This window comes from Delphinapterus leucas, chromosome 20 (assembly GCF_059928025.1).
Source record: "Delphinapterus leucas isolate spDelLeu-1000000601 "Yukka" chromosome 20, BTC_Dleu_Yukka2, whole genome shotgun sequence".
Taxonomy (NCBI): domain Eukaryota; kingdom Metazoa; phylum Chordata; class Mammalia; order Artiodactyla; family Monodontidae; genus Delphinapterus; species Delphinapterus leucas.
In genome coordinates, this window is record NC_143148.1 from 138,696 (window position 1) to 210,784 (window position 72,089).

Genomic DNA, 72,089 nt, shown 5'->3' on the forward strand with positions numbered 1-72,089 from the left:
AACACTAACCCGTACCCTAAAACGTACGCTCACCCTAAACCGTTGTCGTACCCTAACCTGTACCCTAAACCGTCCCCGTCCCCTAACCCTAACCCTAACCCTAACCCTTACCCAAAGCCTTACCCTCACCCGTCCCCTAATCCTAACCCGTACGCTAACACTAACCCGTACCCTAACACGTACGCTCACCCTAAACCGTTGTCGTACCCTAAACTGTACCCTAAACCGTCCCCGTCCCCGTCCCCTAACCCTAACCCTAACCCTTACCAGAAGCCTTACACTCACCCGTCCCCTAATCCTAACCCGTACGCTAACACTAACCTGTACCCTAACACGTATGCTCACCCTAAACCGTTGTCATACCCTAACCTGTACCCTAAACCGTCCCCGTCCCCGTCCCCTAACCCTAACCCTAACCCTAATCCTAACCCTTACGCGAAGCCTTACCCTCACACGTCCCCTAATCCTAACCCGTACGCTAACACTAACCTGTACCCTAACACGTACGCTCACCCTAAACCGTTGTTGTACCATAACCTGTACCCTAAACCGTCCCCGTCCCCTAACCCTAACCCTAAACCTAACCCTAACCCTTACCAGAAGCCTTACCCTCACCCGTCCCCTAATCCTAAACCGTACGCTAACACTAACCCGTACCCTAACACGTACGCTCACCCTAAACCGTTGTCGTACACTAACCTGTACCCTAAAGCGTCCCCGTCACCGTCCCCTAACCCTAACCCTAACCCTAACCCTAACCCTTACCCGAAGCCTTACCCTCACCCGTCCCCTAATCCTAACCCGTACGCTAACACTAACACGTACCCTAACACGTACGCTCACCCTAAACGGTTGTCGTACCTTAACCTGTACCCTAAACCGTCCCCGTCCCCTAACCCTAACCCTAACCCTAACCCTAACCCTTACCCGAAGCCTTACACTCACCAGTCCCCTAATCCTAAACCGTACGCTAACACTAACACGTACCCTAACACGTACGCTCACCCTAAACCGTTGTCGTACCCTAACCTGTACCCTAAACCGTCCCTGTCCCCGTCCCCTAACCCTAACCCTAACCCTTACCCGAAGCCTTACCCTCACCCGTCCCCTAATCCTAACCCGTACGCTAACACTAACCCGTAACCTAACACGTACGCTCACCCTAAACCGTTGTCGTACCCTATCCTGTACCCTAAACCGTCCCCGTCCCCGTCCCCTAACCCTAACCCTAACCCTAACCCTAACCCTTACCCGAAGCCTTACCTTCACCCGTCCCCTAATCCTAACCCGTACGCTAACACTAACCCGTACCCTAACACGTACGCTCACCCTAAACCGTTGTCGTACCCTAACCTGTACCCTAAACCATCCCCGTCCCCTAACCCTAACCCTAACCCTAACCCTAACCCTAACCCTAACCCTAACCCTTACCCGAAGCCTTACCTTCACCCGTCCCCTAATCCTAACCCGTACGCTAACACTAACCCGTACCCTAACACGTACGCTCACCATAAACCGTTGTTGTACCCTAACCTGTACCCTAAACCGTCCCCGTCCCCTAACCCTAACCCTAAACCTAACCCTAACCCTAACCCGAAGCCTTACCCTCACCCGTCCCCTAATCCGAACCCGTACGCTAACACTAACCCGTACCCTAACACGTACGCTCAGCCTAAACCGTTGTCGTACCCTAACCTGTACCCTAAACCGTCCCCGTCCCCGTCCCCTAACCCTAACCCTAACCCTAACCCTTACCCGAAGCCTTACCCTCACCCGTCCCCTAATCCTAACCCGTACGCTAACACTAACCCGTACCCTAAAACGTACGCTCACCCTAAACCGTTGTCGTACCCTAACCTGTACCCTAAACCGTCCCCGTCCCCTAACCCTAACCCTAACCCTAACCCTTACCCGAAGCCTTACCCTCACCCGTCCCCTAATCCTAACCCGTACGCTAACACTAACCCGTACCCTAACACGTACGCTCACCCTAAACCGTTGTCGTACCCTAACCTGTAACCTAAACCGTCCCCGTCCCCTAACCCTAACCCTAACCCTAACCCTAACCCTTACCCGAAGCCTTACCCTCACCCGTCCCCTAATCCTAACCCGTACGCTAACACTAACCCGTACCCTAAAACGTACGCTCACCCTAAACCGTTGTCGTACCCTAACCTGTACCCTAAACCGTCCCCGTCCCCTAACCCTAACCCTAACTCTAACCCTTACCCGAAGCCTTACCGTCACCCGTCCCCTAATCCTAACCCGTACGCTAACACTAACCCGTACCCTAACACGTACGCTCACCCTAAACCGTTGTCGTACCCTAACCTGTACCCTAAACCGTCCCCGTCCCCGTCCCCTAACCCTAACCCTAACCCTAACACTAACCCTTACCCGAAGCCTTACACTCACCCGTCCCCTAATCCTAACCCGTACGCTAACACTAACCCATACCCTAACACGTACGCTCACCCTAAACCGTTGTCGTACCCTAACCTGTACCCTAAACCGTCCCCGTCCCCGTCCCCTAACCCTAACCCTAACCCTAACCCTAACCCTAACGCGAAGCCTTACCCTCACACGTCCCCTAATCCTAACCCGTACGCTAACACTAACCCGTACCCTAACACGTACGCTCACCCTAAACCGTTGTCGTACCATAACCTTTACCCTAAACCGTCCCCGTCCCCTAACCCTAACCCTAAACCTAACCCTAACCCTTACCGGAAGCCTTACCCTCACCCGTCCCCTAATCCTAAACCGTACGCTAACACTAACCCGTACCCTAACACGTACGCTCACCCTAAACCGTTGTCGTACCCTAACCTGTACCCTAAAGCGTCCCCGTCCCCGTCCCCTAACCCTAACCCTAACCCTAACCCTAACCCTTACCCGAAGCCTTACCCTCACCCGTCCCCTAATCCTAACCCGTACGCTAACACTAACACCTACCCTAACACGTACGCTCACCCTAAAAGGTTGTCGTACCCTAACCTGTACCCTAAACCGTTGCCGTCCCCTAAACCTAACCCTAACCCTAACCCTAACCCTTACCCGAAGCCTTACACTCACCAGTCCCCTAATCCTAAACCGTAAGCTAACACTAACCCGTACCCTAACACGTACGCTCACCCTAAACCGTTGTCGTACCCTAACCTGTACCCTAAACCGTCCCCGTCCCCTAAACCTAACCCTAACCCTAACCCTAACCCTTACCCGAAGCCTTACCCTCACCCGTACCCTAATCCTAAACCGTACGCTAACACTAACCCGTACCCTAAAACGTACGCTCACCCTAAACCGTTGTCGTACCCTAACCTGTACCCTAAACCGTCCCCGTCCCCTAACCCTAACCCTAACCCTAACCCTTACCCAAAGCCTTACCCTCACCCGTCCCCTAATCCTAACCCGTACGCTAACACTAACCCGTACCCTAACACGTACGCTCACCCTAAACCGTTGTCGTACCCTAAACTGTACCCTAAACCGTCCCCGTCCCCGTCCCCTAACCCTAACCCTAACCCTAACCCTAACCCTTACCAGAAGCCTTACACTCACCCGTCCCCTAATCCTAACCCGTACGCTAACACTAACCCGTACCCTAACACGTACGCTCAACCTAAACCGTTGTCATACCCTAACCTGTACCCTAAACCGTCCCCGTCCCCGTCCCCTAACCCTAACCCTAACCCTAATCCTAACCCTTACGCGAAGCCTTACCCTCACACGTCCCCTAATCCTAACCCGTACGCTAACACTAACCCGTACCCTAACACGTACGCTCACCCTAAACCGTTGTTGTACCATAACCTGTACCCTAAACCGTCCCCGTCCCCTAACCCTAACCCTAAACCTAACCCTAACCCTTACCGGAAGCCTTACCCTCACCCGTCCCCTAATCCTAAACCGTACGCTAACACTAACCCGTACCCTAACACGTACGCTCACCCTAAACCGTTGTCGTACACTAACCTGTACCCTAAAGCGTCCCCGTCACCGTCCCCTAACCCTAACCCTAACCCTAACCCTAACACTTACCCGAAGCCTTACCCTCACCCGTCCCCTAATCCTAACCCGTACGCTAACACTAACACGTACCCTAACACGTACGCTCACCCTAAACGGTTGTCGTACCTTAACCTGTACCCTAAACCGTCCCCGTCCCCTAACCCTAACCCTAACCCTAACCCTAACCCTTACCCGAAGCCTTACACTCACCAGTCCCCTAATCCTAAACCGTACGCTAACACTAACCCGTACCCTAACACGTATGCTCACCCTAAACCGTTGTCGTACCCTAACCTGTACCCTAAACCGTCCCTGTCCCCGTCCCCTAACCCTAACCCTAACCCTTACCCGAAGCCTTACCCTCACCCGTCCCCTAATCCTAACCCGTACGCTAACACTAACCCGTACCCTAACACGTACGCTCACCCTAAACCGTTGTCGTACCCTATCCTGTACCCTAAACCGTCCCCGTCCCCGTCCCCTAACCCTAACCCTAACCCTAACCCTAACCCTTACCCGAAGCCTTACCTTCACCCGTCCCCTAATCCTAACCCGTACGCTAACACTAACCCGTACCCTAACACGTACGCTCACCCTAAACCGTTGTCGTACCCTAACCTGTACCCTAAACCATCCCCGTCCCCTAACCCTAACCCTAACCCTAACCCTAACCCTAACCCTAACCCTAACCCTTACCGGAAGCCTTACCTTCACCCGTCCCCTAATCCTAACCCGTACGCTAACACTAACCCGTACCCTAACACGTACGCTCACCCTAAACCGTTGTTGTACCCTAACCTGTACCCTAAACCGTCCCCGTCCCCTAACCCTAACCCTAACCCTAACCCTAACCCTAACCCGAAGCCTTACCCTCACCCGTCCCCTAATCCTAACCCGTACGCTAACACTAACCCGTACCCTAACACGTACGCTCACCCTAAACCGTTGTCGTACCCTAACCTGTACCCTATACCGTCCCCGCCCCCGTCCCCTAACCCTAACCCTAACCCTTACCCGAAGCCTTACACTCACCCGTCCCCTAATCCTAACCCGTACGCTAACACTAACCCGTACCCTAACACGTACGCTCACCCTAAACCGTTGTCGTACCCTAACCTGTACCCTAAACCGTCCCCGTCCCCGTCCCCTAACCCTAACCCTAACCCTAACCCTAACCCTTACGCGAAGCCTTACCCTCACACGTCCCCTAATCCTAACCCGTACGCTAACACTAACCCGTACCCTAACACGTACGCTCACCCTAAACAGTTGTCGTACCATAACCTTTACCCTAAACCGTCCCCGTCCCCTAACCCTAACCCTAAACCTAACCCTAACCCTTACCGGAAGCCTTACCCTCACCCGTCCCCTAATCCTAAACCGTACGCTAACACTAACCCGTACTCTAACACGTACGCTCACCCTAAACCATTGTCGTACCCTAAACTGTACTCTAAAGCGTCCCCGTCCCCGTCCCCTAACCCTAACCCTAACCCTAACCCTTACCCAAAGCCTTACCCTCACCCGTCCCCTAATCCTAACCCGTACGCTAACACTAACCCGTACCCTAACACGTACGCTCACCCTAAACCGTTGTCGTACCCTAAACTGTACCCTAAACCGTCCCCGTCCCCGTCCCCTAACCCTAACCCTAACCCTAACCCTAACCCTTACCAGAAGCCTTACACTCACCCGTCCCCTAATCCTAACCCGTACGCTAACACTAACCTGTACCCTAACACGTACGCTCATCCTAAACCGTTGTCATACCCTAACCTGTACCCTAAACCGTCCCCGTCCCCGTCCCCTAACCCTAACCCTAACCCTAATCCTAACCCTTACGCGAAGCCTTACCCTCACACGTCCCCTAATCCTAACCCGTACGCTAACACTAACCTGTACCCTAACACGTACGCTCACCCTAAACCGTTGTTGTACCATAACCTGTACCCTAAACCGTCCCCGTCCCCTAACCCTAACCCTAAACCTAACCCTAACCCTTACCAGAAGCCTTACCCTCACCCGTCCCCTAATCCTAAACCGTACGCTAACACTAACCCGTACCCTAACACGTACGCTCACCCTAAACCGTTGTCGTACACTAACCTGTACCCTAAAGCGTCCCCGTCACCGTCCCCTAACCCTAACCCTAACCCTAACCCTAACCCTTACCCGAAGCCTTACCCTCACCCGTCCCCTAATCCTAACCCGTACGCTAACACTAACACGTACCCTAACACGTACGCTCACCCTAAACGGTTGTCGTACCTTAACCTGTACCCTAAACCGTCCCCGTCCCCTAACCCTAACCCTAACCCTAACCCTAACCCTTACCCGAAGCCTTACACTCACCAGTCCCCTAATCCTAAACCGTACGCTAACACTAACACGTACCCTAACACGTACGCTCACCCTAAACCGTTGTCGTACCCTAACCTGTACCCTAAACCGTCCCTGTCCCCGTCCCCTAACCCTAACCCTAACCCTTACCCGAAGCCTTACCCTCACCCGTCCCCTAATCCTAACCCGTACGCTAACACTAACCCGTAACCTAACACGTACGCTCACCCTAAACCGTTGTCGTACCCTATCCTGTACCCTAAACCGTCCCCGTCCCCGTCCCCTAACCCTAACCCTAACCCTAACCCTAACCCTTACCCGAAGCCTTACCTTCACCCGTCCCCTAATCCTAACCCGTACGCTAACACTAACCCGTACCCTAACACGTACGCTCACCATAAACCGTTGTTGTACCCTAACCTGTACCCTAAACCGTCCCCGTCCCCTAACCCTAACCCTAACCCTAACCCTAACCCTAACCCGAAGCCTTACCCTCACCCGTCCCCTAATCCGAACCCGTACGCTAACACTAACCCGTACCCTAACACGTACGCTCAGCCTAAACCGTTGTCGTACCCTAACCTGTACCCTAAACCGTCCCCGTCCCCGTCCCCTAACCCTAACCCTAACCCTAACCCTTACCCGAAGCCTTACCCTCACCCGTCCCCTAATCCTAACCCGTACGCTAACACTAACCCGTACCCTAAAACGTACGCTCACCCTAAACCGTTGTCGTACCCTAACCTGTACCCTAAACCGTCCCCGTCCCCTAACCCTAACCCTAACCCTAACCCTTACCCGAAGCCTTACCCTCACCCGTCCCCTAATCCTAACCCGTACGCTAACACTAACCCGTACCCTAACACGTACGCTCACCCTAAACCGTTGTCGTACCCTAACCTGTAACCTAAACCGTCCCCGTCCCCTAACCCTAACCCTAACCCTAACCCTAACCCTTACCCGAAGCCTTACCCTCACCCGTCCCCTAATCCTAACCCGTACGCTAACACTAACCCGTACCCTAAAATGTACGCTCACCCTAAACCGTTGTCGTACCCTAACCTGTACCCTAAACCGTCCCCGTCCACTAACCCTAACCCTAACTCTAACCCTTACCCGAAGCCTTACCGTCACCCGTCCCCTAATCCTAACCCGTACGCTAACACTAACCCGTACCCTAACACGTACGCTCACCCTAAACCGTTGTCGTACCCTAACCTGTACCCTAAACCGTCCCCGTCCCCGTCCCCTAACCCTAACCCTAACCCTAACACTAACCCTTACCCGAAGCCTTACACTCACCCGTCCCCTAATCCTAACCCGTACGCTAACACTAACCCATACCCTAACACGTACGCTCACCCTAAACCGTTGTCGTACCCTAACCTGTACCCTAAACCGTCCCCGTCCCCGTCCCCTAACCCTAACCCTAACCCTAACCCTAACCCTAACGCGAAGCCTTACCCTCACACGTCCCCTAATCCTAACCCGTACGCTAACACTAACCCGTACCCTAACACGTACGCTCACCCTAAACCGTTGTCGTACCATAACCTTTACCCTAAACCGTCCCCGTCCCCTAACCCTAACCCTAAACCTAACCCTAACCCTTACCGGAAGCCTTACCCTCACCCGTCCCCTAATCCTAAACCGTACGCTAACACTAACCCGTACCCTAACACGTACGCTCACCCTAAACCGTTGTCGTACCCTAACCTGTACCCTAAAGCGTCCCCGTCCCCGTCCCCTAACCCTAACCCTAACCCTAACCCTAACCCTTACCCGAAGCCTTACCCTCACCCGTCCCCTAATCCTAACCCGTACGCTAACACTAACACCTACCCTAACACGTACGCTCACCCTAAAAGGTTGTCGTACCCTAACCTGTACCCTAAACCGTTGCCGTCCCCTAAACCTAACCCTAACCCTAACCCTAACCCTTACCCGAAGCCTTACACTCACCAGTCCCCTAATCCTAAACCGTAAGCTAACACTAACCCGTACCCTAACACGTACGCTCACCCTAAACCGTTGTCGTACCCTAACCTGTACCCTAAACCGTCCCCGTCCCCTAAACCTAACCCTAACCCTAACCCTAACCCTTACCCGAAGCCTTACCCTCACCCGTACCCTAATCCTAAACCGTACGCTAACACTAACCCGTACCCTAAAACGTACGCTCACCCTAAACCGTTGTCGTACCCTAACCTGTACCCTAAACCGTCCCCGTCCCCTAACCCTAACCCTAACCCTAACCCTTACCCAAAGCCTTACCCTCACCCGTCCCCTAATCCTAACCCGTACGCTAACACTAACCCGTACCCTAACACGTACGCTCACCCTAAACCGTTGTCGTACCCTAAACTGTACCCTAAACCGTCCCCGTCCCCGTCCCCTAACCCTAACCCTAACCCTAACCCTAACCCTTACCAGAAGCCTTACACTCACCCGTCCCCTAATCCTAACCCGTACGCTAACACTAACCCGTACCCTAACACGTACGCTCAACCTAAACCGTTGTCATACCCTAACCTGTACCCTAAACCGTCCCCGTCCCCGTCCCCTAACCCTAACCCTAACCCTAATCCTAACCCTTACGCGAAGCCTTACCCTCACACGTCCCCTAATCCTAACCCGTACGCTAACACTAACCCGTACCCTAACACGTACGCTCACCCTAAACCGTTGTTGTACCATAACCTGTACCCTAAACCGTCCCCGTCCCCTAACCCTAACCCTAAACCTAACCCTAACCCTTACCGGAAGCCTTACCCTCACCCGTCCCCTAATCCTAAACCGTACGCTAACACTAACCCGTACCCTAACACGTACGCTCACCCTAAACCGTTGTCGTACACTAACCTGTACCCTAAAGCGTCCCCGTCACCGTCCCCTAACCCTAACCCTAACCCTAACCCTAACACTTACCCGAAGCCTTACCCTCACCCGTCCCCTAATCCTAACCCGTACGCTAACACTAACACGTACCCTAACACGTACGCTCACCCTAAACGGTTGTCGTACCTTAACCTGTACCCTAAACCGTCCCCGTCCCCTAACCCTAACCCTAACCCTAACCCTAACCCTTACCCGAAGCCTTACACTCACCAGTCCCCTAATCCTAAACCGTACGCTAACACTAACCCGTACCCTAACACGTATGCTCACCCTAAACCGTTGTCGTACCCTAACCTGTACCCTAAACCGTCCCTGTCCCCGTCCCCTAACCCTAACCCTAACCCTTACCCGAAGCCTTACCCTCACCCGTCCCCTAATCCTAACCCGTACGCTAACACTAACCCGTACCCTAACACGTACGCTCACCCTAAACCGTTGTCGTACCCTAACCTGTACCCTAAACCATCCCCGTCCCCTAACCCTAACCCTAACCCTAACCCTAACCCTAACCCTAACCCTAACCCTTACCGGAAGCCTTACCTTCACCCGTCCCCTAATCCTAACCCGTACGCTAACACTAACCCGTACCCTAACACGTACGCTCACCCTAAACCGTTGTTGTACCCTAACCTGTACCCTAAACCGTCCCCGTCCCCTAACCCTAACCCTAACCCTAACCCTAACCCTAACCCGAAGCCTTACCCTCACCCGTCCCCTAATCCTAACCCGTACGCTAACACTAACCCGTACCCTAACACGTACGCTCACCCTAAACCGTTGTCGTACCCTAACCTGTACCCTATACCGTCCCCGCCCCCGTCCCCTAACCCTAACCCTAACCCTTACCCGAAGCCTTACACTCACCCGTCCCCTAATCCTAACCCGTACGCTAACACTAACCCGTACCCTAACACGTACGCTCACCCTAAACCGTTGTCGTACCCTAACCTGTACCCTAAACCGTCCCCGTCCCCGTCCCCTAACCCTAACCCTAACCCTAACCCTAACCCTTACGCGAAGCCTTACCCTCACACGTCCCCTAATCCTAACCCGTACGCTAACACTAACCCGTACCCTAACACGTACGCTCACCCTAAACAGTTGTCGTACCATAACCTTTACCCTAAACCGTCCCCGTCCCCTAACCCTAACCCTAAACCTAACCCTAACCCTTACCGGAAGCCTTACCCTCACCCGTCCCCTAATCCTAAACCGTACGCTAACACTAACCCGTACTCTAACACGTACGCTCACCCTAAACCATTGTCGTACCCTAAACTGTACTCTAAAGCGTCCCCGTCCCCGTCCCCTAACCCTAACCCTAACCCTAACCCTAACCCTTACCCGAAGCCTTACCCTCACCCGTCCCCTAATCCTAACCCGTACGCTAACACTAACACCTACCCTAACACGTACGCTCACCCTAAAAGGTTGTCGTACCCTAACCTGTACCCTAAACCGTCGCCGTCCCCTAAACCTAACCCTAACCCTAACCCTTACCCGAAGCCTTACACTCACCAGTCCCCTAATCCTAAACCGTAAGCTAACACTAACCCGTACCCTAACACGTACGCTCACCCTAAACCGTTGTCGTACCCTAACCTGCACCCTAAACCGTCCCTGTCCCCGTCCCCTAACCCTAACCCTAACCCTTACCCGAAGCCTTACCCTCACCCGTCCCCTAATCCTAACCCGTACGCTAACACTAACCCGTACCCTAACACGTACGCTCACCCTAAACCGTTGTCGTACCGTATCCTGTACCCTAAACCGTCCCCGTCCCCGTCCCCTAACCCTAACCCTAACCCTAACCCTAACCCTTACCCGAAGCCTTACCCTCACCCGTCGCCTAATCCTAACCCGTACGCTAACACTAACCCGTACCCTAACACGTACGCTCACCCTAAACCGTTGTCGTACACTAACCTGTACCCTAAACCGTCCCCGTCCCCGTCCCCTAATCCTAACCCTAACCCTAACCCTAATCCTTACCCGAAGCCTTACCCTCACGCGTCCCCTAATCCTAACCCGTACGCTAACCCTAACCCGTACCCTTACACGTACGCTCACCCTAAACCGTTGTCGTACCATAACCTGTACCCTAAACCGTCCCCGTCCCCTAACCCTAACCCTAACCCTAACCCTTACCCGAAGCCTTACCCTCACCCGTCCCCTAATCCTAACCCGTACGCTAACACTAACATGTACCCTAACACGTACGCTCACCCTAAACGGTTGTCGTACCCTAACCTGTACCCTAAACCGTCCCCGTCCCCTAACCCTAACCCTAACCCTAACCCTAACCCTTACCCGAAGCCTTACACTCACCAGTCCCCTAATCCTAACCCGTACGCTAACACTAACCCGTACCCTAACACGTACGCTCACCCTAAACCGTTGTCATACCCTAACCTGTACCCTAAACCGTCCCTGTCCCCATCCCCTAACCCTAACCCTAACCCTTACCCGAAGCCTTACCCTCACCCGTCCCCTAATCCTAACCCGTACGCTAACACTAACCCGTACCCTAACACGTACGCTCACCCTAAACCGTTGTCGTACCCTATCCTGTACCCTAAACCGTCCCCGTCCCCGTCCCCTAACCCTAACCCTAGCCCTAACCCTAACCCTTACCCGAAGCCTTGCCCTCACCCGTCCCCTAATCCTAACCCATACGCTAACACTAACCCGTACCCTAACACGTACGCTCACCCTAAACCGTTGTCGTACCCTAACATGTACCCTAACCGTCCCCGTCCCCATCCCCTAACCCTAACCCTAAACCTAACCCTAACCCTTACCCGAAGCCTTACCCTCACGCGTCCCCTAATCCTAACCCGTACGCTAACCCTAACCCGTACCCTAACACGTACGCTCACCCTAAACCGTTGTCGTACCATAACCTGTACCCTAAACCGTCCCCGTCCCCTAACCCTAACCCTAACCCTAACCCTAACCCTAACCCTTACCCGAAGCCTTACCTTCACCCGTCCCCTAATCCTAAGCCGTACGCTAACACTAACCCGTACCCTAACACGTAAGCTCACCCTAAACCGTTGTTGTACCCTAACCTGTACCCTAAACCGTCCCCGTCCCCTAACCCTAACCCTAACCCTAACCCTAACCCTAACCCGAAGCCTTACCCTCACCCGTCGCCTAATCCTAACCCGTACGCTAACACTAACCCGTACCCTAACACGTACGCTCACCCTAAACCGTTGTCGTACCCTAACCTGTACCCTAAACCGTCCCCTAACCCTAACCCTAACCCTAACCCTAACCCTAACCCTTACCCGAAGCCTTACCCTCACCCGTCCCCTAATCCTAACCCGTACGCTAACACTGACCCGTACCCTAACACGTACGCTCACCCTAAACCGTTGTCGTACCGTAACCTGTAACCTAAACCGTCCCCGTCCCCTAACCCTAACCCTAACCCTAACCCTAACCCCTACCCGAAGCCTTACCCTCACCCGTCCCCTAATCCTAACCCGTACGCTAACACTAACCCGTACCCTAAAACGTACGCTCACTCTAAACCGTTGTCGTACCCTAACCTGTACCCTAAACCGTCCCCGTCCCCTAACCCTAACCCTAAACCTAACCCTTACCCGAAGCCTTACCCTCACCCGTCCCCTAATCCTAACCCGTACGCTAACACTAACACCTACCCTAACACGTACGCTCACCCTAAACCGTTGTCGTACCCTAACCTGTACCCAAAACCGGCCCCGTCCCCTAACCCTAACCCTAACCCTAACCCTAACCCTTACCCGAAGCCTTACACTCACCAGTCCCCTAATCCTAAAGGGTACGCTAACACAAACCCGTACCCTAACATGTACGCTCACCCTAAACCGTTGTCGTACCCTAACCTGTACCCTAAACCGTCCCTGTCCCCGTCCCCTAACCCTAACCCTAACCCTTACCCGAAGCCTTACCCTCACCCGTCCCCTAATCCTAACCCGTACGCTAACACTAAACCGTACCCTAACACGTACGCTCACCCTAAACAGTTGTCGTAACCTATCCTGTACCCTAAACCGTCCCCGTCCCCGTCCCCTAACCCTAACCCTAACCCTAACCCTAACCCTTACCCGAAGCCTTACCCTCACCCGTCCCCTAATCCTAACCCGTACGCTAACACTAACCCGTACCCTAACACGTACGCTCACCCTAAACCGTTGTCGTACCCTAACCTGTACCCTAAACCGTCCCCGTCCCCGTCCCCTAACCCTAACCCTAACCCTAACCCTAACCCTTACCCGAAGCCTTACCCTCACGCGTCCCCTAATCCTAACCCGTACGCTAACCCTAACCCGTACCCTAACACGTACGCTCACCCTAAACCGTTGTCGTACCATAACCTGTACCCTAAACCGTCCCCGTCCCCTAACCCTAACCCTAACCCTAACCCTAACCCTAACCCTTACCCGAAGCCTTACCTTCACCCGTCCCCTAATCCTAACCCGTACGCTAACACTAACCCGTACCCTAACACGTACGCTCACCCTAAACCGTTGTCGTACCCTAACCTGTACCCTAAACCGTCCCCGTCCCCTAACCCTAACCCTAACCCTAACCCTAACCCTAACCCGAAGCCTTACCCTCACCCGTCCCCTAATCCTAACCCGTACGCTAACACTAACCCGTACCCTAAAACGTACGCTCACCCTAAACCGTTGTCGTACCCTAACCTGTACCCTAAACCGTCCCCGTCCCCTAACCCTAACCCTAACCCTAACCCTAACCCTTACCCGAAGCCTTACCCTCACCCGTCCCCTAATCCTAACCCGTACGCTAACACTAACCCATACCCTAACACGTACGCTCACCCTAAACCGTTGTCGTACCCTAACCTGTACCCTAAACCGTCCCCGTCCCCGTCCCCTAACCCTAACCCTAACCCTAAACCGAACCCTTACCCGAAGCCTTACCCTCACCCGTCCCCTAATCCTAAACCGTACGCTAACACTAACCCATACCCTAACATGTAAGCTCACCCTAAACCGTTGTTGTACCCTAACCTGTACCCTAAACCGTCCCCGTCCCCGTCCCCTAACCCTAACCCTAACCCTAACCCTAACCCTTACCCGAAGCCTTACCCTCACACGTCCCCTAATCCTAACCCGTACGCTAACACTAACCCGTACCCTAACACGTACGCTCACCCTAAACCGTTGTCGTACCATAACCTGTACCCTAAACCGTCCCCGTCCCCTAACCCTAACCCTAAACCTAACCCTAACCCTAACCCGAAGCCTTACCCTCACCCGTCCCCTAATCCTAACCCGTACGCTAACACTAACCCGTACCCTAACACGTACGCTCACCCTAAACCGTTGTCATACCATAACCTGTACCCTAAACCATCCCCGTCCCCGTCCACTAACCCTAACCCTAACCCTAACCCTTACCCGAAGCCTTACCCTCACCCGTCCCCTAATCCTAACCCGTACGCTAACACTAACCCATACCCTAACACGTTCGCTCACCCTAAACCGTTGTCGTACCCTAACCTGTACCCTAAACCGTCCCCGTCCCCTAACCCTAACCCTAACCCTAACCCTAACCCTTACCCGAAGCCTTACACTCACCAGTCCCCTAATCCTAAACCGTACGCTAACACTAACCCGTACCCTAACACGTACGCTCACCATAAACCGTTGTCGTACCCTAACCTGTACCCTAAACCGTCCCTGTCCCCGTCCCCTAACCCTAACCCTAACCCTTACCCGAAGCCTTACCCTCACCCGTCCCCTAATCCTAACCCGTACGCTAACACTAACCCGTACCCTAACACGTACGCTCACCCTAAACCGTTGTCGTACCCTATCCTGTACCCTAAACCGTCCCCGTCCCCGTCCCCGTCCCCTAACCCTAACCCTAACCCTAACCCTTACCCGAAGCCTTACCCTCACCCGTCGCCTAATCCTAACCCGTACGCTAACACTAACCCGTACCCTAACACGTAGGCTCACCCTAAACCGTTGTCGTACCCTAACCTGTACCCTAAACCGTCCCCGTCCCCGTCCCCTAACCCTAACCCTAACCCTAACCCTAACCCTTACCCGAAGCCTTACCCTCACGCGTCACCTAATCCTAACCCGTACGCTAACCCTAACCCGTACCCTAACACGTACGCTAACCCTAAACCGTTGTTGTACCATAACCTGTACCCTAAACCGTCCCCGTCCCCTAACCCTAACCCTAACCCTAACCCTAACCCTAACCCTTACCCGAAGCCTTACCCTCACCCGTCCCCTAATCCTAACCCGTACGCTAACCCTAACACGTACCCTAACACGTACACTCACCCTAAACGGTTGTCGTACCCTAACCTGTACCCTAAACCGTCCCCGTCCCCTAACCCTAACCCTAACCCTAACACTAACCCTTACCCGAAGCCTTACACTCAGCAGTCCCCTAATCCTAACCCGTATGCTAACACTAACCCGTACCCTAACATGTACGCTCACCCTAAACCGTTGTCGTACCCTAACCTGTACCCTAAACCGTCCCTGTCCCCGTCCCCTAACCCTAACCCTAACCCTTACCCGAAGCCTTACCCTCACCGTCCCCTAATCCTAACCCGTACGCTAACACTAACCCGTACCCTAACACGTACGCTCACCCTAAACCGTTGTCGTACCCTATCCTGTACCCTAAACCATCCCCGTCCCCGTCCCCTAACCCTAACCCTAGCCCTAACCCTAACCCTTACCCGAAGCCTTACCCTCACCCGTCCCCTAATCCTCACCCGTACGCTAACACTAACCCGTACCCTAACACGTACGCTCACCCTAAACCGTTGTCGTACCCTAACCTGTACCCTAAACCGTCCCCGTCCCCATCCCCTAACCCTAACCCTAACCCTTACCCGAAGCCTTACCCTCAAGCGTCCCCTAATCCTAAACCGTACGCTAACCCTAACACGTACCCTAACACGTACGCTCACCCTAAACCGTTGTCGTACCATAACCTGTACCCTAAATCGTCCCCGTCCCCTAACCCTAACCCTAACCCTAACCCTAACCCTTACCCGAAGCCTTACCTTCACCCGCCCCCTAATCCTAACCCGTACGCTAACACTAACCCGTACCCTAACACGTAAGCTCACCCTAAACCGTTGTTGTACCCTAACCTGTACCCTAAACCGTCCCCGTCGCCTAAACCTAACCCTAACCCTAACCCTAACCCTAACCCGAAGCCTTACCCTCACCCGTCCCCTAATCCTCACCCGTACGCTAACACTAACCCGTACCCTAACACGTACGCTCACCCTAAACCGTTGTCGTACCCTAACCTGTACCCTAAACCGTCCCCGTCCCCTAACCCTAACCCTAACCCTAACACTAACCTTTACCCGAAGCCTTACCCTCACCCGTCCCCTAATCCTAACCCGTACGCTAACACTAACCCATACCCTAAAACGTACGCTCACCCTATACCGTTGTCGTACCCTAACCTGTACCCTAAACCGTCCCCGTCCCCTAACCCTAACCCTAACCCTAACCCTTACCCGAAGCCTTACCCTCACCCGTCCCCTAATCCTAACCCGTACGCTAACACTAACCCGTATCCTAAAACGTACGCTCACCCTAAACCGTTGTCGTACACTAACCTGTAACCTAAACCGTCCCCTAACCCTAACCCTAACCCTAACCCTTACCCGAAGCCTTACCCTCACCCGTCCCCTAATCCTAACCCGTACGCTAACACTAACCCGTACCCTAACACGTACGCTCACCCTAAACCGTTGTCGTACCCTATCCTGTACCCTAAACCGTCCCCGTCCCCGTCCCCTAACCCTAACCCTAACCCTAACCCTAACCCTTACCCGAAGCCTTACCCTCACCAGTCCCCTAATCCTAACCCGTACACTAACACTAACCCGTACCCTAACACGTACGCTCACCCTAAACCGTTGTCGTACCCTAACCTGTACCCTAAACCGTCCCCGTCCCCTAACCCTAACCCTAACCCTTACCCGAAGCCTTACCCTCACCCGTCCCCTAATCCTAACCCGTACGCTAACACTAACCCGTACCCTAACACGTACGCTCACCCTAAACCGTTGTCGTACCCTATCCTGTACCCTAAACCGTCCCCGTCCCCGTCCCCTAACCCTAACCCTAACCCTAACCCTAACCCTTACCCGAAGCCTTACCCTCACCCGTCCCCTAATCCTAACCCGTACACTAACACTAACCCGTACCCTAACACGTACGCTCACCCTAAACCGTTGTCGTACCCTAACCTGTACCCTAAACCGTCCCCGTCCCCGTCCCCTAACCCTAATCCTAACCCTAACCCTAACCCTTACCCGAAGCCTTACCCTCACGCGTCACCTAATCCTAACCCGTACGCTAACCCTAACCCGTACCCTAACACGTACGCTCACCCTAAACCGTTGTCGTACCATAACCTGTACCCTAAACCGTCCCCGTCCCCTAACCCTAACCCTAACCCTAACCCTAACCCTAACCCTTACCCGAAGCCTTACCCTCACGCGTCACCTAATCCTAACCCGTACGCTAACCCTAACCCGTACCCTAACACGTACGCTCACCCTAAACCGTTGTCGTACCCTAACCTGTACCCTAAACCGTCCCCGTCCCCTAACCCTAACCCTAACCCTAACCCTTACCCGAAGCCTTACCCTCACCCGTCCCCTAATCCTAACCCGTACGCTAACACTAACCCATACCCTAACACGTACGCTCACCCTAAACCGTGGTCGTACCCTAACCTGTACCCTAAACCGTCCCCGTCCCCGTCCCCTAACCCTAACGCTAACCCTAACCCGAACCCTTACCCGAAGCCTTACCCTCACCCGTCCCCTTAATCGTAAACCGTACGCTAACACTAAACCGTACCCTAACACGTACGCTCACCCTAAACCGTTGTTGTACCCTAACCTGTACCCTAAACCGTCCCCGTCCCCGTCCCCGTCCCCTAACCCTAACCCTAACCCTAACCCTTACCCGAAGCCTTACCCTCACACGTCCCCTAATCCTAACCCGTACGCTAACACTAACCCGTACCCTAACACGTACGCTCACCCTAAACCGTTGTCGTACCCTAACCTGTACCCTAAAGCGTCCCCGTCCCCGTCCCCTAACCCTAACCCTAACCCTAAACCTTACCCGAAGCCTTACACTCACCCGTCCCCTAATCCTAACCCGTACGCTAACACTAACCCGTACCCTAACACGTACGCTCACCCTAAACCGTTGTCGTACCCTAACCTGTACCCTAAACCGTCCCCGTCCCCTAACCCTAACCCTAACCCTAACCCTAATCCTAACATTACCCGAAGCCTTACCCTCACCCGTCCCCTAATCCTAACCCGTACGCTAACACTAACCGTACCCTAACACGTACGCTCACCCTAAACCGTTGTCGTACCCTAAACTGTACCCTAAACCGTCCCCATCCCCTAACCCTAACCCTAACCCTAAACCTAACCCTAACCCTTACCCTAAGCCTTACCCTCACCCGTCCCCTAATTCTAACCCGTACGCTAACCGTAAACCATACCATAACACGTGCGCTCACCCTAAACCGTTGTCGTATCATAACCTGTACCCTAAACCGTCCCCGTCCCCTAACCCTAACCCTAACCCTAACCCTAACCCTAACATTACCCGAAGCCTTCCCCTCACCCGTCCCCTAATCCTAACCCGTACGCTAACACTAACCCGTACCCTAACACGTACGCTCACCCTAAATCGATGTAGTACCCTAACCTGTACCCTAAACCGTCCCCATCCCCTAACCCTAACCCTAACCCTAAACCTAACCCTAACCCTTACCCGAAGCCTTACCCTCACCCGTCCCCTAATCCTAACACGTACGCTAACACTAACCCGTACCCTAACACGTACGCTCACCCTAAACTGTTGTCGTACCATAACCTGTACCGTAAACCGTCCCCGTCGCCGTCACCTAACCCTAAACCTAACCCTAACACTAACACTTACCCGAAGCCTTACCCTCACCCGTCCCCTAATTCTAACCCGTACGCTAACCCTAAACCATACCATAACACGTGCGCTCACCCTAAACCGTTGTCGTACCATAACCTGTACCCTAAACCGTCCCCGTCCCCTAACCCTAACCCTAACCCTAACCCTAACCCTAACCCTAACCCTTACCCGAAGCCTTACCCTCACCCGTCCCCTAAACCTAACCCGTACGCTAACACTAACCCGTACCCTAACACGTACGCTCACCCTAAACCGTTGTCATACCCTAACCTGTACCCTAAACCGTCCCCGTCCCCGTCCCCTAACCCTAAACGTAACCCTAACCCTTACCCGAAGCCTTACTCTCACCCGTCCCCTAATCCTAACCCGTACGCTAACACTAACCCGTACCCTAACACGTACGCTTACCCTAAACCGTTGTCGTACACTAACCTGTACCCTAAACCGTCCCCGTTTCCGTCCCCGTCCCCGTCCCCTAACCCTAACCCTAACCCTAACCCTAACCCTAACCCTCACCCGAAGCCTTACCTTCACCCGTCACCTAATCCTAACCCGTACGCTAACACTAACCCGTACCCTAACACGTACGCTCACCCTAAACCGTTGTCGTACCCTAACCTGTACCCTAAACCGTCCCTGTCCCCTAACCCTAACCCTAACACTAATCCTAACACGTACGCTAACAGTAACCACTACCCTAACATATACGCTCACCCTAAACACTTGTCGTACCCTAACCTGTACCCTAAACCGTCCCTGTCCCCTAACCCTAACCCTAACCCTAACCCTAACCCTAACCCGAAGCCTTACCCTCACCCGTCCCCTAATCCTAACCCGTACGCTAACACTAACCCGTACCCTAACACGTACGCTCACCCTAAACCGTTGTCGTACCCTAACCTGTACCCTAAACCGTCCCCGTCCCCGTCCCCTAACCCTAACCCTAACCCTAACCCTAACCCTTACCCTAAGCCTTACCCTCACCCGTCCCCTAATCCTAACCCGTATGCTAACCCTAACCCGTACCCTAACATGTACGCTCACCCTAAACCGTTGTCGTACCATAACCTGTACCCTAAAACGTCCCCGTCCCCTCACCCTAACCCTAACCCTAACCCTAACCCTAACCCTTACCCGAAGCCTTACCCTCACCCGTCCCCTAAACCTAACCCGTACGCTAACACTAACCCGTACCCTAACACGTACGCTCACCCTAAACCGTTGTCGTACCCTAACCTGTACCGTAAACGGTCCCCGTCCCCGTCCCCTAACCCTAACCCTAACCCTTACCCGAAGCCTTACTCTCACCTGTCCCCTAATCCTAACCCGTACGCTAACACTAACCCGTACCCTAACACGTACGCTCACCCTAAACCGTTGTCGAACCCTAACCTGTACCCTAAACCGTCACCGTCCCCTACACCTAACCCTAACCCTAACCCTAACCCTTACCCGAAGCCTTACCCTCACCCGTCCCCTAATCCTAACCCGTACGCTAACACTAACCCGTACCCTAACACGTACGCTCACCCTAACCGTTGTCGTACCCTAACCTGTACCCTAAACCGTCCCCGTCCCCTAACTCTAACCCTAACCCTAAACCTTAACCGAAGCCTTACCCTCACCCGTCCCCTAATCCTAACCCGTACGCTAACACTAATCCGTACCCTAACACGTATGCTCATCCTAAACCGTTGTCATATCCTAACCTGTACCCTAAACCGTCCCCGTCTCCTAACCCTAACCCTAACCCTAACCGTAAACCTAACCCTTACCCGAAGTCTTACCCTCACCCGTCCCCTAATCCTAACCCGTACGCTAGCACTAACCCGTACCCTAACACGTACGCTCACCCTAAACCGTTGTCGTACACTAACCTGTACCCTAAACCGTCCCCGTCCCCTAACACTAACCCTAACCCTAATCCTAACCATAACCCTTACCCGAAGCCTTACCCTCACCCGTCCCCTAATCCTAACCCGTACGCTAACACTAACCCGTACCCTAACACGTACGCTCACCCTAACCCGTTGTCGTACCCTAACCTTACCCTAAACCGTCCCCGTCCCCTAACCCTAACCCTAACCATAACCCTAACCCTTACCCGAAGCCTTACCCTCACCCGTCCCCTAATCCTAACCCGTACGCTAACACTAAACCGTACCCTAACACGTACGCTCACCCTAAACCGTTGTCGTACCCTAACCTGTACCCTAAACCTTCCCCGTCCCTGTCCCCTAACCCTAACCCTAACCCTAACCATAACCCTTACCCGAAGCCTTACACTCACCCGTCCCCTAATCCTAACCCGTACGCTAACACTAGCCCGTACCCTAACACATACGCTCACACTAAACCGTTGTCGTACCCTAACCTGTACCCTAAACCGTCCCCGTCCCCTAACCCTAACCCTAACCCTAAACCTAACCCTAACCCTTACCCGAAGCCTTACACTCACACGTCCCCTAATCCTAACCCGTACGCTAACACTAACCCGTACCCTAAAACGTACGCTCAGCCTAAATCGTTGTCGTACCCTAACCTGTACCCTAAACCGTCCCCGTCCCCTAACCCTAACCCTAACCCTAAACCTTAACCGAAGCCTTACCCTCACCCGTCCCCTAATCCTAACACGTACGCTAACACTAATCCGTACCCTAACACGTATGCTCATCCTAAACCGTTGTCATACCCTAACCTGTACCCTAAACCGTCCCCGTCTCCTAACCCTAACCCTAACCCTAACCGTAACCCTAACCCTTACCCGAAGCCTTACCCTCACCCGTCCCCTAATCCGAACCCGTACGCTAACACTAACCCGTACCCTAACACGTACGCTAACCCTAAACCGTTGTCGTACCCTAACCTGTACCCTAAACCGTCCCTGTCCCCGTCCCCTAACCCTAACCCTAACCCTAACCCTAACCCTTACCAGGAGCCTTACCCTCACCCGTCCCCTAAACCTAACACGTACGCTAACACTAACACGTACCCTAACACGTACGCTCACACTAAACCGATGTCGTACCCTAACCTGTAACCTAAACCATCCCCGTCCCCTAACCCTGACCCTAACCCTAACCGTAACCCTTACCCGAAGCCTTACCCTCACTCGTCCCCTAAGCCTAACCCGTACGCTAACACTAACCCATACCCAAACACGTACGCTCACCCTAAACCGTTGTCGTACGCTAACCTGTACCATAAACCGTCCCCGTCCCATAACCCTAACCCTAACCCTATCCCTAACCCTAACCCTTACCCGACGCCTTACCCTCACCCGTCCCCTAATCCTAACCCGTACGCTAACACTAACCCGTTCCCTAACACGTACGCTCACCCTAAACCGTTGTCGTACCCTAACCTCTACCCTAAACCGTCCCCATCCCCTAACCCTAACCCTAACCCTAACCCTAACCCTAACCCTTACCCGAAGCCTTACCCTCACCCGTCCCCTAATCCTAAACCGTACGCTAACACTAACCCGTACCCTAACACGTACGCTAACCCTAAACCGTTGTCGTACCCTAACCTGTACCCTAAACCGTCCCCGTCCCCTAATCCTAACCCTAACCCTAACCCTAACCCTAACCCTTACCTGAAGCCTTACCCTCACCCGTCCCCTAATCCTAACCCGTACGCTAACACTAAACAGTACCCTAACACGTACGCTCACCCTAAACCGTTGGCATACCCTAACCTGTACCCTAAACCGTCCCCATCCCCTAACCCTAACCCTAACCTAACCCTAACCCTTACCCTTACCCGAAGCCTTACCCTCACCCGTCCCCTAATCCTAACCCGTACGCTAACACTAACCCGTACCCTAACACGTACGCTCACCCTAAACCGTTGTCGTACCCTAACCTGTACCCTAAACCGTCCCCGTCCCCTAACCCTAACCCTAACCCTAACCCTAACCCTAACACTTACCTGAAGCCTTACCCTCACCCGTCCCCTAATCCTAAACCATACGCTAAAACTAACCCGTACCCTAACACCTACGCACACCCTAAACCGTTGTCGTACCCTAACCTGTACCCTAAACCGTCCCCGTCCCCTCACCCTAACCCTAACCCTAACCCTAAAGCTTACCCGAAGCCTTACCCTCACCCGTCCCCTAATCCTAACCCGTACGCTAACACTAACCCATACCCTAACACGTACGCTCACCCTAAAGAGTTGTCGTACCCTAACCTGTACCCTAAACCGTCCCCGTCCCCTAACCCTAACCTTAACCCTAACCCTTACCTGAAGCCTTACCCTCACCCGTCCCCTAATCCTAACCCGTACGCTAAAATTGACCCATACCCTAACACGTACGCACACCCTAAACCGTTGTCGTACCCTAACCTGTACCCTAAACCGTCCCCGTCCCCTAACCCTAACCCTAACCCTAACCCTAACCCTTACCCGAAGCCTTACCCTCACCCGTCCCCTAATCCTAACCCGTACGCTAACACTAACCCGTACCCTAACACGTACGCTCACCCTAAACCGTTGTCGTACCCTACCCTGTACCCTAAACCGTCCCCGTCCCAGTCCCCGTCCCCTAACCCTAACCCTAACCCTCACCCTTACCCGAAGCCTTACCCTCACATGTCCCCTAATCCTAACCCGTACGCTAACACTAACCCGTACCCTAACACGTACGCTCACCCTAAACCGTTGTCATACCCTAAACTGTACCCTAAACCGTCCCCGTCCCGTAACCCTAACCCTAACCCTAACCCTAACCCTTACCCGAAACTTTACCCTCACCCGTCCCCTAATCCTAACCCGTACGCTAACACTAGCCCGTGCCCTATCCCGTACGCTCACCCTAAACCGTTGACTTACCGTAACCTGTACCCTAAACCGTCCCCGTCCCCTAACCCTAACCCTAACCCTTACCCGAAGCCTTAACATCACACGTCCCCTAATCCTAACCCGTACGCTAACACTAACCTGTACCCTAACACGTACGCTCACCCTAAACCGTTGTCGTTCCCTAACCTGTACCCTAAACCGTCCCCGTCCCCTAACCCAAACCCTAACCCTAAACCTAACCCTTACCCGAAGCCTTACCCTCACCCGTCCCCTAATCCTAACCCGTACGCTAACACTAACCCGTACCCTAACACGTAAGCTCACCCTAAACCGTTGTCGTACCCTAACCTGTACCGTAAACCGTCCCCGTCCCCTAACCCGAACCCTAACCGTAACCCTAACCCTAACACTTACCCGGAGCCTTATCCTCACCCGTCCCCTAATCCTAACCCATACGCTAACACTAAACCGAACCCTAACACGCACGCTCACCCTAAACCGTTGTCGTACCCTAACCTGAACCCTAAACCGTCCCCGTCCCCTAACCCTAACCCTAACCCTAACCCTAACCCTTACCCGAAGGCTTACACTCACCCGTCCCCTAATCCTAACCCGTATGCTAACACTAACTCGTACCCTAACACGTACGCTCACGCTAAACGGTTGTCGTACACTAACCTGTACCCTAAAGCGTCCCCGTCCCCGTCCCCTAACCCTAACCCTAACCCTTACCCGAAGCCTTACCCTCACCCGTCCCCTAATCCTAACCCGTACGATAACACTAACCCGTACCCTACCACGTACGCTCACCCTAAACCGTTGTCGTACCCTAACCTGTACCCTAAACCGTCCCCGTCCCCTAACCCTAACCCTAACCCTAACCGTAACCCTTACCCGAAGCCTTACACTCACCCGTCCCCTAATCCTAACCCGTACGCTAACACTAACCAGTACCCAAACACGTACGCTCACCCTAAACCGTTGTCGTACCCTAACCTGTACCCTAAACCGTCCCCGTCCCCTAACCCTAACCCTAACCCTAACCCTAACCCTAACCCTTACCCGAAGCCTTACCCTCACCCGTCCCCTAATCCTAACCCGTACGCTAACACTAACCGGTACCCTAACACGTACGCTCACAATAAACCGTTGTCGTACCCTAACCTGTACCCTAAACCGTCCCAAACCCCTAACCCTGACCCTAATCCTAACCCTAACCCTAACCCTTACCCGAAGCCTTACCCTCACCCGTCCCCTAATCCTAACCCGTACGCTAACACTAACCCGTACCCTAACATGTACGCTCACCCTAAACCGTTGTCGTACCCTAACCTGTACCCTAAACAGCCCCCGTCCCCTAACCCTAACCCTAACCCTAACCCTAACCTTAACCATTACCTGAAACCTTACCCTCACCCGTCCCCTAATCCTAACCCGTACGCTAACACTCACCCGTACCCTAACACGTACGCTCACCCTAAACCGTTGTCGTACCCTAACCTGTACCCTAAACCGTCCCCGTCCCCTAACCCTAACCCTAACCCTAACCCTAACCCTAACCCTTACCCGAAGCCTTACCCTCACCCGTCCCCTAATCCTAACCCGTACGCTAACACTAACCCGTACCCTAACACGTACGCTCACCCTAAACCGTTGTCGTACCCTAACCTGTACCCTAAACCTTCTCCGTCCCCTAACCCTAACCCTAACCCTAACCGTAACCCTAACCCTTACCCGAAGCCTTACCCTCACCCGTCCCCTAATCCTAACCCGTACGCTAACACTAACCCGTACCCTAACACGTACGCTCACCCTAAACCGTTGTCGTACCCTAACCTGTACCCTAAACCGTCCCCGTCACCTAACCCTAACCCTAACCCTAACCCTAACCTTAACCCTTACCTGAAATCTTACCCTCACCCGTCCCCTAATCCTAACCCGTACGCTAACACTAATCCGTACCCTAACACGTACGCTCATCCTAAACCGTTGTCATACCCTAACCTGTACACTAAACCGTCCCCGTCCCCTAACCCTAACCCTAACCCTAACCGTAACCCTAACCCTTACCCGAAGTCTTACCCTCACCCGTCCCCTAATCCTAACCCGTACGCTAACACTAGCCCATACCCTAACACGTACGCTCACCGTAAACCGTTGTTGTACCCTAACCTGTACCCTAAACCGTCCCCGTCCCCTAACCCTAACCCTAACCCTAACCCTAACCCTAACCCTTACCCGAAGCCTTACCCTCACCCGTCCCCTAATCCGAACCCGTACGCTAACACTAACCCGTACCCTAACACGTACGCTAACCCTAAACCGTTGGCGTACCCTAACCTGTACCCTAAACCTTCCCTGTCCCCGTCCCCTAACCCTAACCCTAACCCTAACCCTAATCCTTACCAGGAGCCTTACCCTCACCCGTCCCCTAAACCTAACACGTACGCTAACACTAACACGTGCCCTAACACGTACTCTCACACTAAATCGTTGTCGTACCCTAACCTGTACCCTAAACCGTCACCGTCCCCGTCCCCTAACCCTAACCCTAACCCTAACCCTAACCCTTACCCGAAGCCTTACCCTCACCCGTCCCCTAATCCTAACCCGTACGCTAACACGAACCCGTACCCTAACACGTACGCTCACCCTAAACTGTTGTCGTACCCTAACCTGTACCCTAAACCGTCCCCGTCCCCTAACCCAAACCCTAACCCTAACCCTAACCCTTACCCGAAGCCTTACCCTCACCCGTCGCCTAATCCTAACACGTACGCTAGCACTAACACGTACCCTAACACGTACGCTCACCCTAAACCGTTGTCATACCCTAACCTGTACCCTAAACCGTCCCCGTCCCCTAACCCTAACCGTAACCCTAACCCTAACCCTAACACTTACCCGAAGCCTTACCCTCACCCGTCCCCTAATCCTAACCCGTACGCTAACACTAAACAGTGCCCTAACACGTACGCTCACCCTAAACCGTTGTCATCACCTAACCTGTACCCTAAACCGTCCCCATCCCCTAACCCTAACCCTAAACCTAACCCTAACCCTAACCCTTACCCGAAGCCTTACCCTCACCCGTCACCTAATCCTAACCCTTACGCTAACACTAACCCGTACCCTAACACGTACGCTCACCCTAAACCGTTGTCGTACCCTAACCTGTACCCTAAACCGTCCCCGTCCCCTAACCCTAACCCTAACCCCAACCCTAACCCTAACCCTTACCCGAAGCCTTACCCTCACCTGTCCCCTAATCCTAACCCGTACGCTAACACTAACCCGTACCCTAACACGTACGCTCATCCTAAACCGTTGTCGTACCCTAACCTGTACCCTAAACCGTCCCCATCCCCTAACCCTAACCCTAACCCTAACCCTAACCCTAACCCTTACCCGATGCCTTACCCTCACCCGTCCCCTAATCCTAACCCGTACGCTAACACTAACCCGTACCGTAACACGTACGCTCACCCTAAATCATTGTCGTACACTAACCTGTACCCTAAACTGTCCCCGTCCCCTAACCCTAACCCTAACCCTAACCCTAAATTAACCCTTACCTGAAACCTTACCCTCACCCGTCCCCTAATCCTAACCCGTAGGCTAACACTAACCCGTACCCTAACACGTACGCTCACCCTAAACCGTTGTCGTACCCTAACCTGTACCCTAAACCATCCCCGTCCCCTAACCCTAACCCTAACCCTAACCCTATCCCTAACCCTTACCCGAAGCCTTACCCTTACCCGTCCCCTAATCCTAACCCGTACGCTAACACTAACCCGTACCCTAACACGTACGCTCACCCTAAACCGTTGTCGTACACTAACCTGTACCCTAAACCGTCCCCTAACCCTAATCCTAACCCTAACTCTAATCCTAACCCTAACCCTTACCCGAAGCCTTACCCTCACCCGTCCCCTAATCCGAACCTGTACGCTAACACTAACCCATACCCTAATACGTACGCTCACCCTAAACCGTTGTCGTACCCTAACCTGTACCCTAAACCGTCCCCGTCCCCGTCCCCGTCCCCTAACCCTAACCCTAACCCTAACCCTAACCCTTACCCGAAGCCTTACCCTCACCCGTCCCCTAATCCTAACCCGTACGCTAACACTAACTCGTACCCTAACACGAACGCTCACCCTAAACCGTTGTCGTACCCTAACCTGTACCCTAAAGCGTCTCCGTCCCCTAACCCTAACCCTAGCCCTAACCCTAACCCTAACCCTAACCCTTTCCCGAAGCCTTACCCTCACCCGTCCCCTAATCCTAACCCGTACGCTAACACTAACCCGTACCCTAACACGTACGCTCACCCTAAACCGATGTCGTACCCTAACGTGTAACCTAAACCGTCCCCGTCCCCTAACCCTAACCCTAACCCTAACCGTAACCCTTATCCGAAGCCTTACCCTCACCCGTCCCCTAATCCTAACCCGTACTCTAATACTAACCCATACCCTAACACGTACGCTCACCCTAAACCGTTGTCGTACCCTAACCTCTACCCTAAACCGTCCCCATCCCCTAACCCTAACCCTAACCCTAACCCTAACCCTAACCCTTACCCGAAGCCTTACCCTCACCCGTCCCCTAATCCTAAACCGTACGCTAACACTAACCCGTACCCTAACACGTACGCTCACCCTAAACCGTTGTCGTACCCTAACCTGTATCCTAAACCGTCCCCGTCCCCTAATCCTAACCCTAATCCTAACCCTAAACTTAACCCTTACCTGAAACCTTACCCACACCCGTCCCCTAATCCTAACCCGTACGCTAGCAGTAACCCGTACCCTAACACGTACGCTCACCATAAACGGTTGTCGTACCCTAACCTGTACCCTAAACCGTCCCCGTCCCCTAACCCTATCCCTAACCCTAACCCTTACCTGAAGCCTTACCCTCACCCGTCCCCTAATCCTAACCCGTACGCTAACACTAAACAGTACCCTAACACGTACGCTCACCCTAAACCGTTGGCATACCCTAACCTGTACCCTAAACCGTCCCCATCCCCTAACCCTTACCCTAACCTAACCCTAACCCTTACCCTTACCCGAAGCCTTACCCTCACCCGTCCCCTAATCCTAACCCGTACGCTAACACTAACCCGTACCCTAACACGTACGCTCACCCTAAAACGTTGTCGTACCCTAAACTGTACCCTAAACCGTCCCCGTCCCCTAACCCTAACCCAAACCCTAACCCTAACCCTAACCCTTACCCGAAGCCTTACCCTCACCCGTCCCCTAATCCTAACCCGTACGCTAACACTAACCCGTACCCTAACACGTACGCTCACCCTAAACCGTTGTCGTACCCTAACCTGTACCCTAAACCGTCCCCGTCCCCGTCCCCTAACCCTAACCCTAACCCTAACCCTTAGCCTAAGCCTTACCCTCACCCGTCCCCTAATCCTAACCCGTACGCTAACACTAGCCCGTACCCTAACACGTACGCTCACCGTAAACCGTTGTTGTACCCTAACCTGTACCCTAAACCGTCCCCGTCCCCTAACCCTAACCCTAACCCTAACCCTAACCCTAACCCTAAACCGAAGCCTTACCCTCACCCGTCCCCTAATCCTAACCCGTACGCTAACACTAACCCGTACCCTAACACGTACGCTCACCCTAAACCGTTGACTTACCGTAAACTGTACCCTAAACCGTCCCCGTCCCCGTCCCCTAACCCTAACCCTAACCCTAACCCTAACCCTTACCTGAAGCCTTACCCTCACCCGTCCCCTAATCCTAAACCGTACGCTAAAACTAACCCGTACCCTAACACCTACGCACACCCTAAACCGTTGTCGTACCCTAACCTGTACCCTAAACCGTCCCCGTCCCCTAACCCTAACCCTAACCCTAACCCTAACCCTTACCCAAAGCCTTACCCTCACCCGTCCCCTAATCCTAACCCGTACGCTAACACTAACCCGTACCCTAACACGTACGCTCACCCTAAACCGTTGTCGTACCCTAACCTGTACCCTAAACCGTCCCCGTCCCCTAACCCTAAACCTAACCCTAACCCTAACCCTTACCCGAAGCCTTACCCTCACCTGACCCCTAATCCTAACCCGTACGCTAACACTAACCCGTACCCTAACACGTACGCTCACCTTAAACCGTTGTCGTACCCTAACCTGTACCCTAAACTGTCCCTGTCCCCTAACCCTAACCCTAACCCTAACCGTAACCCTTACCCGAAGCCTTACCCTCACCCGTCCCCTAATCCTAACTCGTACGCTAACACTAACCCATACCCTAACACGTACGCTCACCCTAAACGGTTGTCGTACCCTACCCTGTACCCTAAACCGTCCCCGTCCCCGTCCCCATCCCCGTCCCCTAACCCTAACCCTAACCCTTTCCCGAAGCCTTACCCTCACATGTCCCCTAATCCTAACCCGTACGCTAACACTAACCCGTACCCTAACACGTACGCTCACCCTAAACCGTTGTCGTACACTAAACTGTACCCTAAACCGTCCCCGTCCCCTAACCCTAACCCTAACCCTAACCCTAACCCTTACCCGAAACCTTACCCTCACCCGTACCCTAATCCTAACCCGTACGCTAACACTAACCCGTACCCTAACACGTACGCTCACCCTAAACCGTTGTCGTACCCTAACCTGTACCCTAAACAGTCCCCGTCCCCGTCCCCGTCCCCTAACCCTAACCCTAACCCTAACCCTTACCCGAAGCCTTACCCTCACCCGTCCCCTACTCCTAACCCGTACGCTAACACTAACCCGTACCCTAACACGTACGCTCACCCTAATCCGTTGTCGTACCCTAACCTGTACCCTAAACCGTCCCCCTCCCCTAACCCTAACCCTAACCCTAACCCTTACCCTAACCCTTACTCGAAGCCTTACCCTCACCCGTCCCCTAATCCTAACCCTTACGCTAACACTAACACGTACCCTAACACGTACGCTCACCCTAAACCGTTGTCGTACACTAACCTGTACCCTAAACCGTCCCCGTCCCCTAATCCTAACCCTAACCCTAACCCTAATCCTAACCCTTACCCGAAGCCTTACCCTCACCCGTCCCCTAACCCTAACCCGTACGCTAACACTAACACGTACCCTAACACGTACGCTCACCCTAAACCGTTGTCGTACCCTAACCTGTACCCTAAACCGTCCCCGTCCCCGTCCCCTAACCCTAACCCTAACCCTTACCCGAAACCTTACCCTCACCCGTCCCCTAATCCTAACCCGTACGCTAACACAAACCCGTACCCTAACACGTACGCTCACCCTAAACCGTTGTCGTACCCTAACCTGTACCCTAAACCGTCCCCGTCCCCTAACCCTAACCCTAACCCTAACCCTTACCCGCAGCCTTACCCTCACCCGTCCCATAATCCTAACCCGTACGCTAACACTAACACGTACCCTAACACGTACGCTCACCCTAAACCGTTGTCGTACCCTAACCTGTACCCTAAACCGTCCCCGTCCCCCTCCCCATTCCCTAACCCTAACCCTAACCCTTACCCGAAGCCTTACCCTCACATGTCCCCTAATCCTAACCCGTACGCTAACACTAACCCGTACCCTAACACATACGCTCAACCTAAACCGTTGTCCTACCCTAAACTGTACCCTAAACCGTCCCCGTCCCCTAACCCTAACCCTAACCCTAACCCTAACCCTAACCCTTACCCGAAGCCTTACCCTCACCCGTCCCCTAATCCTAACCCGTACGCTAACTCTAACCCGTACCCTAACACGTACGCTCACCCTAAACCGTTGTCGTACCCTAACCTGTACCCTAAACCGTCCCCGTCCCCGTCCCCTAACCCTAACCCTAACCCTTACCCGAAGCCTTACCCTCACCCGTCCCCTAATCCTAACCTGTACGCTAACACTAAACCGTACCCTAACACGTACGCTCAACCTAAACCGTTGTCGTACCCTAACCTGTACCCTAAACGGTCCCCGTCCCCTAACCCTAACCCTAACCCTAACCCTAACCCTTACCCGAAGCCTTACCCTCACCCGTCCCCTAATCCTAACGCGTACGCTAACACTAACCCATACCCTAACACGTACGTTCACCCTAAACCTTTGTCGTACCCTAACCTGTAACCTAAACCGTCCCCGTCCCCTAACCCTAACCCTAACCCTAACCCTAACCCTTAGCCGAAGCCTTACCCTCACCCGTCCCCTAATCCTAACCCGTACGCTAACACTAACCCGTACCTTAACACGTACGCTCACCCTAAACCGTTGTCGTACCCTAAACTGTACCCTAAACCGTCCCCGTCCCCGTCCCCTAACCCTAACCCTAACCCTAACCCTAACCCTTACCCGAAGCCTTACCCTCACCCGTCCCCTACTCCTAACCCGTACGCTAACACTAACCCGTACCCTAACACGTACGCTCACCCTAATCCGTTGTCATACCCTAACCTGTACCCTAAACCGTCCCCGTCCCCGTCCCCTAACCCTAACCCTAACCCTATCCCTAACCCTTACCCGAAGCCTTACCCTCACCCGTCCCCTAATCCTAACCCGTACGCTAACACTAACCCATACCCTAACACGTACGCTCACCCTAAACCGTTGTCATACCCTAACATGTACCCTAAATCGAAGCCGTCCCCTAACCCTAACCCTAACCCTAACCCTAACCCTAACCCTTACCCGAAGCCTTACCCTCACCCGTCCCCTAATCCTAACCCGTATGCTAACACTAACCCATACCCTAACACGTACGCTCACTCTAAACCGTTGTCGTACCCTAACCTGTACCCTAAACCCTCCCCGTCCCCGTCCCCTAACCCTAACCCTAACCCTAACCCTAACCCTTACCCGAAGCCTTACACTCACCCGTTCCCTAATCCTAACCCGTACGCTAACACTAACCCGTACCCTAACACGTACGTCTCACACTAAACCGTTGTCGTACCCTAACCTGTACCCTAAACCGTCCCCGTCCCCTAACCCTAACCCTAACCTAACCCTAACCCTAACCCTTACCCGAAGCCTTACCCTCACCCATCCCCTAATCCTAACCCGTACGCTAACACTAACCCGTACCCTAACACGTACGCTCACCCTAAACCGTTGTCGTACCCTAACCTGTACCCTAAACCGTCCCGTCCCCTAACCCTAACCGTAACCCTAACCCTAACCGTAACCATTACCCGAAGCCTTACCCACACCCGTCCCCTAATCCTAACCCGTACGCTAACACTAACCCGTACCCTAACACGTACGCACACCATAAACCGTTGTCGTACCCAAACCTGTACCCTAAACCGTCCCCGTCCCCGTCCCCTAACCCTAACCCTAACCCTAACCCTAACCCTTACCCGAAGCCTTACCCTCACCCGTCCCCTAATCCTAACCCGTACGCTAACACTAACCCGTACCCTAACACGTACGCTCACCATAAACGGTTGTCGTACCCTAACCTGTACCCTAAACCGTCCCCGTCCCCTAACCCTATCCCTAACCCTAACCCTTACCTGAAGCCTTACCCTCACCCGTCCCCTAATCCTAACCCGTACGCTAACACTAAACAGTACCCTAACACGTACGCTCACCCTAAACCGTTGGCATACCCTAACCTGTACCCTAAACCGTCCCCATCCCCTAACCCTTACCCTAACCTAACCCTAACCCTTACCCTTACCCGAAGCCTTACCCTCACCCGTCCCCTAATCCTAACCCGTACGCTAACACTAACCCGTACCCTAACACGTACGCTCACCCTAAACCGTTGTCATACCCTACCCTGTACCCTAAGCCGTCCCCGTCCCCGTCCCCGTCCCCTAACCCTAACCGTAACCCTAACCCTTACCCGAAGCCTTACCCTCACATGTCCCCTAATCCTAACCCGTACGCTAACACTAACCCGTACCCTAACACGTACGCTCACCCTAAAACGTTGTCGTACCCTAAACTGTACCCTAAACCGTCCCCGTCCCCTAACCCTAACCCAAACCCTAACCCTAACCCTAACCCTTACCCGAAGCCTTACCCTCACCCGTCCCCTAATCCTAACCCGTACGCTAACACTAACCCGTACCCTAACACGTACGCTCACCCTAAACCGTTGTCGTACCCTAACCTGTACCCTAAACCGTCCCCGTCCCCGTCCCCTAACCCTAACCCTAACCCTAACCCTTAGCCTAAGCCTTACCCTCACCCGTCCCCTAATCCTAACCCGTACGCTAACACTAGCCCGTACCCTAACACGTACGCTCACCGTAAACCGTTGTTGTACCCTAACCTGTACCCTAAACCGTCCCCGTCCCCTAACCCTAACCCTAACCCTAACCCTAACCCTAACCCTTAACCGAAGCCTTACCCTCACCCGTCCCCTAATCCTAACCCGTACGCTAACACTAACCCGTACCCTAACACGTACGCTCACCCTAAACCGTTGACTTACCGTAAACTGTACCCTAAACCGTCCCCGTCCCCGTCCCCTAACCCTAACCCTAACCCTAACCCTAACCCTTACCTGAAGCCTTACCCTCACCCGTCCCCTAATCCTAAACCGTACGCTAAAACTAACCCGTACCCTAACACCTACGCACACCCTAAACCGTTGTCGTACCCTAACCTGTACCCTGAACCGTCCCCGTCCCCTAACCCTAACCCTAACCCTAACCCTAACCCTTACCCAAAGCCTTACCCTCACCCGTCCCCTAATCCTAACCCGTACGCTAACACTAACCCGTACCCTAACACGTACGCTCACCCTAAACCGTTGTCGTACCCTAACCTGTACCCTAAACCGTCCCCGTCCCCTAACCCTAACCCTAACCCTAACCATTACCTGAAGCCTTACCCTCACCCGTCCCCTAATTCTAACCCGTACGCTAAAACTGACCCGTACCCTAACACGTACGCACACCCTAAACCGTTGTCGTACCCTAACCTGTACCCTAAACCGTCCCCGTCCCCTAACCCTAACCCTAACCCTAACCCTAACCCTTACCCGAAGCCTTACCCTCACCCGTCCCCTAATCCTAACCCGTACGCTAACACTAACCCGTACCCTAACACGTACGCTCACCCTAAACCGTTGTCGTACCCTAACCTGTACCCTAAACCGTCCCCGTCCCCTAACCCTAAACCTAACGCTAACCCTAACCCTTACCCGAAGCCTTACCCTCACCTGACCCCTAATCCTAACCCGTACGCTAACACTAACCCGTACCCTAACACGTACGCTCACCTTAAACCGTTGTCGTACCCTAACCTGTACCCTAAACTGTCCCTGTCCCCTAACCCTAACCCTAACCCTAACCGTAACCCTTACCCGAAGCCTTACCCTCACCCGTCCCCTAATCCTAACTCGTACGCTAACACTAACCCATACCCTAACACGTACGCTCACCCTAAACGGTTGTCGTACCCTACCCTGTACCCTAAACCGTCCCCGTCCCCGTCCCCATCCCCGTCCCCTAACCCTAACCCTAACCCTTTCCCGAAGCCTTACCCTCACATGTCCCCTAATCCTAACCCGTACGCTAACACTAACCCGTACCCTAACACGTACGCTCACCCTAAACCGTTGTCGTACACTAAACTGTACCCTAAACCGTCCCCGTCCCCTAACCCTAACCCTAACCCTAACCCTAACCCTTACCCGAAACCTTACCCTCACCCGTACCCTAATCCTAACCCGTACGCTAACACTAACCCGTACCCTAACACGTACGCTCACCCTAAACCGTTGTCGTACCCTAACCTGTACCCTAAACAGTCCCCGTCCCCGTCCCCGTCCCCTAACCCTAACCCTAACCCTAACCCTTACCCGAAGCCTTACCCTCACCCGTCCCCTACTCCTAACCCGTACGCTAACACTAACCCGTACCCTAACACGTACGCTCACCCTAATCCGTTGTCGTACCCTAACCTGTACCCTAAACCGTCCCCCTCCCCTAACCCTAACCCTAACCCTAACCCTTACCCTAACCCTTACTCGAAGCCTTACCCTCACCCGTCCCCTAATCCTAACCCTTACGCTAACACTAACACGTACCCTAACACGTACGCTCACCCTAAACCGTTGTCGTACACTAACCTGTACCCTAAACCGTCCCCGTCCCCTAATCCTAACCCTAACCCTAACCCTAATCCTAACCCTTACCCGAAGCCTTACCCTCACCCGTCCCCTAACCCTAACCCGTACGCTAACACTAACACGTACCCTAACACGTACGCTCACCCTAAACCGTTGTCGTACCCTAACCTGTACCCTAAACCGTCCCCGTCCCCGTCCCCTAACCCTAACCCTAACCCTTACCCGAAACCTTACCCTCACCCGTCCCCTAATCCTAACCCGTACGCTAACACAAACCCGTACCCTAACACGTACGCTCACCCTAAACCATTGTCGTACCCTAACCTGTACCCTAAACCGTCCCCGTCCCCTAACCCTAACCCTAACCCTAACCCTTACCCGCAGCCTTACCCTCACCCGTCCCATAATCCTAACCCGTACGCTAACACTAACCCGTACCCTAACACGTACGCTCACCCTAAACCGTTGTCGTACCCTAACCTGTACCCTAAACCGTCCCCGTCCCCCTCCCCATTCCCTAACCCTAACCCTAACCCTTACCCGAAGCCTTACCCTCACATGTCCCCTAATCCTAACCCGTACGCTAACACTAACCCGTACCCTAACACATACGCTCAACCTAAACCGTTGTCCTACCCTAAACTGTACCCTAAACCGTCCCCGTCCCCTAACCCTAACCCTAACCCTAACCCTAACCCTAACCCTTACCCGAAGCCTTACCCTCACCCGTCCCCTAATCCTAACCCGTACGCTAACTCTAACCCGTACCCTAACACGTACGCTCACCCTAAACCGTTGTCGTACCCTAACCTGTACCCTAAACCGTCCCCGTCCCCGTCCCCTAACCCTAACCCTAACCCTTACCCGAAGCCTTACCCTCACCCGTCCCCTAATCCTAACCTGTACGCTAACACTAAACCGTACCCTAACACGTACGCTCAACCTAAACCGTTGTCGTACCCTAACCTGTACCCTAAACGGTCCCCGTCCCCTAACCCTAACCCTAACCCTAACCCTAACCCTTACCCGAAGCCTTACCCTCACCCGTCCCCTAATCCTAACGCGTACGCTAACACTAACCCATACCCTAACACGTACGTTCACCCTAAACCTTTGTCGTACCCTAACCTGTAACCTAAACCGTCCCCGTCCCCTAACCCTAACCCTAACCCTAACCCTAACCCTTAGCCGAAGCCTTACCCTCACCCGTCCCCTAATCCTAACCCGTACGCTAACACTAACCCGTACCTTAACACGTACGCTCACCCTAAACCGTTGTCGTACCCTAAACTGTACCCTAAACCGTCCCCGTCCCCGTCCCCTAACCCTAACCCTAACCCTATCCCTAACCCTTACCCGAAGCCTTACCCTCACCCGTCCCCTACTCCTAACCCGTACGCTAACACTAACCCGTACCCTAACACGTACGCTCACCCTAATCCGTTGTCATACCCTAACCTGTACCCTAAACCGTCCCCGTCCCCGCCCCCTAACCCTAACCCTAACCCTATCCCTAACCCTTACCCGAAGCCTTACCCTCACCCGTCCCCTAATCCTAACCCGTACGCTAACACTAACCCATACCCTAACACGTACGCTCACCCTAAACCGTTGTCGTACCCTAAAGTGTACCCTAAACCATCCCCGTCCCTTAACCCTAACCCTAACCCTAACCCTAGCCCTTACCCGAAGCCTTACCCTCACCCGTCCCCTAATCCTAACCCGTACGCTAACACTAACCCGTACCCTAACACGTACGCTCACCCTAAACCGTTGTCGTACCCTAACCTGTACCCTATACCGTCCCCGTCCCCGTCCCCTAACCCTAACCCTAACCCTAACCCTAACCCTTACCCGAAGCCTTACCCTCACCCGTCCCCTAATCCTAACCCGTAGGCTAACACTAACCCGTACCCTAACACGTACGCTCACCCTAAACCGTTGTCGTACCCTAACCTGTACCCTAAACCGTCCCCGTCCCCGTCCCCTAACCCTAACCCTAACCCTAACCCTAATCCTTACCCGAAGCCTTACCCTCACCCGTCCCCTAATCCTAACCCGAACGCTAACACTAACCCATACCCTAACACGTACGCTCACCCTAAACCGTTGTCGTACCCTAACCTGTACCCTAAACCGTCCCCGTCCCTGTCCCCTAACCCTAACCCTAACCCTAACCCTTAGCCTAAGCCTTACCCTCACCCGTCCCCTAATCCTAACCCGTACGCTAACACTAACCCGTACCTTAACACGTACGTTCACCCTAAACCGTTGTCGTACCCTAACCTGTACCCCAAACCGTCCCCATCCCCGTCCCCTAACCCTAACCCTAACCCTATCCCTAACCCTTACCCGAAGCCTTACCCTCACCCGTCCCCTACTCCTAACCCGTACGCTAACACTAACCCGTACCCTAACACGTACGCTCACCCTAATCCGTTGTCGTACCCTAACCTGTACCCTAAACCGTCCCCCTCCCCTAACCCTAACCCTAACCCTAACCCTTACCCTAACCCTTACCCGAAGCCTTACCCTCACCCGTCCCCTAATCCTAACTCGTACGCTAACACTAACCCATACCCTAACACGTACGCTCACCCTAAACCGTTGTCGTACCCTAACATGTACCCTAAATCGTAGCCGTCCCCTAACCCTAACCCTAACCCTAACCCTAACCCTAACCCTTACCCGAAGCCTTACCCTCACCCGTCCCCTAATCCTAACCCGTACGCTAACACTAACCCGTACCCTAACACGTACGCTCACTCTAAACCGTTGTCGTACCCTAACCTGTACCCTAAACCGTCCCCGTCCCCGTCCCCTAACCCTAACCCTAACCCTAACCCTAACCCTTACCCGACGCCTTACCCTCAGCCGTCTCCTAATCCTAACCCGTACGCTAACAATAACCCGTACCCTAACACGTACGCTCACCCTAAACCGTTGTCGTACCCTAACCTCTACCCTAAACCGTCCCCATCCCCTAACCCTAACCCTAACCCTAACCCTAACCCTAACCCTTACCCGAAGCCTTACCCTCACCCGTCCCCTAATCCTAACCCGTGCGCTAACACTAAACCGTACCCTAACACGTACGCTCACCCTAAACCGTTGTCGTAACCTAACCTGTACCCTAAACCGTCCCCGTCCCATAATACTAACCCTAACCCTAACCCTAACCTTAACCCTTACCTGAAACCTTACCCACACACGTCCCCTAATCCTAACCCGTACGCTAACACTAACCCGTACCCTAACATGTACGCTCACCCTAAACCGTTGTCATACCCTAACCTGTACCCTAAACCGTCCAGGTCCCCTAACCCTAACCCTAACCCTAACCCTTACCCGAAGCCTTACCCTCACCCGTCCCCTAATCCTAACCCGTACGCTAACACTAGCCCGTACCCTAACACGTACGCTCACCGTAAACCGTTGTTGTACCCTAACCTGTACCCTAAACCGTCCCCGTCCCCTAACCCTAACCCTAACCCTAACCCTAACCCTAACCCTTAACCGAAGCCTTACCCTCACCCGTCCCCTAATCCTAACCCGTACGCTAACACTAACCCGTACCCTAACACGTACGCTCACCCTAAACCTTCGTCGTACCCTAACCTGTACCCTAAACCGTCCCCGTCCCCGTCCCCTAACGCTAACCCTAAAGGTAACCCTAACCCTTACCTAAAGCCTTACCCTCACCCCTCCCGTAATACTAACCCGTACGCTAACACTAACCCGTACCCTAACACGTACGCTCACCCTAAACCGTTGTTGTACCCTAACCTGTACCCTAAACCGTCCCCGTCCCCTAACCCTAACCCTAACCCTAACCCTAACCCTTACCCGAAGCCTTATCCTCACACGTTCCCTAATCCTAACCCGTACGCTAACACTAACCCGTACCCTAACACGTACGCTCACCCTAAACCGTTGTCGTACGCTAACCTGTACCCTAAACCGTCCCCGTCCCCTAACCCTAACCCTAACCCTAACCCTTACCCGAAGCCTTACCCTCACCCGTACCCTAATCCTAACCCGTACGCTAACACTAACCCTTACCCTAACATGTACGCTCACCCTAAACCGTCGTCGTACCCTAACCTGTACCCTAAACCGTCCCCGTCCCCTAACCCTAAACCTAACCCTAACCCTAAACCTAACCCTTACCCGAAGCCTTACCCTCTCCCGTCCCCTAATCCAAACCCGTACGCTAACACTAACCCGTACCCTAACACTTACGCTCACCCTAAACCGTTTTCGTACCCTAACCTGTACCCTAAACCGTCCCCATTCTCGCCCCCTAACCCTAACCCTAACCCTAACCCTAACCCTTACCCGAAGCCTTACCCTCACCCGTCCCCTAATCCTAAACCGTACGCTAACACTAACCCGTATCCTAACACATACGCTCACCCTAAACCGTTGTCGTACCCTAACCTGTACCCTAAACCGTCCCGGTCCCCTAACCCTAACCCTAACCCTAACCCTAACCCTAAACCTTACCCGAAGCCTTACCCTCACCCGTCCCCTAATCCTAACCCGTACGCTAACACTAACCCGTACCCTAACACGTACGCTCACCCTAAACCATTGTCGTACCCTAAACTGTACCCTAAACCATCCCCGTCCCTTAACCCTAACCCTAACCCAAACCCTAGCCCTTACCCGAAGCCTTACCCTCACCCGTCCCCTAATCCTAACCCGTACGCTAACACTAACCCGTACCCTAACACGTACGCTCACCCTAAACCGTTGTCGTACCCTAACCTGTACCCTATACCGTCCCCGTCCCCGTCCCCTAACCCTAACCCTAACCCTAACCCTAACCCTTACCCGAAGCCTTACCCTCACACGTCCCCTAATCCTAACCCGTAGGCTAACACTAACCCGTACCCTAACACGTACGCTCACCCTAAACCGTTGTCGTACCCTAACCTGTACCCTAAACCGTCCCCGTCCCCGTCCCCTAACCCTAACCCTAACCCTAACCCTAACCCTTACCCGAAGCCTTACCCTCACCCGTCCCCTAATCCTAACCCGTACGCTAACACTAACCCGTACCCAAACACGTACGCTCACCCTAAACCGTTGTCGTACCCTAACCTGTACCCTAAACCATCCCCGTCCCTTAACCCTAACCCTAACCCTAACCCTAGCCCTTACCCGAAGCCTTACCCTCACCCGTCCCCTAATCATAACCCGTACGCTAACACTAACCCGTACCCTAACACGTACGCTCACCCTAAACCGTTGTCGTACCCTAACCTGTACCCTATACCGTCCCCGTCCCCGTCCCCTAACCCTAACCCTAACCCTAACCCTAACCCTTACCCGAAGCCTTACCCTCACCCGTCCCCTAATCCTAACCCGTAGGCTAACACTAACCCGTACCCTAACACGTACGCTCACCCTAAACCGTTGTCGTACCCTAACCTGTACCCTAAACCGTCCCCGTCCCCGTCCCCTAACCCTAACCCTAACCCTAACCCTAACCCTTACCCGAAGCCTTACCCTCACCCGTCCCCTAATCCTAACCCGTACGCTAACACTAACCCGTACCCTAACACGTACGCTCACCCTAAACAGTTGTCGTACCCTAACCTGTACCCTAAACCGTCCCCGTCCCTGTCCCCTAACCCTAACCCTAACCCTAAATCGTAGCCTTCCCCTAACCCTAACCCTAACCCTAACCCTAACCCTAACCCTTACCCGAAGCCTTACCCTCACCCGTCCCCTAATCCTAACCCGTACGCTAACACTAACCCGTACCCTAACACGTACGCTCACCCTAAACTGTTGTCGTACACTAACCTGTACCCTAAACCGTCCCCGTCCCCGTCCCCGTCCCCTAACCCTAACCCTAACCCTAACCCTTACCCGACGCCTTACCCTCACCCGTCCCCTAATCCTAACCCGTACGCTAACACTAACCCGTACCCTAACACGTACGCTCACCCTAAACCGTTGTCGTACCCTAACCTCTACCCTAAACCGTCCCCATCCCCTAACCCTAACCCTAACCCTAACCCTAACCCTAACCCTTACCCGAAGCCTTACCCTCACCCGTCCCCTAATCCTAACCCGTACGCTAACACTAAACCGTACCCTAACACGTACGCTCACCCTAAACTGTTGTCGTAATCTAACCTGTACCCTAAACCGTCCCCGTCCCCTAATACTAACCCTAAACCTAACCCTAACTTTAACCCTTACCTGAAACCTTACCCACACCCGTCCCCTAATCCTAACCCGTACGTTAACACTAACCCGTACCCTAACATGTACGCTCACCCTAAACCGTTGTCATACCCTAACCTGTACCCTAAACCGTCCAGGTCCCCTAACCCTAACCCTAACCCTAACCCTTACCCGAAGCCTTACCCTCACCCGTCCCCTAATCCTAACCCGTACGCTAACACTAGCCCGTACCCTAACACGTACGCTCACCGTAAACCGTTGTTGTACCCTAACCTGTACCCTAAACCGTCCCCGTCCCCTAACCCTAACCCTAACCCTAACCCTAACCCTAACCCTTAACCGAAGCCTTACCCTCACCCGTCCCCTAATCCTAACCCGTACGCTAACACTAACCCGTACCCTAACACGTACGCTCACCCTAAACCGTTGACTTACCGTAACCTGTACCCTAAACCGTCCCCGTCCCCTAACCCTAACCCTAACCCTAACCCTAACCCTAACCCTTACCTGAAGCCTTACCCTCACCCGTCCCCTAATCCTAAACCGTACGCTAAAACTAACCCGTACCCTAACACCTACGGACACCCTAAACCGTTGTCGTACCCTAACCTGTACCCTAAACCGTCCCCGTCCCCTAACCCTAACCCTATCCCTAACCCTTACCCGAAGCCTTACCCTCACCCGTCCCCTAATCCTAACCCGTACGCTAACACTCACCCGTACCCTAACACGTACGCTCACCCTAAACCGTTGTCGTACCCTAACCTGTACCCTAAACCGTCCCCGTCCCCTAACCCTAACCCTAACCCTTACCTGAAGCCTTACCTTCACACGTCCCCTAATCCTAACCCGTACGCTAAAACTGACCCGTACCCTAACACGTACGCACACCCTAAACCGTTGTCGTACCCTAACCTGTACCCTAAACCGTCCCCGTCCCCTAACCCTAACCCTAAACCTAACCCTAACCCTAACCCTTACCCGAAGCCTTACCCTCACCTGACCCCTAATCCTAAACCGTACGCTAACACTAACCCGTACCCTAACACGTACGCTCACCTTAAACCTTTGTCGTACCCTAACCTGTACCCTAAACTGTCTCCGTCCCCTAACCCTAACCCTAACCCTAACCGTAAACCTTACCCGAAGCCTTACCCTCACCCGTCCCCTAATCCTAACTCGTACGCTAACACTAACCCGTACCCTAACACGTACGCTCACCCTAAACGGTTGTCGTACCCTACCCTGTACCCTAAACCGTCCCCGTCCCCGTCCCCGTCCCCTAACCCTAACCCTAACCCTAACCGTTACCCGAAGCCTTACCCTCACATGTCCCCTAATCCTAACCCGTACGCTAACACTAACCCGTACCCTAACACGTACGCTCACCCTAAACCGTTGTCGTACCCTAAACTGTACCCTAAACCGTCCCCGTTCCCTAACCCTAACCCTAACCCTAACCCTAAACCTTACCCGAAGCCTTACCCTCACCCGTCCCCTACTCCTAACCCGTACGATAACACTAACCCGTACCCTAACACGTATGCTCACCCTAATCCGTTGTCGTACCCTAACCTGTACCCTAAACCGTCCCCCTCCCCTAACCCTAACCCTAACCCTAACCCTTACCCTAACCCTTACTCGAAGCCTTACCCTCACCCGTCCCCTCATCCTAACCCGTACGCTAACACTAACACGTACCCTAACACGTACGCTCACCCTAAACCGTTGTCGTACACTAACCTGTACCCTAAACCGTCCCCGTCCCCTAATCCTAACCCTAAGCCTAACCCTAATCCTAACCCTTACCCGAAGCCTTACCCTCACCCGTCCCCTAATCCTAACCCGTACGCTAACACTAACCCGTACCCTAACACGTACGCTCACCCTAAACCGTTGTCGTACCCTAACCTGTACCCTAAACCGTCCCCGTCCCTGTCCCCTAACCCTAACCCTAACCCTAACCCTAACCCTTACCCGAAGCCTTACCCATACCCGTCCCATAATCCTAATCCGTACGCTAACACTAACCCGTACCCTAACACGTACGCTCACCCTAAACCGTTGTCGTACCCTAACCTGTACCCTAAACCGTCCCCGTCACCTAACCCTAACCCTAACCCTAACCCTTTCCCGAAGCCTTACCCTCACCCGTCCCCTAATCCTAACCCGTACGCTAACTCTAACCCGTACCCTAACACGTACGCTCACCCTAAACCGTTGTCGTACCCTAACCTGTACCCTAAACCGTCCCCGTCCCCGTCCCCTAACCCTAACCCTAACCCTTACCCGAAGCCTTACCCTCACCCGTCCCCTAATCCTAACCTGTACGCTAACACTAAACCGTACCCTAACACGTACGCTCAACCTAAACCGTTGTCGTACCCTAACCTGTACCCTAAACGGTCCCCGTCCCCTAACCCTAACCCTAACCCTAACCCTAACCCTTACCCGAAGCCTTACCCTCACCCGTCCCCTAATCCTAACGCGTACGCTAACACTAACCCATACCCTAACACGTACGTTCACACTAAACCTTTGTCGTACCCTAACCTGTAACCTAAACCGTCCCCGTCTCCTAACCCTAACCCTAACCCTAACCCTAACCCTTAGCCGAAACCTTACCCTCACCCGTCCCCTAATCCTAACCCGTACGCTAACACTAACCCGTACCTTAACACGTACGCTCACCCTAAACCGTTGTCGTACCCTAAACTGTACCCTAAACCGTCCCCGTCCCCGTCCCCTAACCCTAACCCTAACCCTATCCCTAACCCTTACCCGAAGCCTTACCCTCACCCGTCCCCTACTCCTAACCCGTACGCTAACACTAACCCGTACCCTAACACGTACGCTCACCCTAATCCGTTGTCATACCCTAACCTGTACCCTAAACCGTCCCCGTCCCCGTCCCCTAACCCTAACCCTAACCCTATCCCTAACCCTTACCCGAAGCCTTACCCTCACCCGTCCCCTAATCCTAACCCGTACGCTAACACTAACCCATACCCTAACACGTACGCTCACCCTAAACCGTTGTCGTACCCTAAAGTGTACCCTAAACCATCCCCGTCCCTTAACCCTAACCCTAACCCTAACCCTAGCCCTTACCCGAAGCCTTACCCTCACCCGTCCCCTAATCCTAACCCGTAAGCTAACACTAACCCGTACCCTAACACGTACGCTCACCCTAAACCGTTGTCGTACCCTAACCTGTACCCTATACCGTCCCCGTCCCCGTCCCCTAACCCTAACCCTAACCCTAACCCTAACCCTTACCCGAAGCCTTACCCTCACCCGTCCCCTAATCCTAACCCGTAGGCTAACACTAACCCGTACCCTAACACGTACGCTCACCCTAAACCGTTGTCGTACCCTAACCTGTACCCTAAACCGTCCCCGTCCCCGTCCCCTAACCCTAACCCTAACCCTAACCCTAACCCTTACCCGAAGCCTTACCCTCACCCGTCCCCTAATCCTAACCCGAACGCTAACACTAACCCATACCCTAACACGTACGCTCACCCTAAACCGCTGTCGTACCCTAACCTGTACCCTAAACCGTCCCCGTCCCTGTCCCCTAACCCTAACCCTAACCCTAACCCTTAGCCTAAGCCTTACCCTCACCCGTCCCCTAATCCTAACCCGTACGCTAACACTAACCCGTACCTTAACACGTACGTTCACCCTAAACCGTTGTCGTACCCTAACCTGTACCCCAAACCGTCCCCATCCCCGTCCCCTAACCCTAACCCTAACCCTATCCCTAACCCTTACCCGAAGCCTTACCCTCACCCGTCCCCTACTCCTAACCCGTACGCTAACACTAACCCGTACCCTAACACGTACGCTCACCCTAATCCGTTGTCGTACCCTAACCTGTACCCTAAACCGTCCCCCTCCCCTAACCCTAACCCTAACCCTAACCCTTACCCTAACCCTTACCCGAAGCCTTACCCTCACCCGTCCCCTAATCCTAACTCGTACGCTAACACTAACCCATACCCTAACACGTACGCTCACCCTAAACCGTTGTCGTACCCTAACATGTACCCTAAATCTTAGCCGTCCCCTAACCCTAACCCTAACCCTAACCCTAACCCTAACCCTTACCCGAAGCCTTACCCTCACCCGTCCCCTAATCCTAACCCGTACGCTAACACTAACCCGTACCCTAACACGTACGCTCACTCTAAACCGTTGTCGTACCCTAACCTGTACCCTAAACCGTCCCCGTCCCCGTCCCCTAACCCTAACCCTAACCCTAACCCTAACCCTTACCCGACGCCTTACCCTCACCCGTCTCCTAATCCTAACCCGTACGCTAACAATAACCCGTACCCTAACACGTACGCTCACCCTAAACCGTTGTCGTACCCTAACCTCTACCCTAAACCGTCCCCATCCCCTAACCCTAACCCTAACCCTAACCCTAACCCTAACCCTTACCCGAAGCCTTACCCTCACCCGTCCCCTAATCCTAACCCGTGCGCTAACACTAAACCGTACCCTAACACGTACGCTCACCCTAAACCGTTGTCGTAACCTAACCTGTACCCTAAACCGTCCCCGTCCCATAATACTAACCCTAACCCTAACCCTAACCTTAACCCTTACCTGAAACCTTACCCACACCCGTCCCCTAATCCTAACCCGTACGCTAACACTAACCCGTACCCTAACATGTACGCTCACCCTAAACCGTTGTCATACCCTAACCTGTACCCTAAACCGTCCAGGTCCCCTAACCCTAACCCTAACCCTAACCCTTACCCGAAGCCTTACCCTCACCCGTCCCCTAATCCTAACCAGTACGCTAACACTAGCCCGTACCCTAACACGTACGCTCACCGTAAACCGTTGTTGTACCCTAACCTGTACCCTAAACCGTCCCCGTCCCCTAACCCTAACCCTAACCCTAACCCTAACCCTAACCCTTAACCGAAGCCTTACCCTCACGCGTCCCCTAATCCTAACCCGTACGCTAACACTAACCCGTACCCTAACACGTACGCTCACCCTAAACCTTCGTCGTACCCTAACCTGTACCCTAAACCGTCCCCGTCCCCGTCCCCTAACGCTAACCCTAAATGTAACCCTAACCCTTACTAAAGCCTTACCCTCACCCCTCCCGTAATACTAACCCGTACGCTAACACTAACCCGTACCCTAACACGTACGCTCACCCTAAACCGTTGTTGTACCCTAACCTGTACCCTAAACCGTCCCCGTCCCCTAACCCTAACCCTAACCCTAACCCTAACCCTTACCCGAAGCCTTATCCTCACACGTTCCCTAATCCTAACCCGTACGCTAACACTAACCCGTACCCTAACACGTACGCTCACCCTAAACCGTTGTCGTACGCTAACCTGTACCCTAAACCGTCCCCGTTCCCTAACCCTAACCCTAACCCTAACCCTTACCCGAAGCCTTACCCTCACCCGTACCCTAATCCTAACCCGTACGCTAACACTAACCCGTACCCTAACATGTACGCTCACCCTAAACCGTCGTCGTACCCTAACCTGTACCCTAAACCGTCCCCGTCCCCTAACCCTAAACCTAACCCTAACCCTAAACCTAACCCTTACCCGAAGCCTTACCCTCTCCCGTCCCCTAATCCAAACCTGTACGCTAACACTAACCCGTACCCTAACACTTACGCTCACCCTAAACCGTTTTCGTACCCTAACCTGTACCCTAAACCGTCCCCATTCTCGCCCCCTAACCCTAACCCTAACCCTAACCCTAACCCTTACCCGAAGCCTTACCCTCACCCGTCCCCTAATCCTAAACCGTACGCTAACACTAACCCGTATCCTAACACATACGCTCACCCTAAACCGTTGTCGTACCCTAACCTGTACCCTAAACCGTCCCGGTCCCCTAACCCTAACCCTAACCCTAACCCTAACCCTAAACCTTACCCGAAGCCTTACCCTCACCCGTCCCCTAATCCTAACCCGTACGCTAACACTAACCCGTACCCTAACACGTACGCTCACCCTAAACCATTGTCGTACCCTAAACTGTACCCTAAACCATCCCCGTCCCTTAACCCTAACCCTAACCCAAACCCTAGCCCTTACCCGAAGCCTTACCCTCACCCGTCCCCTAATCCTAACCCGTACGCTAACACTAACCCGTACCCTAACACGTACGCTCACCCTAAACCGTTGTCGTACCCTAACCTGTACCCTATACCGTCCCCGTCCCCGTCCCCTAACCCTAACCCTAACCCTAACCCTAACCCTTACCCGAAGCCTTACCCTCACACGTCCCCTAATCCTAACCCGTAGGCTAACACTAACCCGTACCCTAACACGTACGCTCACCCTAAACCGTTGTCGTACCCTAACCTGTACCCTAAACCGTCCCCGTCCCCGTCCCCTAACCCTAACCCTAACCCTAACCCTAACCCTTACCCGAAGCCTTACCCTCACCCGTCCCCTAATCCTAACCCGTACGCTAACACTAACCCGTACCCAAACACGTACGCTCACCCTAAACCGTTGTCGTACCCTAACCTGTACCCTAAACCATCCCCGTCCCTTAACCCTAACCCTAACCCTAACCCTAGCCCTTACCCGAAGCCTTACCCTCACCCGTCCCCTAATCATAACCCGTACGCTAACACTAACCCGTACCCTAACACGTACGCTCACCCTAAACCGTTGTCGTACCCTAACCTGTACCCTATACCGTCCCCGTCCCCGTCCCCTAACCCTAACCCTAACCCTAACCCTAACCCTTACCCGAAGCCTTACCCTCACCCGTCCCCTAATCCTAACCCGTAGGCTAACACTAACCCGTACCCTAACACGTACGCTCACCCTAAACCGTTGTCGTACCCTAACCTGTACCCTAAACCGTCCCCGTCCCCGTCCCCTAACCCTAACCCTAACCCTAACCCTAACCCTTACCCGAAGCCTTACCCTCACCCGTCCCCTAATCCTAACCCGTACGCTAACACTAACCCGTACCCTAACACGTACGCTCACCCTAAACAGTTGTCGTACCCTAACCTGTACCCTAAACCGTCCCCGTCCCTGTCCCCTAACCCTAACCCTAACCCTAAATCGTAGCCTTCCCCTAACCCTAACCCTAACCCTAACCCTAACCCTAACCCTTACCCGAAGCCTTACCCTCACCCGTCCCCTAATCCTAACCCGTACGCTAACACTAACCCGTACCCTAACACGTACGCTCACCCTAAACTGTTGTCGTACACTAACCTGTACCCTAAACCGTCCCCGTCCCCGTCCCCGTCCCCTAACCCTAACCCTAACCCTAACCCTTACCCGACGCCTTACCCTCACCCGTCCCCTAATCCTAACCCGTACGCTAACACTAACCCGTACCCTAACACGTACGCTCACCCTAAACCGTTGTCGTACCCTAACCTCTACCCTAAACCGTCCCCATCCCCTAACCCTAACCCTAACCCTAACCCTAACCCTAACCCTTACCCGAAGCCTTACCCTCACCCGTCCCCTAATCCTAACCCGTACGCTAACACTAAACCGTACCCTAACACGTACGCTCACCCTAAACTGTTGTCGTAACCTAACCTGTACCCTAAACCGTCCCCGTCCCCTAATACTAACCCTAACCCTAACCCTAACTTTAACCCTTACCTGAAACCTTACCCACACCCGTCCCCTAATCCTAACCCGTACGCTAACACTAACCCGTACCCTAACATGTACGCTCACCCTAAACCGTTGTCATACCCTAACCTGTACCCTAAACCGTCCAGGTCCCCTATCCCTAACCCTAACCCTAACCCTTACCCGAAGCCTTACCCTCACCCGTCCCCTAATCCTAACCCGTACGCTAACACTAGCCCGTACCCTAACACGTACGCTCACCGTAAACCGTTGTTGTACCCTAACCTGTACCCTAAACCGTCCCCGTCCCCTAACCCTAACCCTAACCCTAACCCTAACCCTAACCCTTAACCGAAGCCTTACCCTCACCCGTCCCCTAATCCTAACCCGTACGCTAACACTAACCCGTACCCTAACACGTACGCTCACCCTAAACCGTTGACTTACCGTAACCTGTACCCTAAACCGTCCCCGTCCCCTAACCCTAACCCTAACCCTAACCCTAACCCTAACCCTTACCTGAAGCCTTACCCTCACCCGTCCCCTAATCCTAAACCGTACGCTAAAACTAACCCGTACCCTAACACCTACGGACACCCTAAACCGTTGTCGTACCCTAACCTGTACCCTAAACCGTCCCCGTCCCCTAACCCTAACCCTATCCCTAACCCTTACCCGAAGCCTTACCCTCACCCGTCCCCTAATCCTAACCCGTACGCTAACACTCACCCGTACCCTAACACGTACGCTCACCCTAAACCGTTGTCGTACCCTAACCTGTACCCTAAACCGTCCCCGTCCCCTAACCCTAACCCTAACCCTAACCCTTACCTGAAGCCTTACCTTCACACGTCCCCTAATCCTAACCCGTACGCTAAAACTGACCCGTACCCTAACACGTACGCACACCCTAAACCGTTGTCGTACCCTAACCTGTACCCTAAACCGTCCCCGTCCCCTAACCCTAACCCTAAACCTAACCCTAACCCTAACCCTTACCCGAAGCCTTACCCTCACCTGACCCCTAATCCTAACCCGTACGCTAACACTAACCCGTACCCTAACACGTACGCTCACCTTAAACCTTTGTCGTACCCTAACCTGTACCCTAAACTGTCTCCGTCCCCTAACCCTAACCCTAACCCTAACCGTAAACCTTGCCCGAAGCCTTACCCTCACCCGTCCCCTAATCCTAACTCGTACGCTAACACTAACCCGTACCCTAACACGTACGCTCACCCTAAACGGTTGTCGTACCCTACCCTGTACCCTAAACCGTCCCCGTCCCCGTCCCCGTCCCCTAACCCTAACCCTAACCCTAACCGTTACCCGAAGCCTTACCCTCACATGTCCCCTAATCCTAACCCGTACGCTAACACTAACCCGTACCCTAACACGTACGCTCACCCTAAACCGTTGTCGTACCCTAAACTGTACCCTAAACCGTCCCCGTTCCCTAACCCTAACCCTAACCCTAACCCTAAACCTTACCCGAAGCCTTACCCTCACCCGTCCCCTACTCCTAACCCGTACGATAACACTAACCCGTACCCTAACACGTACGCTCACCCTAATCCGTTGTCGTACCCTAACCTGTACCCTAAACCGTCCCCCTCCCCTAACCCTAACCCTAACCCTAACCCTTACCCTAACCCTTACTCGAAGCCTTACCCTCACCCGTCCCCTCATCCTAACCCGTACGCTAACACTAACACGTACCCTAACACGTACGCTCACCCTAAACCGTTGTCGTACACTAACCTGTACCCTAAACCGTCCCCGTCCCCTAATCCTAACCCTAAGCCTAACCCTAATCCTAACCCTTACCCGAAGCCTTACCCTCACCCGTCCCCTAATCCTAACCCGTACGCTAACACTAACCCGTACCCTAACACGTACGCTCACCCTAAACCGTTGTCGTACCCTAACCTGTACCCTAAACCGTCCCCGTCCCTGTCCCCTAACCCTAACCCTAACCCTAACCCTAACCCTTACCCGAAGCCTTACCCATACCCGTCCCATAATCCTAATCCGTACGCTAACACTAACCCGTACCCTAACACGTACGCTCACCCTAAACCGTTGTCGTACCCTAACCTGTACCCTAAACCGTCCCCGTCACCTAACCCTAACCCTAACCCTAACCCTTACCCGAAGCCTTACCCTCACCCGTCCCCTAATCCTAACCCGTACGCTAACACAAACCCGTACCCTAACACGTACGCTCACCCTAAACCGTTGTCGTACCCTAACCTGTACCCTAAACCGTCCCCGTCCCCTAACCCTAACCCTAACCCTAACCCTTACCCGAAGCCTTACCCTCACCCGTCCCCTAATCCTAACCCGTACGCTAACACTAACCCGTACCCTAACACGTACGCTCACCCTAAACCGTTGTCGTACCCTAACCTGTACCCTAAACCGTCCCCGTCCCCGTCCCCATTCCCTAACCCTAACCCTAACCCTTACCCGAAGCCTTAACCTCACATGTCCCCTAATCCTAACCCGTACGCTAACACTAACCCGTACCCTAACACATACGCTCACCCTAAACCGTTGTCGTACCCTAACCTGTACCCTAAACCTTCCCCGTCCCCTAACCCTAACCCTAACCCTAACCGTAACCCTAACCCTAACCCGAAGCCTTACCCTCACCCGTCCCCTAATCCTAACCCGTACGCTAACACTAACCCGTACCCTAACACGTACGCTCACCCTAAACCGTTGTCGTACACTAACCTGTACCCTAAACCGTCCCCGTCCCCTAACCCTAACCCTAACCCTAACCCTAACCTTAACCCTTACCTGAAATCTTACCCTCACCCGTCCCCTAATCCTAACCCGTACGCTAACACTAATCCGTACCCTAACACGTACGCTCATCCTAAACCGTTGTCATACCCTAACCTGTACCCTAAACCGTCCCCGTCCCCTAACCCTAACCCTAACCCTAACCGTAACCCTAACCCTTACCCGAAGTCTTACCCTCACCCGTCCCCTAATCCTAACCCGTACGCTAACACTAGCCCATACCCTAACACGTACGCTCACCGTAAACCGTTGTTGTGCCCTAACCTGTACCCTAAACCGTCCCCGTCCCCTAACCCTAACCCTAACCCTAACCCTAACCCTAACCCTTACCCGAAGCCTTACCCTCACCCGTCCCCTAATCCGAACCCGTACGCTAACACTAACCCGTACCCTAACACGTATGCTAACCCTAAACCGTTGTCGTACCCTAACCTGTACCCTAAACCGTCCGTGTCCCCGTCCCCTAACCCTAACCCTAACCCTAACCCTAATCCTGACCAGGAGCCTTACCCTCACCCGTCCCCTAAACCTAACACGTACGCTAACACTAACACGTACCCTAACACGTACTCTCACACTAAATCGTTGTCGTACCCTAACCTGTACCCTAAACCGTCACCGTCCCCGTCCCCTAACCCTAACCCTAACCCTAACCCTAACCCTAACCCTAACACTTTCCCGAAGCCTTACCCTAACCCGTCCCCTAATCCTAACCCGTACGCTAACACTAACCCGTACCCTAACACGTACGCTCACCCTAACCGATGTCGTACCCTAACCTGTAACCTAAACCGTCCCCGTCCCCTAACCCTAACCCTAACCCTAACCGTAACCCTTACCCGAAGCCTTACCCTCACCCGTCCCCTAATCCTAACCCGTACGCTATCACTAACCCGTACCCAAACAAGTACGCTCACCCTAAACCGTTGTCGTACGCTAACCTGTACCATAAACCGTCCCCGTCCCCTAACCCTAACCCTAACCCTATCCCTAACCCTAACCCTTACCCGACGCCTTACCCTCACCCGTCCCCTAATCCTAACCCGTACGCTAACACTAACCCGTACCCTAACACGTACGCTCACCCTAAACCGTTGTCGTACCCTAACCTCTACCCTAAACCGTCCCCATCCCCTAACCCTAACCCTAACCCTAACCCTAACCCTAACCCTTACCCGAAGCCTTACCCTCACCCGTCCCCTAATCCTAAACCGTACGCTAACACTAACCCGTACCCTAACACGTACGCTCACCCTAAACCGTTGTCGTACCCTAACCTGTACCCTAAACCGTCCCCGTCCCCTAATCCTAACCCTAACCCTAACCCTAACCTTAACCCTTACCTGAAACCTTACCCACACCCGTCCCCTAATCCTAACCGGTACGCTAGCACTAACCCGTACCCTAACACGTACGCTCACCATAAACGGTTGTCGTACCCTAACCTGTACCCTAAACCGTCCCCGTCCCCTAACCCTAACCCTAACCCTAACCCTTACCTGAAGCCTTACCCTCACCCGTCCCCTAATCCTAACCCGTACGCTAACACTAAAAAGTACCCTAACACGTACGCTCACCCTAAACCGTTGGCATACCCTAACCTGTACCCTAAACCGTCCCCATCCCCTAACCCTAACCCTAACCTAACCCTAACCCTTACCCTTACCCGAAGCCTTACCCTCACCCGTCCCCTAATCCTAACCCGTACGCTAACACTAACCCGTACCCTAACACGTACGCTCACCCTAAACCGTTGTCGTACCCTAACCTGTACCCTAAACCGTCCCCGTCCCCTAACACTAACCCTAACCCTAACCCTAACCCTAACCCTTACCAGAAGCCTTACCCTCACCCGTCCCCTAATCCTAAACCGTACGCTAAAACTAACCCGTACCCTAACACCTACGCACACCCTAAACCGTTGTCGTACCCTAACCTGTACCCTAAACCGTCCCCGTCCCCTAACCCTAACCCTAACCCTAACCCTAACCCTTACCCGAAGCCTTACCCTCACCCGTCCCCTAATCCTAACCCGTACGCTAACACTAACCCGTACCCTAACACGTACGCTCACCCTAAACAGTTGTCGTACCCTAACCTGTACCCTAAACCGTCCCCGTCCCCTAACTCTAACCCTAACCCTAACCCTTACCTGAAGGCTTACCCTCACCCGTCCACTAATCCTAACCCGTACGCTAAAACTGACCCGTACCCTAACACGTACGCACACCCTAAACCGTTGTCGTACCCTAACCTGTACCCTAAACCGTCCCCGTCCCCTAACCCTAACCCTAACCCTATCCCTAACCCTTACCCGAAGCCTTACCCTCACCCGTCCCCTACTCCTAACCCGTACGCTAACACTAACCCGTACCCTAACACCTACGCTCACCCTAATCCGTTGTCGTACCCTAACCTGTACCCTAAACCGTCCCCCTCCCCTAACCCTAACCCTAAACCTAACCCTTACCCTAACCCTTACCCGAAGCCTTACCCTCACCCGTCCCCTAATCCTAACCCGTACGCTAACACTAACCCATACCCTAACACGTACGCTCACCCTAAACCGTTGTCGTACCCTAACATGTACCCTAAATCGTAGCCGTCCCCTAAACCTAACCCTAACCCTAACCCTAACCCTAACCCTTACCCGAAGCCTTACCCTCACCCGTCCCCTAATCCTAACCCGTACCCTAACACTAACCCGTACCCTAACACGTACGCTCACTCTAAACCGTTGTCGTACCCTAACCTGTACCCTAAACCGTCCCCGTCCCCGTCCCCTAACCCTAACCCTAACCCTAACCCTAACCCTTACCCGACGCCTTACCCTCACCCGTCCCCTAATCCTAACCCGTACGCTAACACTAACCCGTACCCTAACACGTACGCTCACCCTAAACCGTTGTCGTACCCTAACCTCTACCCTAAACCGTCCCCATCCCCTAACCCTAACCCTAACCCTAACCCTAACCCTAACCCTTACCCGAAACCTTACCCTAACCCGTCCCCTAATCCTAACCCGTACGCTAACACTAACCCGTACCCTAACACGTACGCTCACCCTAAACCGTTGTCGTACCCTAACCTGTACCCTAAACCGTCCCCGTCCCCTAATACTAACCCTAACGCTAACCCTAACCTTAACCCTTACCTGAAACCTTACCCACACCCGTCCCCTAATCCTAACCCGTACGATAACACTAACCCGTACCCTAACATGTACGCTCACCCTAAACCGTTGTCATACCCTAACCTGTACCCTAAACCGTCCAGGTCCCCTAACCCTAACCCTAACCCTAACCCTTACGCGAAGCCTTACCCTCACCCGTCCCCTAATCCTAACCCGTACGCTAACACTAGCCCGTACCCTAACATGTACGCTCACCGTAAACCGTTGTTGTACCCTAACCTGTACCCTAAACCGTCCCCGTCCCCTAACCCTAACCCTAACCCTAACCCTAACCCTAACCCTTAACCGAAGCCTTACCCTCACCCGTCCCCTAATCCTAACCCGTACGCTAACACTAACCCGTACCCTAACACGTACGCTCACCCTAAACCGTTGACTTACCGTAACCTGTACCCTAAACCGTCCCCGTCCCCTAACCCTAACCCTAACCCTAACCCTAACCCTAACCCTTACCTGAAGCCTTACCCTCACCCGTCCCCTAATCCTAAACCGTACGCTAAAACTAACCCGTACCCTAACACCTACGCACACCCTAAACCGTTGTCGTACCCTAACCTGTACCCTAAACCGTCCCCGTCCCCTAACCCTAACCCTAACCCTAACCCTAACCCTTACCCGAAGCCTTACCCTCACCCGTCCCCTAATCCTAACCCGTACGCTAACACTAACCCGTACCCTAACACGTACGCTCACCCTAAACCGTTGTCGTACCCTAACCTGTACCCTAAACCGTCCCCTAACCCTAACCCTAACCCTAACCCTAACAATTACCTGAAGCCTTACCCTCACCCGTCCCCTAATCCTAACCCGTACGCTAAAACTGACCCGTACCCTAACACGAACGCACACCCTAAACCGTTGTCGTACCCTAACCTGTACCCTAAACCGTCCCCGTCCCCTAACCCTAACCCTAACCCTAACCCTTACCCGAAGACTTACCCTCACCCGTCCCCTAATCCTAACCCGTACGCTAACACTAACCCGTACCCTAACACGTACGCTCACCCTAAACCGTTGTCGTACCCTAACCTGTACCCTAAACCGTCCCCGTCCCCTAACCCTAACCCTAACCCTAACCCTAACCCTAACCCTTACCCGAAGCCTTACCCTCACCTGACCCCTAATCCTAACCCGTACGCTAACACTAACCCGTACCCTAACACGTACGCTCACCTTAAACCGTTGTCGTACCCTAACCTGTACCCTAAACTGTCCCCGTCCCCTAACCCTAACCCTAACCCTAACCCTAACCCTTACCCGAAGCCTTACCCTCACTCGTCCCCTAATCCTAACTCGTACGCTAACACTAACCCGTACCCTAACACGTACGCTCACCCTAAACGGTTGTCGTACCCTACCCTGTACCCTAAACCGTCCCCGTCCCCGTCCCCGTCCCCTAACCCTAACCCTAACCCTTACCCGAAGCCTTACCCTCACATGTCCCCTAATCCTAACCCGTACGCTAACACTAACCCGTACCCTAACACGTAGGCTCACCCTAAACCGTTGTCGTACCCTAAACTGTACCCTAAACCGTCCCCGTCCCCTAACCCTAACCCTAACCCTAACCCTAACCCTTACCCGAAGCCTTACCCTCACCCGTACCCTAATCCTAACCCGTACGCTAACACTAACCCGTACCCTAACACGTACGCTCACCCTAAACAGTTGTCGTAACCTAACCTGTACCCTAAACAGTCCCCGTCCCCGTCCCCGTCCCCTAACCCTAACCCTAACCCTAACCCTTACCCGAAGCCTTACCCTCACCCGTCCCCTAAGCCTAACCCGTACGCTAACACTAACCCGTACCCTAACATGTACGCTCACCCTAAACCGTTGTCATACCCTAACCTGTACCCTAAACCGTCCAGGTCCCCTAACCCTAACCCTAACCCTAACCCTTACCCGAAGCCTTACCCTCACCCGTCCCCTAATCCTAACCCGTACGCTAACACTAGCCCATACCCTAACATGTACGCTCACCGTAAACCGTTGTTGTACCCTAACCTGTACCCTAAACCGTCCTCGTCCCCTAACCCTAACCCTAACCCTAACCCTAACCCTAACCCTAACCCTTAACCGAAGCCTTACCCTCACCCGTCCCCTAATCCTAACCCGTACGCTAACACTAACCCGTACCCTAACACGTACGCTCACCCTAAACCGTTGTCGTACCCTAACCTGTACCCTAAACCGTCCCCTAACCCTAACCCTAACCCTAACCCTAACCCTTACCTGAAGCCTTACCCTCACCCGTCCCCTAATCCTAACCCGTACGCTAAAACTGACCCGTACCCTAACACGAACGCACACCCTAAACCGTTGTCGTACCCTAACCTGTACCCTAAACCGTCCCCGTCCCCTAACCCTAACCCTAACCCTAACCCTAACCCTTACCCGAAGCCTTACCCTCACCCGTCCCCTAATCCTAACCCGTACGCTAACACTAACCCGTACCCTAACACGTACGCTCACCCTAAACCGTTGTCGTACCCTAACCTGTACCCTAAACCGTCCCCGTCCCCTAACCCTAACCCTAACCCTAACCCTAACCCTAACCCTTACCCGAAGCCTTACCCTCACCTGACCCCTAATCCTAACCCGTACGCTAACACTAACCCGTACCCTAACACGTACGCTCACCTTAAACCGTTGTCGTACCCTAACCTGTACACTAAACTGTCCCCGTCCCCTAACCCTAACCCTAACCCTAACCGTAACCCTTACCCGAAGCCTTACCCTCACCCGTCCCCTAATCCTAACTCGTACGCTAACACTAACCCGTACCCTAACACGTACGCTCACCCTAAACGGTTGTCGTACCCTACCCTGTACCCTAAACCGTCCCCGTCCCCGTCCCCGTCCCCGTCCCCTAACCCTAACCCTAACCCTTACCCGAAGCCTTACCCTCACATGTCCCCTAATCCTAACCCGTACGCTAACACTAACCCGTACCCTAACACGTAGGCTCACCCTAAACCGTTGTCGTACCCTAAACTGTACCCTAAACCGTCCCCGTCCCCTAACCCTAACCCTAACCCTAACCCTAACCCTTACCCGAAGCCTTACCCTCACCCGTACCCTAATCCTAACCCGTACGCTAACACTAACCCGTACCCTAACACGTACGCTCACCCTAAACCGTTGTCGTACCCTAACCTGTACCCTAAACAGTCCCCGTCCCCGTCCCCGTCCCCTAACCCTAACCCTAACCTTAACCCTTAGCCGAAGCCTTACCCTCACCCGTCCCCTACTCCTAACCCGTACGCTAACACTAACCCGTACCCTAACACGTACGCTCACCCTAATCCGTTGTCGTACCCTAACCTGTACCCTAAACCGTCCCCCTCCCCTAACCCTAACCCTAACCCTAACCCTTACCCTAACCCTTACTCGAAGCCTTACCCTCACCCGTCCCCTAATCCTAACCCGTACGCTAACACTAACCCGTACCCTAACACGTACGCTCACCCTAAACCGTTGTCGTAGCCTAACCTGTACCCTAAACCGTCCCCGTCCCCTAACCCTAACCCTAACCCTAACCCTAACCCTTAGCCTAAGCCTTACCCACACCCGTCCCCTAATCCTAACCCGTACGCTAACACTAACCCGTACCCTAACACGTACGCTCACCCTAATCGGTTGTCGTACCCTAACCTGTACCCTAAACCGTCCCCCTCCCCTAACCCTAACCCTAACCCTAACCCTTACCCTAACCCTTACTCGAAGCCTTACCCTCACCCGTCCCCTAATCCTAACCCGTACGCTAACACTAACCCGTACCCTAACACGTACGCTCACCCTAAACCGTTGTCGTACACTAACCTGTACCCTAAACCGTCCCCATCCCCTAACCCTAACCCTAACCCTAACCCTAACCCTTAGCCTAAGCCTTACCCTCACCCGTCCCCTAATCCTAACCCGTACGCTAACACTAACCCGTACCTTAACACGTACGTTCACCCTAAACCGTTGTCGTACCCTAACCTGTACCCTAAACCGTCCCCCTCCCCTAACCCTAACCCTAAACCTAACCCTTACCCTAACCCTTACCCGAAGCCTTACCCTCACCCGTCCCCTAATCCTAACCCGTACGCTAACACTAACCCATACCCTAACACGTACGCTCATCCTAAACCGTTGTCGTACCCTAACCTGTACCCTAAACCGTCCCCGTCCCCTAATACTAACCCTAACCCTAACCCTAACCTTAACCCTTACCTGAAACCTTACCCACACCCGTCCCCTAATCCTAACCCGTACGCTAACACTAACCCGTACCCTAACATGTACGCTCACCCTAAACCGTTGTCATACCCTAACCTGTACCCTAAACCGTCCAGGTCCCCTAACCCTAACCCTAACCCTAACCCTTACCCGAAGCCTTACCCTCACCCGTCCCCTAATCCTAACCCGTACGCTAACACTACCCCGTACCCTAACATGTACGCTCACCGTAAACCGTTGTTGTACCCTAACCTGTACCCTAAACCGTCCCCATCCCCTAACCCTAACCCTAACCCTAACCCTAACCCTAACCCTTAACCGAAGCCTTACCCTCACCCGTCCCCTAATCCTAACCCGTACGCTAACACTAACCCGTACCCTAACACGTACGCTCACCCTAAACCGTTGACTTACCGTAACCTGTACCCTAAACCGTCCCCGTCCCCTAACCCTAACCCTAACCCTAACCCTAACCCTAACCCTTACCTGAAGCCTTACCCTCACCCGTCCCCTAATCCTAAACCGTACGCTAAAACTAACCCGTACCCTAACACCTACGCACACCCTAAACCGTTGTCGTACCCTAACCTGTACCCTAAACCGTCCCCGTCCCCTAACCCTAACCCTAACCCTAACCCTAACCCTTACCCGAAGCCTTACCCTCACCCGTCCCCTAATCCTAAACCGTACGCTAACACTAACCCGTACCCTAACACGTATGCTCACCCTAAACCGTTGTCGTACCCTAACCTGTACCCTAAACCGTCCCCTAACCCTAACCCTAACCCTAACCCTAACCCTTACCTGAAGCCTTACCCTCACCCGTCCCCTAATCCTTACCCGTACGCCTAAACTGACCCGTACCCTAACACGTACGCCCAACCTAAACCGTTGTCGTACCCTAACCTGTACCCTAAACCGTCCCCGTCCCCTAACCCTAACCCTAACCCTAACCCTAACCCTTACCCGAAGCCTTACCCTCACCCGTCCCCTAATCCTAACCGGTACGCTAACACTAACCCGTACCCTAACACGTACGCTCACCCTAAACCGTTGTCGTACCCTAACCTGTACCCTAAACCGTCCCCATCCCCTAACCCTAACCCTAACCCTAACCCTAACCCTAACCCGTCCCCGTCCCCGTCCCCTAACCCTAACCCTAACCCTTACCCGAAGCCTTACCCTCACATGTCCCCTAATCCTAACCCGTACGCTAACACTAACCCGTACCCTAACACGTAGGCTCACCCTAAACCGTTGTCGTACCCTAAACTGTACCCTAAACCGTCCCCGTCCCCTAACCCTAACCCTAACCCTAACCCTAACCCTTACCCGAAGCCTTACCCTCACCCGTACCCTAATCCTAACCCGTACGCTAACACTAACCCGTACCCTAACACGTACGCTCACCCTAAACCGTTGTCGTACCCTAACCTGTACCCTAAACAGTCCCCGTCCCCGTCCCCGTCCCCTAACCCTAACCCTAACCCTAACCCTTACCCGAAGCCTTACCCTCACCCGTCCCCTACTCCTAACCCGTAAGCTAACACTAACCCGTACCCTAACACGTACGCTCACCCTAATCCGTTGTCGTACCCTAACCTGTACCCTAAACCGTCCCCCTCCCCTAACCCTAACCCTAACCCTAACCCTTACCCTAACCCTTACTCGAAGCCTTACCCTCACCCGTCCCCTAATCCTAACCCATACGCTAACACTAACACGTACCCTAAGACGTACGCTCACCCTAAACCGTTGTCGTACACTAACCTGTACCCTAAACCGTCCCCGTCCCCTAATCCTAACTCTAAACCTAACCCTAATCCTAACCCTAACCCTAATCCTAACCCTTACCCGAAGCCTTACCCTCACCCGTCCCCTAATCCTAACCCGTACGCTAACACTAACCCGTACCCTAACACGTACGCTCACCCTAAACCGTTGTCGTACCCTAACCTGTACCCTAAACCGTCCCCGTCCCTGTCCCCTAACCCTAACCCTAACCCTAACCCTAACCCTTACCCGAAGCCTTACCCGCACCCGTCCCATAATCCTAATCCGTACGCTAACACTAACCCGTACCCTAACACGTACGCTCACCCTAAACCGTTGTCGTACCCTAACCTGTACCCTAAACCGTCCCCGTCCCCGTCCCCTAACCCTAACCCTAACCCTTACCCGAAACCTTACCCTCACCCGTCCCCTAATCCTAACCCGTAGGCTAACACAAACCCGTACCCTAACACGTACGCTCACCCTAAACCGTTGTCGTACCCTAACCTGTACCCTAAACCGTCCCCGTCCCCTAACCCTAACCCTAACCCTAACCCTTACCCGAAGCCTTACCCTCACCCGTCCCCTAATCCTAACCCGTACGCTAACACTAACCCGTACCCTAACACGTACGCTCACCCTAAACCGTTGTCGTACCCTAACCTGTACCCTAAACCGTCCCCGTCCCCCTCCCCATTCCCTAACCCTAACCCTAACCCTTACCCGAAGCCTTACCCTCACATGTCCCCTAATCCGAACCCGTACGCTAACACTAACCCGTACCCTAACACATACGCTCAACCTAAACCGTTGTCGTACCCTAACCTGTACCCTAAACCGTCCCCGTCCCCGTCCCCTAACCCTAACCCTAACCCTTACCCGAAGCCTTACCCTCACCCGTCCCCTAATCCTAACCTGTACGCTAACACTAAACTGAACCCTAACACGTACGCTCAACCTAAACCGTTGTCGTACCCTAACCTGTACCCTAAACGGTCCCCGTCCCCTAACCCTAACCCTAACCCTAACCCTAACCCTTACCCGAAGCCTTACCCTCACCCGTCCCCTAATCCTAACGCGTACGCTAACACTAACCCGTACCCTAACACGTACGTTCACCCTAAACCTTTGTCGTACCCTAACCTGTAACCTAAACCGTCCCCGTCCCCTAACCCTAACCCTAACCCTAACCCTAACCCTTAGCCGAAGCCTTACCCTCACCCGTCCCCTAATCCTAACCCGTACGCTAACACTAACCCGTACCTTAACACGTACGCTCACCCTAAACCGTTGTCGTACCCTAAACTGTACCCTAAACCGTCCCCGTCCCCGTCCCCTAACCCTAACCCTAACCCTATCCCTAACCCTTACCCGAAGCCTTACCCTCACCCGTCCCCTACTCCTAACCCGTACGCTAACACTAACCCGTACCCTAACACGTACGCTCACCCTAATCCGTTGTCATACCCTAACCTGTACCCTAAACCGTCCCCCTCCCCTAACCCTAACCCTAACCGAAACCCTTACCCTAACCCTTACCCGAAGCCTTACCCTCACCCGTCCCCTAATCCTAACCCGTACGCTAACAATAACCCATACCCTAACACATACGCTCACCCTAAACCGTTGTCGTACCCTAACATGTACCCTAAATCGAAGCCGTCCCCTAACCCTAACCCTAACCCTAACCCTAACCCTTACCCGAAGCCTTACCCTCACCCGTCCCCTAATCCTAACACGTATGCTAACACTAACCCATACCCTAACACGTACGCTCACTCTAAACCGTTGTCGTACCCTAACCTGTACCCTAAACCCTCCCCGTCCCCGTCCCCTAACCCTAACCCTAACCCTAACCCTAACCCTTACCCGAAGCCTTACACTCACCCGTTCCCTAATCCTAACCCGTACGCTAACACTAACCTGTACCCTAACACGTACGCTCACACTAAACCGTTGTCGTACCCTAACCTGTACCCTAAACCGTCCCCGTCCCCTAACCCTAACCCTAACCCTAACACTAACCCTAACCCTTACCCGAAGCCTTACCCTCACCCATCCCCTAATCCTAACCCGTACGCTAACACTAACCCGTACCCTAACACGTACGCTCACCCTAAACCGTTGTCGTACCCTAACCTGTACCCTAAACCGTCCCGTCCCCTAACCCTAACCCTAACCCTAACCCTAACCGTAACCCTTACCCGAAGCCTTACCCACACCCGTCCCCTAATCCTAACCCGTACGCTAACACTAACCCGTACCCTAACACGTACGCTCACCCTAAACCGTTGTCGTACCCAAACCTGTACCCTAAACCGTCCCCGTCCCCTAACCCTAACCCTAACCCTAACCCTAACCCTAACCCTAACCCTTACCCGAAGCCTTACCCTCACCCGTCCCCTAATCCTAACCCGTACGCTAACACTAACCCGTACCCTAACATGTACGCTCACCCTAAACCTTCGTCGTACCCTAACCTGTACCCTAAACCGTCCCCGTCCCCGTCCCCTAACGCTAACCCTAAACGTAACCCAAACCCTTACCTAAAGCCTTACCCTCACCCCTCCCGTAATACTAACCCGTACGCTAACACTAACCCGTACCCTAACACGTACGCTCAAACTAAACCGTTGTCGTACCCTAACCTGTACCCTAAACCGTCCCCGTCCCCTAACCCTAACCCTAACCCTAAACCTAACCCTTACCCGAAGCCTTATCCTCACACGTCCCCTAATCCTAACCCGTACGCTAACACTAACCCGTACCCTAACACGTACGCTCACCCTAAACCGTTGTCGTATGCTAACCTGTACCCTAAACCGTCCCCGTCCCCTAACCCTAACCCTAACCCTAACCCTTACCCGAAGTCTTACCCTCACCCGTACCCTAATCCTAACCCGTACGCTAACACTAACCCGTACCCTAACATGTACGCTCACCCTAAACCATCGTCGTACCCTAACCTGTACCCTAAACCGTCCCCGTCCCCTAACCCTAACCCTAACCCTAACCCTAAACCTAACCCTTACCCGAAGCCTTACCCTCTCCCGTCCCATAATCCTAAACCGTACGCTAAAACTAACCCGTACCCTAACACATACGCTCACCCTAAACCGTTGTCGTACACTAACCTGTACCCTAAACCGTCCCGGTCCCCTAACCCTAACCCTAACCCTAACCCTAACCCTAAACCTTACCCGAAGCCTTACCCTCACCCGTCCCCTAATCCTAACCCGTACGCTAACACTAACACGTACCCTAACACGTACGCTCACCCTAAACCGTTGTCGTACCCTAACCTGTACCCTAAACCGTCCCCGTCCCCTAACCCTAACCCTAACCCTAACCCTAACCCTAACACTTACCCGAAGCCTTACCCTCACCCGTCCCCTAATCCTAACCCGTACGCTAACACTAACCCGTACCCTAACACGTATGCTCACCCTAAACCATTGTCGTACCCTAAACTGTACCCTAAACCATCCGCGTCCCTTAACCCTAACCCTAACCCTAACCCTAGCCCTTACCCGAAGCCTTACCCTCACCCGTCCCCTAATCCTAACCCGTACGCTAACACTAACCCGTACCCTAACACGTACTCTCACCCTAAACCGTTGTCCTACCCTAACCTGTACCCTATACCGTCCCCGTCCCCGTCCCCAAACCCTAACCCTAACCCTAACCCTAACCCTTACCCGAAGCCTTACCCTCACCCGTCCCCTAATCCTAACCCGTAGGCTAACACTAACCCGTACCCTAACACGTACGCTCACCCTAAACCGTTGTCGTACCCTAACCTGTACCCTAAACCGTCCCCGTCCCCGTCCCCTAACCCTAACCCAACCCTAACCCTTACCCGAAGCCTTACCCTCACCCGTCCCCTAATCCTAACCCGTACGCTAACACTAACCCGTACCCTAACACGTACGCTCACCCTAAACCGTTGTCGTACCCTAACCTGTACCCTAAACCGTCCCCGTCCCTGTCCCCTAACCCTAACCCTAACCCTAACCCTTAGCCTAAGCCTTACCCTCAACCGTCCCCTAATCCTAACCCGTACGCTAACACTAACCCGTACCTTAACACGTACGTTCACCCTAAACCGTTGTCGTACCCTAACCTGTACCCCAAACCGTCCCCGTCCCCGTCCCCTAACCCTAACCCTAACCCTATCCCTAACACTTACCCGAAGCCTTACCCTCACCCGTCCCCTTCTCCTAACCCGTACGCTAACACTAACCCGTACCCTAACACGTACGCTCACCCTAATCCGTTGTCGTACCCTAACCTGTACCCTAAACCGTCCCCCTCCCCTAACCCTAACCCTAACCCTAACCCTTACCCTAACCCTTACCCGAAGCCTTACCCTCACCCGTCCCCTAATCCTAACCCGTACGCTAACACTAACCCATACCCTAACACGTACGCTCACCCTAAACCGTTGTCGTACCCTAACATGTACCCTAAATCGTAGCCGTCCCCTAACCCTAACCCTAACCCTAACCCTAACCCTAACCCTTACCCGAAGCCTTACCCTCACCCGTCCCCTAATCCTAACCCGTACGCTAACACTAACCCGTACCCTAACACGTACGCTCACTCTAAACCGTTGTCGTACCCTAACCTGTACCCTAAACCGTCCCCGTCCCCGTCCCCTAACCCTAACCCTAACCCTAACCCTAACCCTTACCCGACGCCTTACCCTCACCCGTCCCCTAATCCTAACCCGTACGCTAACACTAACCCGTACCCTAACACGTACGCTCACCCTAAACCGTTGTCGTACCCTAACCTCTACCCTAAACCGTCCCCATCCCCTAACCCTAACCCTAACCCTAACCCTAACCCTAACCCTTACCCGAAGCCTTACCCTCACCCGTCCCCTAATCCTAACCCGTACGCTAACACTAAACCGTACCCTAACACGTACGCTCACCCTAAACCGTTGTCGTAACCTAACCTGTACCCTAAACCGTCCCCGTTCCCTAATACTAACCCTAACCCTAACCCTAACCTTAACCCTTACCTGAAACCTTACCCACACCCGTCCCCTAATCCTAACCCGTACGCTAACACTAACCCGTACCCTAACATGTACGCTCACCCTAAACCGTTGTCATACCCTAACCTGTACCCTAAACCGTCCAGGTCCCCTAACCCTAACCCTAACCCTAACCCTTACCCGAAGCCTTACCCTCACCCGTCCCCTAATCCTAACCCGTACGCTAACACTAGCCCGTACCCTAACACGTACGCTCACCGTAAACCGTTGTTGTACCCTAACCTGTACCCTAAACCGTCCCCGTCCCCTAACCCTAACCCTAACCCTAACCCTAACCCTAACCCTTAACCGAAGCCTTACCCTCACCCGTCCCCTAATCCTAACCCGTACGCTAACACTAACCCGTACCCTAACACGTACGCTCACCCTAAACCGTTGACTTAACGTAACTTGTACCCTAAACCGTCCCCGTCCCCTAACCCTAAACCTAACCCTAACCCTAACCCTAACCCTTACCTGAAGCCTTACCCTCACCCGTCCCCTAATCCTAAACCGTACGCTAAAACTAACCCGTACCCTAACACCTACGCACACCCTAAACCGTTGTCGTACCCTAACCTGTACCCTAAACCGTCCCCGTCCCCTAACCCTAACCCTAACCCTAACCCTTACCCGAAGCCTTACCCTCACCCGTCCCCTAATCCTAACCCGTACGCTAACACTAACCCGTACCCTAACACGTACGCTCACCCTAAACCGTTGTCGTACCCTAACCTGTACCCTAAACCGTCCCCGTCCCCTAACCCTAACCCTAAGCCTAACCCTTACCTGAAGCCTTACCCTCACCCGTCCCCTAATCCTAACCCGTACGCTAAAACTGACCCGTACCCTAACACGTACGCACACCCTAAACCGTTGTCGTACCCTAACCTGTACCCTAAACCGTCCCCGTCCCCTAACCCTAACCCTAACCCTAACCCTTACCCTTACCCGAAGCCTTACCCTCACCCGTCCCCTAATCCTAACCCGTACGCTAACACTAACCCGTACCCTAACACGTACGCTCACCCTAAACCGTTGTCGTACCCTAACCTGTACCCTAAACCGTCCCCGTCCCCTAACCCTAACCCTAACCCTAACCCTAACCCTAACCCTTACCCGAAGCCTTACCCTCACCTGACCCCTAATCCTAACCCGTACGCTAACACTAACCCGTACCCTAACACGTACGCTCACCTTAAACCTTTGTCGTACCCTAACCTGTACCCTAAACTGTCCCCGCCCCCTAACCCTAACCCTAACCCTAACCGTAACCCTTACCCGAAGCCTTACCCTCACCCGTCCCCTAATCCTAACTCGTACGCTAACACTAACCCGTACCCTAACACGTACGCTCACCCTAAACGGTTGTCGTACCCTACCCTGTACCCTAAACCGTCCCCGTCCCCGTCCCCGTCCCCTAACCCTAACCCTAACCCTAACCCTTACCCGAAGCCTTACCCTCACATGTCCCCTAATCCTAACACGTACGCTAACACTAACCCGTACCCTAACACGTACGCTCACCCTAAACCGTTGTCGTACCCTAAACTGTACCCTAAACCGTCCCCGTCCCCTAACCCTAACCCTAACCCTAACCCTAACCCTTACCCGAAGCCTTACCCTCACCCGTACCCTAATCCTAACCCATACGCTAACACTAACCCGTATCCTAACACGTACGCTCACCCTAAACCGTTGTCGTACCCTAACCTGTACCCTAAACCGTCCCCGTCCCCGTCCCCTAACCTTAACCCTAACCCTAACCCTAACCCTTACCCGAAGCCTTACCCTCACCCGTCCCCTACTCCTAACCCGTACGCTAACACTAACCCGTACCCTAACACGTACGCTCACCCTAATCCGTTGTCGTACCCTAACCTGTACCCTAAACCGTCCCCCTCCCCTAACCCTAGCCCTAACCCTAACCCTTACCCTAACCCTTACTCGAAGCCTTACCCTCACCCGTCCCCTCATCCTAACCCGTACGCTAACACTAACACGTACCCTAACACGTACGCTCACCCTAAACCGTTGTCGTACCCTAACCTGTACCCTAAACCGTCCCCGTCCCCGTCCCCATTCCCTAACCCTAACCCTAACCCTTACCCGAAGCCTTACCCTCACATGTCCCATAATCCTAACCCGTACGCTAACACTAACCCGTACCCTAACACATACGCTCACCCTAAACCGTTGTCGTACCCTAACCTGTACCCTAAACCGTCCCGTCCCCTAACCCTAACCCTAACACTAACCCTAACCGTAACCCTTACCCGAAGCCTTACCCACACCCGTCCCCTAATCCTAACCCGTACGCTAACACTAACCCGTACCCTAACACGTACGCACACCCGAAACCGTTGTCGTACCCAAACCTGTACCCTAAACCGTCCCCGTCCCCTAACCGTTACCCTAACCCTAACCCTAACCCTAACCCTAACCCTTACCCGAAGCCTTACCCTCACCCGTCCCCTAATCCTAACCCGTACGCTAACACTAACCAGTACCCTAACACGTACACTCACCCTAAACCTTCGTCGTACCCTAACCTGTACCCTAAACCGTCCCCGTCCCCGTCCCCTAACGCTAACCCTAAACGTAACCCTAACCCTTACCTAAAGCCTTACCCTCACCCCTCCCGTAATACTAACCCGTACGCTAACACTAACCCGTACCCTAACACTTACGCTCACCCTAAACCGTTTTCGTACCCTAACCTGTACCCTAAACCGTCCCCATTCTCGCCCCCTAACCCTAACCCTAACCCTAACCCTAACCCTTACCCGAAGCCTTACCCTCACCCGTCCCCTAATCCTAAACCGTACGCTAACACTAACCCGTACCCTAACACATACGCTCACCCTAAACCGTTGTCGTACACTAACCTGTACCCTAAACCGTCCCGGTCCCCTAACCCTAACCCTAACCCTAACCCTAACCCTAAACCTTACCCGAAGCCTTACCCTCACCCGTCCCCTAATCCTAACCCGTACGCTAACACTAACACGTACCCTAACATGTACGCTCACCCTAAACCGTTGTCGTACCCTAACCTGTACCCTAAACCGTCCCCGTCCCCTATCCCTAACCCTAACCCTAACCCTAAACCTAACACTTACCCGAAGCCTTACCCTCACCCGTCCCCTAATCCTAACCCGTACGCTAACACTAACCCGTACCCTAACACGTACGCTCACCCTAAACCATTGTCGTACCCTAAACTGTACCCTAAACCATCCCCGTCCCTTAACCCTAACCCTAACCCTAACCCTAGCCCTTACCCGAAGCCTTGCCCTCACCCGTCCCCTAATCCTAACCCGTACGCTAACACTAACCCGTACCCTAACACGTACGCTCACCCTAAACCGTTGTCGTACCCTAACCTGTACCCTATACCGTCCCCGTCCCCGTCCCCTAACCCTAACCCTAACCCTAACCCTAACCCTTACCCGAAGCCTTACACTCACCCGTCCCCTAATCCTAACCCGTACGCTAACACTAACCCGTACCCTAACACGTACGCTCACCCTAAACCGTTGTCGTACACTAACCTGTACCCTAAACCGTCCCCGTCCCCTAACCCTAAGCCTAACCCTAACCCTAACCGTAATCCTTACCCGAAGCCTTACCCTCACCCGTCCCCTAATCCTAACCCGTACGCTAACACTAACCCGTACCCTAACACGTACGCTCACACTAAACCGTTGTCGTACCCTAACCTGTACCCTAAACCGTCCCCGTCCCCTAACACTAACCCTAACCCTAACCCTAAACCTAACCCTTACCAGAAGCCTTACCCTAACCCTAACCATAATCCTAAACCGTACGCTAACACTAACCCGTACCCTAACACGTACGCTCACCCTAAACCGTTGTCGTACCCTAACCTGTACCCTAAGCCATCCCCGTCCCCGTCCCCTAACCCTAACCCTAACCCTAACCCTTACCCAAAGCCTTACCCTCACCCGTCCCCTAATCCTAACCCGTACGCTAACACTAACCCATACCCTAACACGTACGCTCACCCTAAACCGTTGTCGTACCCTAACCTCTACCCTAAACCGTCCCCGTCCCCGTCCCCGAACCCTAACCCTAACCCTAACCCTAACCCTTACCCGAAGCCTTACCCTCACCCGTCCCCTAATCCTAACCCGTACGCTAACACTAACCCGTACCCTAACACGTACGCTCACCCTAAACCATTGTCGTACCCTAACCTTTACCCTAAACCGTCCCCGTCCCCGTCCCCTAACCCTAACCCTAACACTAACACTAAACCTTACCCGAAGCCTTACCCTCACCCGTCCCTTAATCCTAACCCGTACGCTAACACTAACCCGTACCCTAACACGTACGGTCACCCTAAACCGTTGTCGTACCCTAACCTGTACCCTAAACCATCCCCGTCCCCTAACCCTATCCCTAATCCTAACCCTAACCCTTACCCGAAACCTTACCCTCAACCGTCCCCTAATCCTAACCCGTACGCTAACACTAACCCGTACCCTAACACGTACGCTCACCCTAATACGTTGTCGTACCCTAAACTGTACCCTAAAACGTCCCCGTCCCCTAACCCTAACCCTAACCCTAACCCTAACCCTAACCCTTACCCGAAGCCTTAACCTCACCCGTCCCCTAATCCTAACCCGTACGCTAACACTAACCCGTACCCTAACACGTACGCTCACACTAAACCGTTGTCGTACTCTAACCTGTACCCTAAACCGTCCCTGTCCCCGTCCCCTAACCCTAACCCTAACCCTAACCCTAACCCTTACCCGAAGCCTTACCCTCACCCGTCCCCTAATCCTAAACCGTACGCTAACACTAACCAGTACCCTAACACGTACGCTCACCCTAATCCGTTGTCGTACCCTAACCTGTACCCTAAACCGTCCCCGTCCCCTAACCCTAACCCTAAACCTAACCCTAACCCTAACCCTTACCCGAATCCTTACCCTCACACGTCCCCTAATCCTAAAACGTACGCTAACACTAACCCGTACCCTAACACGTACGCTCACCCTAAACCGTTGTCGTACCCTAACCTGTACCCTAAACCGTCCCCGTCCCCGTCCC